At 36.7% G+C, this 71,172-nt stretch overlaps 1 protein-coding gene across 1 annotated transcript; it reads left to right on the top strand.

The window, feature by feature from the left end:
• The first annotated feature begins 30,546 nt into the window (after window positions 1-30,546).
• Window positions 30,547-68,549, top strand: LOC149844935 (serine/threonine-protein kinase PCRK1-like). Its single transcript, XM_089995389.1, has 4 exons — window positions 30,547-31,583; window positions 36,183-36,443; window positions 66,403-66,525; window positions 67,818-68,549. The coding sequence occupies exons 1-4, from the start codon at window positions 31,194-31,196 to the stop codon at window positions 68,337-68,339; spliced, it is 1,296 nt and encodes a 431-aa protein (XP_089851515.1). The 5' UTR covers window positions 30,547-31,193; the 3' UTR covers window positions 68,340-68,549.
• The last annotated feature ends 2,623 nt before the right edge of the window (window positions 68,550-71,172 follow it).

The following is a 71,172-nucleotide window of genomic DNA, read 5'->3' as shown; positions in this document are numbered from 1 at the left end:
GGCAAACCTGAGTGCAAACGCGGGTGTATATTATCCCACTATGACATAATTTTTGAAGGGAATGAGCTGTAACAAGAGTTCAACCTGAAAAATTGAGTGCAATGAGGATATGCACCCCAGGCACATATGTATAACCAAGCATTCACATATGTATGCCATAATTATATACATAACAACACACATCATAAACATTCAATGCATATGCTCATTGACATACACTCACACAACATACACTTAATCTCCACTGGTACTTGCAACCAATTAACAATATATGTCGATTTTATCTTTTTAAATGTTAATAGATCAACCTGCAAAACAATACATTTCAAAAACGTTTCGGATAAACCTAGTTTATGATTATATATCATGTCCTCTAAATCCAACTTCAATTAGTTTAATACAATATTCTAACTAATTTATGAACCTAAATAGGACTATTTTTGGGTTCTAAATGCATCTATAGATAATTACTTACGCATTCCTTGCGTAATTAGAAACCCGATAAGAATAGGGGTATCGTACCTCGAGCCTTGTTAAGAATTTGGGAATTGTACCTTTAAAGAATGTGTTCCTCGTTCAACATTGCTAATGAGGCAATGCAGACCATGAGGCAACACACACGTAGGACAGTAATGATGTGGTTCATGAGGCAATGCATGTGATATGATTTACAAGGTAGTGCATGGTTCAAATTTTGAAGTTGCATGCAGCATAAATTTTGAAGCAACTGTGATGGCGATGACGGTACGATAGTGGGAGCATGGCGACATCAGTGGGGCCCACCCAGCCCGATGGCAACAACGATGGTGCGCCTGGATGCAACACCTTCATTTTTTATTTTTTTTATTTTATTTCCATCTTCTCCATCTTCTCCCTCTTCCCTTCTTCCTTTTCCTTTTTTCTCCTTCTCTTTTCCTCTTCCACCCTCACGGTGGAAATCAAAGAAGAGGGGGGAAAGGAAGAGAACATGAGAGAGAAAGGTCTGCATAGGAGAGGGAGAGAAAACCGAAGGGAGGGAAGGGCTGATGACAACATGGGTGGTAGAGCATGATCGACAAGGGAGGTTTCGACAAGAGAGGGGGTCACAGTAGTGGTGGACCAGGGTGGTTGGAGGGAGGTGTCCCGACGATGGTAGTGGTGTATTTGAGTTAACAAAGAACTGAGAGAAAGGGTGGCAAGAGAGGGAAGAAGATGGCACGGGTCCCATCGATCTGCAGGTGGCCAACATCCAACGTCGGGGTTCGATGGTGGTCGTAGCATGCAACATCAGGTAGTGGTCGGTGGTGACATGTGCTTATGGTCATCCAATGAGTGGCGTGGTGTCAGCAAGACGAAAATGCGAGAGTGTGGTGAGAGATTAGAGAGAGAAATGAGAGTGAGTGAGATGTGAGAGCGGGGCGGGGGGTGGGGTGGGGGGTCGTGTAAACGAAATGAGAGGAAACTGAGTCGGTGAGAGGAGAAAGAAAGGGAGAGAAATGATGATAGGGGGGTTCACGTGAAAGGGGGAGGAGAGAGAGGGGAGATTGCCACATGGCCATTCCCTATTGGTTGGGACCCCTCTATGGGGAATTACCCCTATGCCCCTCCATGACCTCGTAAATACCCTTTTTTATTTACCTGTTTCACCCCTTTTTCCTCTCTGTATTTCGTATATGCCCCTCTAGGATTGAGTCATTTGGATCTCAATCCAAACCCCACATATGTACTCAACCCACTTCTGATTAAATGAGTTTATAGATTCCGAGTCTATTTGAATCCTGTAGAGATCGATCCTATGGAGTCTGCATCACTCCATCTCTGCTTTATACTGGATATCAGGTCTGGTTTGTTCCAACCTGCATCGAACCCGAACTCGACAGGTTTGGGTCACTCCCAAATCCAAACTTACGTAATCTTACTTAAGAATCCTGAATTTATTATTAAAATTCAAATGTATTACATACTTACCTCCTAAAAAGAAATTTCATCCACAAAACTTAGCAAATAAACATACAAAAAAGTTATGAATACCATTCCCATATCTTAGCTTTTGGTTCCCAAGTGCACCCCTCAATGTCGTGGTACTGCCATCTGACCTTGACTAGCGAGACTGTATTATTCCTAAACACTTTCTCACTGTGATCCAGTATCTCTATTAGTCGTTCTTTCATAGTCAAGTCCTTGCGCACATCCACATCCTCATATTGGATAACATAAGAGTGATCACGAATGTATTTCTTGAGCATCAATACGTGGAATACATTGTGCACATGTGCAAACTGCGGTGTTGAGCAACTGGATAAGTCGTTGCTCCTACCTTCTCAAGAACCTCAAGGGGACCAATGTATCTAGGGTTGAGCTTGCCCTTCTTGCTTCATATATTAAAGTTTTGCTATTCATGTTTTAAATTTGCAAGGATGGAAAATGTGATTTATATATGAGATGCATGGATTAATAGTATAAAATTTTATGGGTATTTACTCAGGTGCAACTTGAGATGGTATGAAATATGGCATGTTGCATTTACTTTAAAAAATGGCATGCATTTGAGATTTTTTTTTTGAAAAGATAAGGAATTACACTAATTATCACACTCTAAAAGGCAGAGTGATGATCACACTCTGAAAGATGGGGTGACCTTGCTTATCAAATGCAAATAAGCACCTACACCAACCACATGGAAAGCGTTGTTTGACGTGGATGCACTTTGATGGTCCCATCATGGGTCAAGTGTGAACTCATCCCCCACCACAATGACTTAGGGGACACTAGATTCTGGTACATGTGGCGAAGGTGGGGTTGCAGTTGTATGCCTTAGTAGTGCACTACGATATTCTAATCAAGGGATGTTGTGTCCCAGACTCTAGTGCTGGTGTCTCTTGTTCTCCAAGGGTTAAAACATGAAAATTATAACTTGTTTGAATGAACACCTAGTGGAAGGCTTGAGCGCCTAAGTGGCTGAGACCGTGGTGCCCCAGGATAATCAAAATGGTCACTTAATTTATGATGGTTGCAAGCATATCACGTAATTCAAAATCAATTAAATGGAAAGATAAAAATTTACTCATATCATATGAGTAAGGCATAGGATACACATAATTGTATGCTTAAATTACATGTGATGATGTGTATTACGTATAACAAATTATGACATGTTGATTTGTCTTTCGTGTTTGTGTTACATATTGTGCATTCTAAGGACTTGGTAAGGGTCTATGGAATTATACTGAGACATGATGCCACACACTTTTTTACTTTATGCATTCCAGACCCACATGAGTAGGTGGGTGGATAGAGCAATACACGAGGACATTGGAGTATGTTTGGAATAGATTAGACTTGACTGCTTTTGAGTTGTAAATTTTGGATTGCAAAGTTATAATTTCATTTAATGAAATGAATTAAATTATTTAGTTATTTTTAACTGTGAATGGTTTGACTTGAAATCTATGACGTGCCCAAGATTGGGTTAGCTTAAAAAAAAATTGAAAACACTTTCACTATGTTCGAAAGGAATTAAAAAAATTCTCCCTAATTTTTAGATCAGGGCGTTACAGAGTTTGTCTCAGAACTAGTTCATATCTAATCCAAAGAACTAAAGAGCCTAAGAATCCGTGTTTCAGGGGGCAAGATCCGCCATTAAGTAAAGATTTGTGTTTATAAAATGATAGTAAGTATCATATTATTATAAGAATGTGTATGAACTCTCTGATTGCAATTCCACACAGATTGTATAAATTATTAAGGGATAGGTTTAGACAAAGTGTGAGAATTTATTGTTATTTTAATTGATAAGGTAGATGTCTCGTCAGCCATAAAACTGGGATATGTAGAGGGACTTCCTTATGGGTGCCCTCAAGGCACTGGCACTGGTTGTACAAGCCCAGCAGAGGCAATCTCCGTACTTTCAAGTGGTGACGTTCAAGAAATTCATGGAGATAAAGCTACTAGCCTTTGCAGGGAAGGCCAATCGTGAGAAGGCTGAGTCTTAGGTCCTTAAGATCGAGCAGATCGTTGTCATCATTTAAGTTTTCGAGGATAAGAAGACCACTTTCATGACCTACTGACTGATGGAGGACACTGATAAATAGTGGGAGACCACCAGAGAGGTATGGTTTATGGTTGTACGAGTCGTACCATGGAAAGACTTCAGGAAAGTGTTTTATGATACATACTTCCCTATCTATGCCCATGAAAGAATGAGCGTGTGGCCCTGCAAAATCTTTTCATGATGTCATCTAAACTTAAATGATGCATGAATTCAATTTGAGAAAACATTTTTTGAAGAATTTGAGGAAAATCATTGACAAAAGAACTTTTGTGCCTCATAGAACTTAGATGAAATACATTCAACACATATCCCTAACTGTGGCCACAAAATGCATTGAATAAAGTTCATTTGATTCTAAAATGGTAAAATACTTAGAAAAATTTGAAAAATATGTTATAATTTCTGAAAATGCCTAAGAGTGTAGGTCGTTTGTGGCTTAAAAGCAGATGATAAATCTGGATATTGTTCGTATTCTAACTATAGCCACAATACGAACTCAATCGAGTTTATTAACTGCTTAGAAGCTAGTGCACGTGTCATTCATGTAAACCATGGTGGATTTGAAATATGCATGAATCATCATTCATCACACGAATCATATTATTAAAAATAAACTATATACAATGCAACCCTATTCTAAGCAGAAAATTAAATTCTTATTCTAATTAATTTTTTTTACAATTTATATCAATAATAAATTGAAATAAAGAAAAGGAAAATAAAGAAAATATAGTCTTGAGTATCTCTACAAAACTAGCAAACTTGTTAGTAGATAAATGTCAGCTTTTCGGAATTTATCCAACAATATTTGGAAATTGCTGAATTTATCCAGATATAAGCCTTTTTCTATACTTTTCTGAGATAAACATAATAAAAGATGATACAAAATTGAATAAATAATAAAAATAAACAACTTTAAAATTCAGAATTTTGGGAAAAATAACTAAAATGCCCCTAAAAACAAGACTATGGCCTTGAAATCAGGGTTTTCAGAAAAGATTTTTGTAAAACTTGTAATTCAGGGATCAAACAGATTCAAATCAACACCAAATCGGGTGTGGAGAACCCTAGCATGATTATAAATATGATCAAATCCTAAAAATATGAAATATTTTATAAAAAAATAGGAATATCATAAAAATATCAATTTTTGCCCATGTTTCAGTTGAATCGGGACTTTATGGGCATCCTATTTTTATGATTTAATCAAATAATTTATCAAATAAAATCCAGAATTCACAAAAAATTGACATAGACACTTATAATAATCATAAAATTAAAGTGCAATAAAAAAATATATTTTTGTTATTATTTTGATATGAAAATTAAACAAAAACATGAAAATATGTAATTTTGCCTGGGGGCACGTACTTGTCACAGTGTCAGGCCCGAATTAGGAATCAAACAATAATGAAAAATAGTAAAATTTCACATAGATAAACTAGAAATCTTAAAAAAAAAAAAAATTTACATATCAGAAAACACATCTTTGGTTAAGGAGATATCATTCCGACAATATACGCTAGATTCTGGCGAACATGTAATGACTCCAAAACAGGCAACTCTAATTTTTGTTTGATTAAAAATAGAAAACAGGGTTCAAAAATTACAGAAATCACACTAATAAAACTAGACATGCTTATGAATTTGTGACATCTTACGGATTAGAAAAATAATCTCTGGTTAGGGAGATACGATGTACGTAAGTTGACCTAAGGCTTAAACGATGCATAACGGTCACTGTGAAACAGATTCTGATTTCTAATAGAGGAAAAATAGCAAACGACAAAAAAAAAATCTAAAATTTTTACAGGATATACTAGGCATCATAATGAATACACTGCAACTTATGATTCATCGATCAAATCTTTGACGAGAAAGATATCACATCGACAAGCCGTTCTCAATTCCATGTAGCATTTTCAAGGTACAAGAATCAGAGTTTGGTTTCTTATTTTTTTAGCAGAGTTACAGAACTCAAAATAATCCATTTTTTTTATGAAAAATCACTGGCATATGCCTGGTTTGACCCTAAAAAAATTAGAATTTAATAACAGAAAAATAAACATGAAATAATGTTGTTCTCGCATGCCCAGAATCAAGAACTCATATTATCAATAAAGCACATGAATAAACCTAATTTAAGCATGTAAAAATCATTAAAAAATACAAATAATGCAACAAATCATATTTCGATGCTTGAACACATAAAATAAACATTAGCATAATAAAATAAACAAAAAAAACTAGAGAAAACACGGTTGGAATTTGATTTGGCTTTCAAAAGAGGGATTCGATCCATAGAGGGATCGAATCTCATCTTTTATTCGGCATAGACATAAAAGATGATAATCCAAACTATTTCAACGGATTGAAAACTTGAAAATCATTTCCACACAACACTAGATTGCTTTCTTAAATTGATTTTATGGATCTTGATTGAAAAGCATGATTGAAATCAACATGCAAGGGGCGACAATGGTTAAATCAATGAAATAAAGCATATAAAATTAATAAAATCCATGAAAATAACAAAATAAAGACCTTACCATGGGTTGCTGAAACAATAGAGGAAAGAAAGGGTTGTTGGAGGAGAGAGAAGCTACAAGAGGAAGAAGAGGAAAAGATGAGGGGGTCGACCCCTGTGGCCTTCTTTTATTGGAAGTTTTTAGGCTTGGTTAGAGAGAGTTCTAATTTAATTAGAACTCCTCTTAATTAATTAGGATTAACCATATGGGGGGGGGGATTTCCTTAATTGGGTTGACTTTTTCAATCTTCCTAATTAAACCTAATCGAGTCCTAATTAACCTAAAACAAGTCCAAATATGACGCCACCTACTGTGGGCCCACATTTGATTTTAAAACTTTAAATAAAAACTAAAACTAGGTTCTAAAAATATTAAAATGAAATTGAAGTTTTAAAATCGATTTTGACTCTAACCTAACTGGAACACTGATTAATCTTAAGCTAACAAAAATATTTTTAAATGTGGCGCCACCTAGTTGTAGGCCCCAATTGTTTTTTAGAAAATAATTTTAAAAACCTGAAAATAAAGGGGGAAAAAACAAGATTTTCAAAAAGGGTTTGAAATACGAGATCATTTTGAACTTGAAGGTTTCAAATTAAGCAGAGTTCTGAATGAGTTGAAACTTTTTCAGATGTGGCACCAACTGTGTGGGCCCCACCTTAGGGTCTTGAAAAAAGTTAAAATAAAGACTGAAAAGGGTTTAAAACAAAGTAAAATCACCAGATAACAATCAAAACTTTTTTTAAAAACAGAGTCTTGAACTAACTGGAATTTTGATTAGAGTCCTAAAATTCTGAAACTCTTAAATTTTGGTTTTTGAAAGACAAACAAAGAGATTTTTAAATATCTTCTCAGGGATTAGTGAAAACAAGCAAAAAGATGAAATCGAGGTTAGAGTCCTAATCAACCGGGACTCTAGAATAGAGTCCTAAAATTTTGAAACTCCGAGAATAGGGTATGTTTTTGCAAAACAAGTAAATGAGAGTAAACAATGAAATCAGAGTAGGGTTCTGAACCAACTAGAACTCTTGGTCAGAGTCCTAAAATTTTGAAACTCTTAAAATTTTGGTCTATTTTTGAAAAACCAGTAAAATAAAAGTAAAAAATAAAATCAGAGTAGAGTTCTGAACCGACTAAAACTTTGTGATACAGTCCTAAAATTTTGAAACTCTACAACGAAGTCCTGAAATTTTAAAATTCGATTGTTTAAAAGATAAATAAAGAAGTTTTTGAAAGATTTTCTCAAAAAAAGAAGTCAGGATTAGAGTCCTGATCCAACCGAAACTCTGAAAAAGAGTCTTGATTCGAATAAAATTCTAGCATTTTAACTTCTTTTGAAATATTTTCTTAAAAAAAGATAAAAATAGAAGTGAAAGGTAGAGTTCTGATCCAACTGAAACTCTGTGAAAGAGTCTTAGTCCGACTGAAACTCTAAAATTTTGTTTTTTTTTTAAAATTTTTTAAAATATCTTATTAAAAATTGGTGAAAATAGAAATGAAAGATAGAGTCCTAAACTGACTGAAACTTCGTGATAGAGTCCTAGCCAGATTGAAACTCTGAAATTTTGGCCAAAATAAAGAAAATGGACAAGGAATAAAGCTATTTCTGGTTTAAAGCGACACCACCTAGATGGGTCTCATATGAGAATTGGGATTAGTAAAAAATTGAGTTTAAAATTAATTCAAATCGCTTTCTGAGGATTTTTTTTTGAAATAAAGGAATATAAGATCTTGGAGGTTAACAAATGGCAAATGTCGATTTAAAACACAGGTTTTTGAAATTAATTTTGAAAGAAGGTTTTAAAACTCGAATCTGGATTAAAGATTTCAAAAACAAGAGTGTTGGATCTCAAAAATGACAAGCAATGACATGAAATGCAATAAAATGACATGAAATGATATGCAAAAGGAAAACCCTGGATGAGGGATGTGAAGTCCCGGACCCCTGGCAGAGACAAAGATTTGAACATTTCTGTTCGAAGGCAAAAAAATAAATGATTGAAATTGAGCCAAATTGAAGATTGAATTTTGATTATAAGATAAAATATTTAGATTTTAATGTAAAACTTGGGCTTTGAATAGCCCTGGCTTGTGTGTCAACCAGCAGATTCTCTGAAGGCTTCAGAGGGCGGGCCTCAGTGGCAAAAGCGAAAGGGTTTGTAAGTTGAGGTAGAAAATTTGGGTTGTTTACACACCGAGTTTATTAACTCCTTAGAAGCAAATGCATGTTTCATTTGTATTGACCATTGTGGAATTGAAATATGCACGAATCATCATCAATTACACAATTAATATTATTGAAAAATAAACTACATGCAATGCAACTCTAATCTAAGCAGAAAAGGAAATTCTTATTCCATTATTTACAATTACAATTTACATCAATAATTGTAAGACAACAAAGGAAATAAAAAAAAATCTAATCTTGAGTGTCCATGCAAAATTAACAAACTTGTTAGTGGACAAATATCGGCTTTTCGGGATTTATCCAACAATATTGAAAACTGAGGGATTTATCTGGATATAAGCCTTTTTCTATGCTTTCTTGAAATAAACACAATAAAGGATGATGCATAATTGAATAAATAATAAAAATAAACAACTTTGAAATTTGGTTTTTTATAAAAAATGGCTGATATACCTTTAAAATTGACCTTTATTGCAAAATAGGGTTTAAAATAGGATTTTTCAGAAAAGATTTTTGTAAAACGTTTAATTCAGAGATCAAACATATTCAAAACAAAACCAAATCGGGTGGAAGGCACCCTGATATGATTATGAACATGATCAAACCCTAAAAATTTTAAATTTTTCATGAAAAAATGAAATATTGGAAAAATATTGATTTTTGCTCATGTTTCGGCTGAATGAGGATTCCGCGGGCATCCTCTTTTTATGAAATAACTAAATAATGCATCAAATGAATTTCAAAATTCATACAAATTGACATAGACACTTCTAATAACCCTGATTTGGGTTCATATAACTCAACAAGGTATGAGAAAGCTATAGGCTACTCCTAAGAGTTGAAATTCCATTAAGGAGGTCTGAGATACTGGAGAGACACCAAAGATGAAGGCAGATCAACATAACCACGACTGTTGGCATGAACAACGTTGAATCTTATAGTACAATATCACTCAATTCTCAGAGAAAAGGTGCATAAAGGGCTTGGGCCCTTGGAGAGAGACAACCAAGCATCCAAGGAGGGGTATGTCACGTCCAAGAGAGAGATAGAGAAGAAAGAAAATTTTAAGAGAGTGAGTAGGGGACGTTCAGGGTGAGAAAAGAGAGAGAGAGGAGAGAAACTTAATTCATAAGTTGTATAATCTGGTATAATTTGATAAAAACTCATAATGAAATCCCATACCACCATATATAGTGTTTGGCTTGGGTTGGGTCCAATTCCAATCCAAAATAGAAGATCTAACCCAAAATCTTTATACACCTTCTGAAATTGATTTCATGCACTCAGAAACCTACAACAACCGAATCCACTCACCAAATTCCAAAACAGTCTTGTTTTAGCCCACCGATACCTAGACGCAACCCTTACCCCATAAGTCTCGAGATCAAATTTGTGTGCCTAAAATTTGGGTCATAACAGTTCTAATGGATGCAATCCTACTAACATGAGCATAATTGTCAAAATAATCAAATCCAAGTATCTATTTAAACCTTTAACTACAAGTCTAGCTCTATTTTTTTTAAGTTTTATCTTGAAAATCTATTTTCATCTCAAAGGTTTAAAACCAATGGATAAATCAACAAAAATTAAAGTTTTATTTTCGATGATAGAATCTATTTTTATTTTTTATAGCCTCTTTTCAAGAAAGGGCATCTAGAGAGGTCATAGCTTTAAAAAAAGAAACACGATCTCTATTTATCATGTAAAGATGAAAGTCAGGACCAAAATCTTTTGATTTTCTTAATCTTTTACTTTTTTGAGTTTCAGTTTTTTCGAGCTCATAATTTTTTTTCTTGGTTTATTTTCAACATATTTTGGAGTTTCAAGTGATTTCAAAGTTAAATATTCTCTAAATTTGGCTTGGATGGATTCTAAAATTACTTTGGTTTAAATATTCATAAATCTATACATTTTTCTATTTTGAGAATATCCAATGAAAACAAATGTTTGGGTTTTTGACTAAGTTTGGTTAGTTTTAATTCAATAAGCTTTATATAAGCAATGCAACCCCAAACTTTTCGATTTTTTACGTTTCCAAAGCTCATAAGGTGTAGTGTTTGAATCAGAATATGAAATTCTATTTAAGATATAACATGAACTAAGCAAAGCATCACTCCATAGATTATATTTTATCCTGGAACTTATAAGCATTGCATTAACCATATTTGTCAAGGTCTTATTTTTATGTTATGCTACACCATTATGCTGAGGAGTATATAGACCAATATTATATTTATATATCCCATGAACTTCACATAATTCAATGAATTCATTTGAAACATATTCACCAGATCTACCAGATCTAATACATTTTATTTTGCAATTATAAAAAATTTTAACCTCAGATTTGAAAATCTTAAGTTTTGCAAAAGATTCATCTTTTATTTTCATGAAGTAAATATAAACTTATTTTGAAAAAATCATCAATAAAAATTATAAAGTAATTGTTACCCTCACGAGTAGGATTATTTTTCAAATCACATACATCATTGTGTATTAAACCGAGTAATTTAGAATTTTCTTCAGCACTTGAAAAAAACTTTTTTTAGCAAACTTTGCTTGAATACAAACATTATATTTTCTAACATGCTTAGTTTTGCATTTTGGAATAAGTTCTAAGTTATTCGCGATTCTCAAAGTCTTAGAATTAACACGTCTTAATTTATCATGTCATAAATTGTATGAGTCAAGCATATAAACATAAGTCGAGCCAGTTTTATTGATCAAATTGAGCTTAAACAAGCCATCAATAGAGTATCCTTTACCTATAAACTTGTGATTCTTCAACAATATAATACTGTTGGATTCTATTATAACTTTGAAATCATGTGTTGTAAGTAGGTAGACAAATACAAGATTTTTTGTAATGGTTGGTACATGATACACATTTTGGAGGGTTAAACATTTTCTACAAGTAAAGTGAAGCTCCACATTCCTTTTTTTATGAACCTTAGCTTCATGTGAATCTTCCATGTAGATCTTCTAGTCTTTCCCCATGGTTTTGTATGTTTTAAACATATTTCTATCATTGCATAAATGGATCGTTGATCCATAATCTATGTATCACTCTTTATCCAAATTAATCATGAATATCTCACTTACTACAACCACCAGGTTCAGGTTTACTAGCCTTATTGCTTTGAAATTTCTTTTTATATCGACATTCTCTCGTATAGTGACCCAGTTTATCGCAAGTATAACAAAAAAAAAATCTTTGTAAAGGTCTTGAATTTCTTATTCTGGTTTCTAAGTCTGAGTTTGAACCTTGGTTTGCATTCAACCATGTTTACTTTAGCTCAAACTTTTGTTATTTCATTTTTTTTTATCTTGAGATTGAGTTTCTTCCTTGATTCTAAGATGTTGAAGAAGTTGTTCTAAGGTAAACTTTTTATTCTTATGTTTTAATTCATTTATATAATCTTTTTAATATGAAGGCAATCTACCAATAATTGCAATCATCTGGAATGATTCATCAAGATGCATACACTTAAACTTGATCTAATTGGCCAAAATTTGCATCTCATGGACTGAAGATAGTAGTGGATTATCATCGAAGAATTTAAAATTCATATAACCAAAAACTTACGATTTTATGTATCTTTAATCTTGTATTTGCTTTCATGAACTTACCACAGCTTCTATGCCATACTAACTTTCGAGTAGAGGTCGAACAAGATGTTTGAGAATACATCAATATGTGTCTGCGATACACAAAGTCATCCTGCAACCACTTTCATCTCCTTCGGTTTTCAGCAATAGTCATGTCCTCCCGTTCTTTTGGATATTCTTCCGTGAGCACGTACACTACATTTGCAACTGTGAGGAAGATAAATGGTTTATATTGCCATCTTTTGAAACTTATTCCATCAAATTGAGACAACTTAGGCAGCTCTTGGTTTCCAACCTTCACCGCTTGAAAATTGTTAGTACACTAAAGATCATAGGGCAAAGCCCATTACAACACTTATAGAGGACTCGGAAGAACCAAAGCCAGTACCGAATGATGGACCTTTCAACTTAATTACTAGTGAATGACATAGGGCCGGCGGTGCCTTTTTCCCCGAATGGAGCTTTCACGGTACTCTCTCTCTCTCTCAAAAGTGCCAATGTAAAAAATCTCAAAGACCATGAAGCTGCATTGATTTTTCTGATGCAGAAATGTCACCATCCATCGTTGCTTCGAGGGATCTCACTTATCACCCTATGCAAATTAAACCTGCATATATTAATTTGTTTAATTTCTTATAACAATTTTTCTTCCGTGCTTGTTTCTTCTCCTGTCTTAATGAATTTAGAACATTTATAACTTTGTATTGATAGTTTAACGCATTTTTATCCCTTTTACATCAAGTAAAACAAAGTGAAACTTGGTGGTCTGAAATAATAGGAGACCTCCCTGTCCAAATGCCTGAAACCTGAAGGCGGTTCCTTGGGTTCTATGTATTTTTCAGTTCTATAATTTCTTCCTTAGACCAATGTTTTAAATTTCTCCTTGAATACATTCCCATCTTGTTTATACCACTGTCTGCAACAGAAACCAAGGCTAGAGAATGCTATTCAAGTGACGCAATGAAGCCAAAACTAACTATTCATTGATGGTCCCCTTAATAGGAGAATGCTTTCTGTGTGATCATCAAAAGGCATGAGCTGATGACAGCTTATGATATGATGTACATTGGTCATTGTTGTATAATTTAATATAAGAATCACCATCCTTGATTTGAACAATTGACTATATTGTCACTTCTATTAGTTGTATCCAATTTGGTTCTTTTGAAAGTTTTCATGTCTTAACCACAGTTTTTTGTCACCAGCATAACCACCCTAAGTTTGGCAGGCTGAGCCTTCCTGCCATTTAAAACGTAAATATCATGTTTAAATTGCGATATTTATGTTTTTTTCATAAATCTCACGATATTTTGAAAATCTCGCCAGAAAATGCAGTTTTAAACTTTCAGGCAATTTCACGCGATATTATCGCTAGATTTTTGTCACACTAGTTGGTATAGCTAATTCTACTGATAGAGTTAATGCAAAAGATGTGGGACCCATCTCGCTCTTTAGTCTTCTATCACGCGACATTTCAAAATTATCCATTGTTTCCCCTAAAGTCAAAACTGTGCAATAGCTTATTATCTTCTCTTTAGGGAATCACATAAAATAACCAAAACCACCAAAACTGGCATTTCTGAGTGCTAATTGTATTAACAAGAGGGTGCAGCATTGGTGGTCTTCTATCACTAATGACATGACATGAAAACATGGGGGCTTTTTGTACTTAACCTGCCGTGTCTGTGAGAGAAACTTACTTAAGAAGCGTTTGATGACACACAAAACCTGGGTGCAAACCTGGTTTCACATGAAAACCAGGTTTGGTGTTTGTTTGGACACCAAACCTGATTTCCAAGGGAAACCATGTTTGAGAAAACCTGTTTTAAACCAAGTTTTGAAAAAAACCCAAAAATATAAAGACCCCACTTAGTTATCGGCCTTCATCCCCTCCCACCCTCTTGCCGTTTTTGAAACATGCAAACACCGGCCATTACTGGCCAGAAAATGGCGAGCTTGGTGCTTTCTGGTGAGGGTGGTACCAGCCGATCACTTTTTTCATCCAGTAACTGGCTGATTTTTTTTTTTTTTTTTTGCTTTTTTAATGGCTATCTGGCCATTTTCTATCCAACCGCCAACCGGAAGATGACTGGACTGTTGTCGCCCAGCAAGGGTGGCACCATCCTAGTCATTTCACTGCCAATGGCTGGTGGAAAATGGTTGGTAATTTTTTAATTTTTTTATTTTTTTTGCTTCCCAGCTATTTTCTAGTTAGTCGCCAGCCGAAAAATGGCTGGCACAAATTTTTTTTATTTCTTTTTATTTTTAATTTTTTTCCTTTTTTTGCTTCCCAATCATTTTTCAGCCAGCCGATAGCTAGCCAAAAAATGGCTGGCACAACTTGTTTTTTTTTTTAACCTTTTTCATTTCTTTGCTTCTCAACCATTTTTCTACTAGAAAATGGCCGGACTGATGCCGCTGGGCAAGAGGGCACCAACTCGGCCATTTCTCAGCCAGTAGCTGACCGTAAAATGGTTTGCACTGGTGGCTGGCCGGAAAATAGCCAGCTTTATTGTTTGTTTTTTAAAGTTTCTAATTATTAAAAACTTTAGCAATTAAAACTCATTAAATGCTGATGCACAGATTAATGATCATTCCCCTTTTACCTCGTGAGAACATTTTTTTAACTATTGGAGAGAGAGCCTTAGAAGATCCAGATTAAGCATGAAGGCCGGCTGACCGGATAGATATCTGTTATGGATGGCTTCCTATGCCAAGGCGACACAGTTCTGGACCTTTCTGCCTGGTATGAGCGCCGTTTGGGTGTGGTGAATAACCTTGCCAATAATCGATTTTAATCACACTGCAGCGAGTGGCCACGCCCGCGCACTACACGCCATGTGCTGTACACAGCGAGTGCGATGTGTTGTGCCCCGAGTGCCCGACGCTGCCACGCACGTGCACGACAGGCTGAGAGTCTGCAGCCACCCCTCTCTTTGGTTTTGTTTGTTGCTGAAAACCCAACCAAGCTCACTTACTTTGAGTTTTGACCCAAACTAGGTTCGGGTTTTCCCTAACTCAAAGTAGGCTCAAACCTAGTTAGTCAAACCTACCTTGATCTAAGCTAGGTCTGACCCGATCTTTGTCGATTTATCTATCTCTTTTCTTGCACTTTTGGTGAGTCAAGTGTGTGAGGGTGCACGTCGCGAGTCAGCGCCACATTCACCACTCATTATTTTCTTTCCTACTTGTTTTTACGCAAACGGACCTTGACGTCACCATACCGAACGAAAGTACATGTCGGCCACAACCTAGGAGCGGCCTTACGTTCAAATTTAGTCTTGTCTACGAATAACAAGGTAGGATTATACAACGAAGGCATCAATATTAATATGTTAAAATTCATGTTTCGTGTGCGGCATGGTTACCCTTTGTACGCTTTTCTAGCTTTATATGTGCACACATATACTCACTTGTGCCCTTGTTTAGCCTCTTGTGCAAAGCAAACACGCTCTTAAACGGCAGAGTGTTGATGCCACATGTAACAACCTGCGTGTTGCTACGCCCTTCATACACTCATCATCGTCCATAGAAATAAGGTTTTAGCCCATGGTTCACACCATCTAGGTCATTGTGAGCGCTTGCGTCGATGTTCACTTGTGTGTCCTTGTGACAAGGTTCCCACTTATCTGATACATATAATATGTACTCTCTTTATGCAATTTATTTAAGCAAGTGTGTTATTCCTCACTTAGGCCATGCGTTTATGCATTTTTTGGGCATGTGTAAATTTTTTGTACACTACAATGCTTATTCTAAGATTATGTGTGCATCTATTTGGGTGTATACACATTTTCGTGCATCGCCATATTTTTACATAATACTCACATGTTATATATGTAGATATAGTATATATTGTATACATTTATTTGGCACATACACATTTGGTGTAATGCTCTGCATAATAAATATAACTTCACAATATAGGATATACGTATGGTGACTGATGTATGGTGACTGATTCTAAGTGTAAAACCCACGTGAAAAAAATGGACCTGGGTCGGCTCTAGACCCGACCCAAGCCCGTTCTCTATAGGGTTTTTAAAACCTGATGCATCTCCCCTATGCGTCGCACCCCACCTGCGCCGCTCCACTCCATCGACAGGATAAGGGAAACCCCTTTAGGGTTTCCCTGAAGATCGCCCTCCCCCGAGCTTTTTAAGAGCATGGCAGGAAAGAAGGGAGGGAGGGGGGGGGGGGGGGGGCACCTCCCTTTTCTCCTCCTCCTCGCTCCCTCTTCCCTTGTCAACCTGTCGAAGCCTGACGTCAGTGGCTTCTCCCATGCCGTTACGCTCCGCTCCTCTCCTTGCGAGCTCCCCTCCTGCAAGCTGTTGTCGGTGACCGTGCCATCCCCCTCAGGTAACCCGATCCCTCTCCCATTGTTGTCGTCTCTTCCCCCACCCCTTTTCCCGTTTGGTGGTGGTGGACCAGAGCCACCATCGTGGGTGGCTCTGGGTCTATCAGGAGGGTGGTGCCGAGCACCCTTCCTTGTTGCCTCCCTTTCTCCCCTTTGTTTTCCTTCATTTCGCCGACAGGGGGCAGAGCTCCCTGTGTCAACTCATTTTCCTGGAAGGGGGGTCTGCCCCTGCCTCATGTGGTCTTTCGGCAGGGGACTCCGCCCCTCTGCCCCCATCTTATTTTTGGCAAGGGGCTTCGCCCCTTTGCCTTGTGTTTCCCGGCAGGGGGCGAGGTCTCCCTGCCTTTGTTTTGTCGTTGGTAGGGGGCTTCGCCCCCCTGCCCTCTTATGTTTCTCGACAGAGGGTGAGGTTCCCCTACCTTCGTTTTGTTTTTCGGTAGGGGGCTTCACCCCTGCCTTCTTTTGTTTCCCGATAGGGGGCAAGGCCCCCTTGCGTTTGTTTTATTTTTTGGCAGGGGGGATTTGCCCCCTTGCCTTCATTTGTTTTCCAGGCAGAGGGCGGAGCCCCCTGCTCTCTTATTGCTTCTCGACAATGGGTTTTACTCCCTGCCTCCTTTGGTTCCCAACAGGAGGCGAAACCCCCCTGCCTTCTTCCTCTTTTAGAGCAGGGGGCGAAGCCCCCTGCATCTTGGTTGTTTTTCGGCACGGGGCTTTGCCCCTCTGCCTTGATCTTTTTGTCGATAGACGCAGAGCTCCTGCCTGTCTCGTTTCCAGCAGGAGGTGTCACCCCCTATCCGATTGTGGCATGTTTGGCAGGGAGTTTCTGCTCCCTCCTTTGCCTTCTCTGTCCGGGCAGGCAGGGAGCTTCTGCTTCTTGCATCTGTTGCTTTTTGCCAGATAGGGGTGAGGCCCCTGCCTCTAGCACCCTTGTCAGTTGGGTGCAGAGTTCATGCCTTTACAGCCTGCATGTACGAGGCCTTGCTGCCTCTATTGCTTTTTTGCAGGGAGTTGAGCTCCCTGCCTACCCTTGTGGTTCGGTACTACTGTAGGTGTTACCAAACTCACTATTGGCTTTCGGTGTGCATACTACTATTCTAAGCATCGCATGAACGATGGATCATGCTTGCCCTCTGTGGCTCGAGCTCGTGCTTGCCTACGCTCAGAGACTATTGCAACCTCATAACTTTCTGATGTAGGTTAAAGTCGCACAAGGGGCAACCGATGAACCTAATTAAGTTGAAATAATTAAGATGTCCATGCTAGATGTACTTAGATTTATATTGCTTCTGCGTTGCGTATTTTCTTGTTTGCATATTTATGAGTTGAGGTACGGTTTCACTCTTCAAGTATTAATTTGCGTATTTGCTTATGTGATTGAGGTGTGGTTTCATACTTTTTGCAATACTTATGCCCTTAATTGCTTGCATATATACTTTCCAGTATGTTCATTTGGGCGATGTATGATTTTCTACCTCGTGTTTTACCTATGACCTTATTTGTTGGCCTGTATATTTGGCTATGGTACAATCTCGTACTTTGTGTATTTGCCTACAGTTTTTAGTTGTTTGAGGTATCGTTTACTACTTTGTGTATTACTTATGTGCTTTGTGATGCGCGGCTTCGCAAATCGAGAGTTGCCTTGCGTTTTGCCATCATGGTATAATATGCACATGCTCCTATTCATTATAAGTATATAACTACATAAATATAGTCTCGTGCATATCTTGTTTTGCTTGTTATTCAAATAATGGAAGTTGGGCTTGTGCGCTATAGTTCGTTTAAAGAGGGTTTCCTTCTGCGAACCCAGTGCTCTTCAAATTGCACAGCTTTTGCAAAGTTAAGTTTTAAGTCTCGCAGGATTGCGAAGTCACATTTGAGCCCTCCCAAGTCCATACACTTGGGAGAAATGTTTTATAACTTTGATTCGAGTTGCGACCCAAGTCAAATAACCCCTATAAAGGGCATGAGCTTATGATTTAGTGGGGTTCTGTTGAAGGACCCATTTCTCATTTATCAAACCTAGTGTCGAGTGTTATGCGAATCATGTTGATACTAAGATGAATTTTGGATGCAAAATCGATAGCGATGTGCCTTGTATGAATGGCTCAATGTGGCATTGTGGCTTTCAAGGATGAATCGTGCCAAATGAGCACTCCTATATTCTTTGGATCGCCATGAAGTTGTGTGTTGGGGGTTTCCTGTTGAGAAGCCTACGCACCTCCCCCTTTTTCGGTTTAGCATACTTTTGGACATGTACCACATGTTAAGTACTTTGTTGATCGGACGAGAGATCCAAGACGGCCTTGTATCATGGAATATGCAAAATATTGTTGAAATGAATTCAAGATTAATCTTGCCAAACTGTGTTGTATTACTTCTTTTGCAGATAATGTCCGAGCAATCGATCAAAGATAATTGCATCATATGCATGCTTCTATGATCCGCCATTCTATGAGAGGTACTCCTAAGTGCCATTATGTTGAAGTAAGTTATATACTCCAATGAGTGAAGCGCTCGTAAAGGCCGAAGATACCAGGAGCGATGTCTATATGTATATAAATAAATGTAATGATGGTCATCGCTCACACGAGCAAAGGCATGTGGTTCAGAACTGACCAGATTAGGTTGGGTCATATTGCCCTTCGTGCGTGATGCACTGATTTATTCCGCGACACTTGACATTCTTATAATAAGGAATATATCGTCAAACCCATTAAAAAATTATGTGAAAGTGCAGTAAGATCGAGGCAACGAGCACTAGAGGGGGGGGTGAATAGTGCTTTTAAAGATTGTCTGTAGAATATTGACGGATTTTGCAAATTGAAAAGCAAACACACAAAGAACACAATAATTTATCCTGGTTCGGTCTTTCCCGACCTACATTCAGCCCCCAAGCAAAACCTGCTTGAGATTTCCACTATCAACCTTGTGTAACTACAAGATCATACAGACCAAATCCGGTCCCACTTCCAGTAATACACCTACTGAAAGCAAACAACTCTTTTAAACCAAGGAGTCATTTCTTTTACAGAAAATTGAAATAAGTAACAACTTACAAAACAACCTATGAGCCCTTCTTATGAATGCAAATGAGATGCACTTGGATTTTGAGTTTTGTTGAAATACTCTACTCACAAATTCACTCTCTCTCAAAGGAATTTGAGTGAAAAACTAAAGTGAAAAATATCACGTGAGTGAAAAAATGAATATGATTGAAAAACAAAGAGTAATTGATTCAAATTGATTGAATTGTAGTGCTTTTGAGTGTAAAATGCACTCATATTTATAGTTGAAAGTTTCCATATGTTGAGGGTATGAAAGGGTGTCAAAACAGTCCATTTTGAACGATCAAAACGTTTGAAAAATGAAAAGACACGCCTTTTTAAAATTTCAGGAAAAACGACAAAATTAGTTGACTGGAACAATAGTTAGTCGACTAATAATTAGTTATTAGTAGACTGACAATTATCGTCGGTCGACTGATCTGTTAATCGAGCCGTTTGAAAAACTAAAGTTTTGAAACTTAGTCGACTAGAGAAAAGTTAGTCGACTGATAATATCATCAGTAGACTGAAAAACCTTTCAGTCGACTGCTGCTAAAATTTTTCTGAAAAACACAAGTTATGTCCGGTCGACTGATAAAAGCATTAGTCGACTGCTGTTAAATTTTCAGAAAACACATGTTTTGTCCAGTCGGCTGATAAAGTCATTAGTCGACTGCTGCTAAAATTTCCAGAAAACATACATTCTGTCCGGTCGACTAATAAAACCTTCGGTCGACTAATTTGATAAAAAAAACATTTTAGAAAATATGGCGCGAAAGGGTTAGTCGACTGGTGAGTCTATTGGTCGACTAATAAATACGAAAATTTAAGAAAAGAGTTTTCTAAAAATATTTTCATGAAGGGTTCTTTTAGAAAAGTTTTTCTAAAGACTTTTTTAGCTGAAATGCAACCGAAATATGCACTCTAAGTAAGGCTCTTACAAGAATCTAGAACTTTTAATGAATTTAACATTTGCACACTAGTCTTCAAAGATTCTTCATCGATTTCTTCAATGCTTGTCATCTTTCTTCATCGTCTTAACTGAAATGCAGTTGATTCACTTGCTTATAATCAAAACCTTGTACTTGAAGTATCATGTACGGCTTCATTGTCGTAACATTATGCTCATCGTGGAGACGCTGATAGCACCACTCAAGTGACATATATTATTTGAAACAAAAGTGTTCAGCGGTCTTCAGTCACTCAGAGGTTAAGAGGCCGAACTATCAATTAGTCCTACGCGATAAATCCAACTACTGCAATAGCATGATGCATTCGAAACAACCTTAGCATTGGGTTCTTTTGGCAAGAGTGTCATCATGCTTTAAATAGGGCCATTTAAGCTTCTGGGCATGAAAATACATAGCATAAAAGACACCTAGATATTTCATCTGATGTCAAAGATGGTTTCTCTGTGTACTAGGGTGTAAACTAATAATTATCGAAATAATGCATTAGTTGTAGGTTCACTGATGAATGAATGAATAAATAGATGTACATTAGTACTATTCATGCATGCATCACCTTATGTAAGGTACTTGTTGGACCGAATAGGTAAAAGATCCAAGTTGTGTTTGCATAGTTAAGATGAACTTGAGGAGCTTATGCTTCGGTACATGGGGTACTTGCAAACAATAATACACTAAGTTATAGAAATTTGAGTTACAATCCGAAATGAATGTTTTCAAATTACAGTTCTTGAGTGATGAATTATGTTTTAATATATTATACTTGTTTAAAACTAGAATGCTTGCATACCAGACTAAGAATGAAAGTGACCTTTATTTTTAGAGAATCCAAGTTGTTGATCTGTTGTGCGAAGTGCGGAGCAGAGCAACAATGAGATCTAGGGTTTCAACATACTGTTACTTATGCTTGTTCATAGACTTTGTTTATTATAATATTGCTTTACTAAGGAGTACCGTTTTATAATAAAAAACTTGTAAATAAAATATTTTGGTTTGCTTAAAGTTTGAGTATGTTGTTGGATACATAATAGGGATCCACTTGACATTTTCTAAACTGACGACCAACCATTATCTTTTTACTGTATTAAAAAAAATATCTTTTTACTCTATTAAAAAAAATAAATTTAAAATTTTGACAAGTTTTGTTTTTGAAAATTTGAAGCGTTACAGTGCTCTCAAGGTGGGTCCCACTTGGATGCTCTCTAATTTTGCCTATCTCAGAAACCCTACAAATAAAGTCTTTCTTTGACTTTTCTTGACTATTTTTAGCGAGAGCCATTAATAGGGTTAGAAACTTAGAGGGACTTTTTGGAGCTTTGATTGAGGTTGGCTCACCAAGGAGGTGGGTTCTCATGCTCTATCGGCATCTCAACCATAGGCCTTACATGTTCTTTAATGTTGAGCTGATGAGGTGGAACCCTAAGGACGGGTCTTATAAGCTTAAGTAATTAGAGATTGGGCTTTGGATGCAAGTCGGTCAAAGGTTAGCATCTTGTACTTGGGGTCATTGAATTAAGATCAGGGTCCTTAATTATTGGGTCTACATCACTTTTATTGGGTCTACGTCACTCTTATCTGGCCTTTTATTTTTCTATCCTTTCCATACTCTGTCTTTTCCGGTAATTGATTGAGGTGGGGTCATGTCCATCAAACCTTGTTTTAAAACTATCTAGAACATCTTTGATGCCTTTTGACTTCATGATGAATGACACTCATTACTACCAAAAGCTTAATTCTTCGAATCAATCTCAACCATCCATTTTTTTTATGTTGTTCATCTAGCAGGCAAAGGACATCAAAATTCTAGTGAGGCCCCTTCTTTTTTATGGGTTTTGGCTGTGAGTAATTCATCTTGTTCACAATGAATTGTCATCCAATGTGACTTGGACAATTTTCTATTTAAGGTTCCTTAGACCAGATCTGCTTAGTATTTGTGATGGGCTTACTTAGCTTAATTAGAGGTCTAAAGTGATTGGATTTGGGTCCTGCGGAAGACTAATCCAATTGAAGTTAGTCCCTTTCTCTCTCTCTCTCTCTCTCTCTCTCTATATATATATATATATATATATATATATATATTTGGGGATATCAAGTCTCCCTTACCTACTATGAAATGCACCCAGCTTAGCCTTTAAAGCAAAGAATGAGCACCCATGGGCCCTTCAACTTGATGACATTCACGAGTGGATCCCTTGTCGGATCCTTCTAGAGAGCTTCACTTATAAAGTTGAACATGAACCTGCATGGAAATATCCAAACCAGATCTAGACAGGATAATGATTTGACTATTAGTATCCAATATAGTCATGGGTAGGTCCAGGTGTGGGCCCCTATCAAGGCAACTCATGGCAGTAAAGACCTATTTTCTTGTAGTGACATCCATTTTTTTCACCTATTAATTAAATGATGAATATAATACAAATGTCAATAGCTGTCCCAATTTGTATAAAAGCTGTCATAATTTGGATCCTTTTCCAAAGAAAATAGGTCTTCTTTACAAGATGAAGTATGTTGCACCAACGGGGGGCTCCGATTGTTTGACAGGAGACGTTGCAAGTTCGAATCCCAATGGTATAGTTGTATAACTGGTAGGAGTCTGGTTAAGCCCAGGTTTTTCTGTCGGAAAAAAGATGAAGCACATTGCTCTGTGTAGGATAGGGATGCTATGACGAAACAAAAAAAAAAAAGTTAACAGCACTTAAAAATATAATAATGGAAGGTCTTAAATTGATATATGATTTTTTTTTCAGAGAGAAAGGAAAATATCATTAATCGAGAAAATAAATTGATGTAGGATTCACTAAAGATTTTCTTATGATGCACTTTTGATTGTTCATTTTACATAGTATATAATGGTTACCAGGCAATGTAAGGAAATGATGAAATAAGTTATTAATAAATGTGCTTTGTGAAAAAGAAAGAATTGCACATCACACACGAACCATACATTGCAATGTGCAGCAACTCATTACGGCGTCATCTTACAATGCCTGGTATTGCAAGCTAACTGTCAACTTATACAGGTCATGACTTGGTAGATTAGATGCATTCTATGTGAACAATGTACTGTAACTAATGAAGGCCAACCCCAGAATGGCTCCTCACATGTGGTTAGGTGGGTCAAGTTGAAGGAAGTCGCGAGTTCGATATACCCATAGTGTGCATTCCTAGCCACAAGGTTGAACACAGACAAAAAATATTATCAGAGCAAGGAGCACTCGTAGAATTTTATAACTCGGGCACCAAAGTCAGGGTCATGATTCAGCATGTAATAGGGCGTTAGAGGAAAACCGGTTCAACATTACAGGTTTTTCATATATATATATATATATATATATATACTACAAGAAATTTCACTTTTATTGGCACCCTTTTAGCGCCAGTAAAAACCGCCGGTGAACCAGTAAATATCTTTTCTGACGCACTCATAGCACCAATAATTTTGCCAGTAAAAACATTATGTGAGCCACTAGTTTCGCCAGTAAAAATATCCTGTCCGCCAGTAAAGATCTTTAATGGTCAGAAATTTTTTGTAATTGTTTACTGACGTTAAGCTTGCACCAGTTAAGTTTTTACCGGTGCTAATTTGCCTCCAATAAACAATTTTACTTATGCTAAATTAGTGCCAGTAAATATCTTATTATCTTTTTAATAATTATTATATTTATCAATATATTTTTCTTTGCCTAAGCATTCATATACATTATATACATAACCCTACATAAGGATAACATTTGCATATACGTGCACAATATTCACATACATTCCTATCCATTCGATGTTACTTACATTCAATGCCAAACATTCACATATTCAAAATAAGCAATGAAAGATGTCACAAAGACAACCAATTAGTCATACTTATAAACAACACATCTACACTTTAAGTTTTTCATGGATGTACAAAAAGTTTAAGAGATTCTCATAAAAAATTAAGATTTAGCATGCATTAACTCAATAAATTACAAAAAATATAAATTAAAATGCAAAGCCTTAAATTTTTTTCTAAAAAAAAATGAATTTAACATGCATGCATTCATTAAATTTAAAAAATAACGATTAAAATATAAAACACTTAAAATCTAAAGCATATATGAAAAATCAGATTTAGCATGCATTCACTCATTAAATTATAAAAATAACAATTAAAATATAAAACCCCTTAATGTTTAAAACATACATAAAAATTCAAAAAACAAATTTAGCATGAATTCACTCAATAAATTGTAATAATAGTAATTTAAATGTAAAACACCTAAAATTTTCTCTAATTAATAACAAAAAAATTGGATTTAGCATGCATCATTCATTAAATTGCAAAAATAACAATTAAAATACAAAACCCCTAAAATCTAAAGCATACATGAAAAAATTGAATTTAGCATGTATTTATTCATTAAATTATAAAAATATAGATTAAAATACAAAACTCCTAAAATTTAAATCATACATAAAAAAATCAAATTTAGCATGCATTCACTCAATAAATTACAAAAATAGCGATTAAAATACAAAACCCTTAAAATCTTCTCTAATAAAAAAATTTAGATTTAACATGCATTAATTCATTAAATTATAAAAATATCTATTTAAATACAAAACTCTTAAAATCTAAAGCATACATGAAAACAAAATAAATTTATCATGCATTCACTCATTAAATTATAAAAATAGCTATTAAAATAGAAAACTCTTAAAAATTTAAAGCATACATGAAAAATCTGAAAATCAAATTTAGCATACATTTACTCAATAAATTACAAAAATATCAATTAAATTGCAAAACCCCTAAAATCTTCTCTAACAAAAAAAAATCAAATTTAGCATGCATTCATTCATTAAATTATAAAAATAGTGATTAAAATACAAAACCCCTAAAATATAAAGCATACATAAGAAAAATCATATTTAACATGCATTCACTCAATAATTTGCAATAATAAATGCCAAAGAGGATGTCGTATGGCGTGAAGAACGCCAGAGAGAGAGGAGTGTGGTGGTGGCCCGCAGTGAAACATGGTGAAGACAAAGAGAGTGGTGTCATCGGTGTATGGTAAAGTGGATGGTGGGTGGAGTAGAAGGAGGAGCACCAACAATCGAACACGGTGGGGAGAGAGAGAGACAGAGAGAAGTGTCGTCAGTGGATGGTGAGTGAAGCGAACGATGGAGTGGAAGGTGGAGCGACTGGTGTTCAAATCTGGGTGGTGGCCAGTGGTCGGACACGGTGGAGAGAGAGAGAGAGAGAGGTTAAAAATCAGTCGGTTGGCCAACTTGGGTGGAGTGAAAGGAGGAGCGACCGATGGTCGGATCGGCTTGCTGGATTAGAGAGAGAGAGAGGCAAATGTTTTTTAAGTTTAGGTCTTTTTACTAGTACACTATATGTGGGACAAAAAAACTTTTTTTACTAGCACAACTTTGTAATGCGCTGGAGAAAAAATAATTATACTAACACAATGCATAATTTGCTAGTAAAATTCAACTTTTGAGTGGCACTAAGCAAAATAGCATTAGCGAAAAAAAGCTTTCACTGGCACGCCAGTAAAAGTAAAATTTCTTAATGTTCGATGTTATTGAAGGCACAAAACTATTTGAGTATAAATCACCTTTTTCATATTTTTTTGATCTTTTTTGTAGATCAGAGCTTTTGGACATGATATACAATGTTTGTTTAGTAGAAAATGAGTTTTGAATCATGCAATTGTGACATGTAAGCATGTTTTCTAAGGGCTTCAAAAATCAATAGCCCACAAATGCACTAAAATTTCACAAAAAAAATCATACTTTTAGATCGAAATAACGCAATCCAAGATTTGATCCTTGGCAAATAAACCATACTAAGCACATCTGTTTGAGCAGATTGAGTGGATAAAGCATGAACCTTAGCACCAAAGCCTGAACGGCAGGGTGGGGGTGGAGAGGGGCTGTTGGTTCAAACCAGCAAACAAAATTTGCTGCTAAACACATTCTAGTTTCATATATATATATATATATATATATATATATATATATATATATATATATATATATATATATATATATATATATTTGCTGCTAAACACATTCTAGTTTCATATATATATATTTGCTGCTAAACACATTCTAGTTTCATATATATATATATATATATATATATATATATATATGAAACTAGAATGTGTTTAGCAGCAAATTTTGTTTGCTGGTTTGAACCAACAGCCCCTCTCCACCCCCACCCTGCCGTTCAGGCTGCGCCCCCCCCCCCCTCCCCCTCTTCCCCATCCGTTCATCAAGGCTACCGATGACACAATTGTAGATTTGGATGGAGTCTAGCCAAGCATAAGAGGAGAAAGAAGGAAAGGGGAAAGGAAAAAGCCAGGAGTTGTCTGATTTGGGAATCAGATGGCTCATGTTGGTTCAAACCAACAAACATAATTTGCTGGCAAACATATTCTAGTTTCTCATTATATATATATATATATATATATATATATATATATGAAAGCCAAGTCTTTGACAATTTTGAGATGGAGCACAAGCGTAAACCATAGTTTGTGGGCTAAGATCTTGTAGGCCAAATATTGCGCCAGCTAAAAGTTTTTACTGGCGCTTATATTGCCACAGTAAAAAGGTTTCACTTTGATGCAGTGAAAACTGGTTTCATTGGTACAAAAGTTGCGGGATTGAAAATGTTTTTTTTATCGGTGAATGTAAATTGTGCCAGTAAAAGATTTACCGATGAGGCTTTTCCTGGCGCAGTTGTTGCACCAATAAAAGGTTTTACTGGTGCAAGCACTAGTAAAACTAAAATTTCCTATAGTGCAAGTTGAATTGAGACAAAAAGTAAGCTATCAGATGGTTTAGTGAGCCTTGTATCAAATCAATCAGTAGACCTGGCAACCAACTTGGTTGACTATCATCGATATTGTCCTGGTTCAAATGGGTTGGAAGCAGGTTGGATCATCAGATCAGAAACCTAATCCAAACCCAAAATTTAAGCAACACCTAGATCTGATATAGTGAAGTTGAATTGAGTTATGAATTTTATGTAGTGATGCTGGATTTCAGAGAAAAAATAGTTGGAGAGAGGGGTTTTGCTCGCATAATATGCAAACACATGTTGGAAATTTGTGATCATATAAGCCTGAATCCATATCTAAAGAGATATATTTAGATCTTATACACATCTAATGATTCAAATCTAGCATAAAACACCTAAAACTATAAATTTTGGGGAGTCCTAAGGTGACTGACCTAACAAAAAAAGGAAGCAAGATGATCTACACTCTCATATATATATATATATATATATACATTTATATAAATATACAAACCCCTAATTAGAACTCATAGGGAGACATTGTTTTGACCAAATTTGGCCTGAAATATGTGTTCAACATAGTCAAAATAGTAAGAATCAACCCTTAAGACAACATCGTACGAAGGTCAATTTCTACGAACTTAATACGTAGACAGCATGTGAAGGGTCAGATGTGTAATAAAATTGAAAACTTGAAAATATTACATTTTTTTTACTAGAGAGTTCGTTACTCATGAAAATAGCAAACATAACCCTAGATAGTAACCCATATCAAACGGGTTAAGTGTCTGACACAAATCAAATATTTTTTTTGCTGCTGATCGTGCGTGCGATCAGCAACAACAACAAAAAAAAATATACGCTTTTTAGCGGTGGTCAAGAACTGTCATTAAAGAGTTTTTTTTTTTTGAAAAAAATTGATGTGTGCAGCTGCGCACCCGATCCGCTAGTGGCATCAAACAATACATTATTTCACACACACACATATATATATATTTGTCACATACAAAAAAAATCATTAAGATGTAAGGCGTTCAGATTTTGTTCTGGAACAGCATATAAGGGCCTGTTTGGAATCTAGGAACTCCCATAAGAGTTAATGCATTTGGCAAAAAGTTGGTCAAACTAACACTTGGTGGCTGTTTGGAAACTGATAACAGGGTGGGAGTTAATGCATTTGGGATGTGAAGTAGGGACGCACACGAGCCAAGTTCAAGCCGACCCTTGATTGTTCGACTGCTCGGTTCAAAATGATTTTGTCCAAGCTTGGCTTGAGCTCGGAGCTGAGCTTGTAAGGCATTGTCCGAACTCGGCTCGGTTCCGAGCTTGAGCCGAGCCAAGCTGAGCGTCAACAAGATCTACTAATTTTTCTTTTTTTTTTTGCTAAGAAGGGAATTGATCCCCCAATCTCTCTAATGTTAACCAAATGACTCACAGTTAAGCTGAAGCAGGCCTTTTAGCTATTATTATTGAAACAATCATATTATACATACTAAAGATTCTCAGCAAAAAAAAAAGTGCAAAGGCATGATTCAAACCCAACACGTTCTGAAGAAAGACTAACGCCCTACCCATTAGAGGAACAATGCACTTGTAAAATTATTTGCAAAAATATTATATATATTGGGTTTGCAACGAATCAAGCCTTATCGCGCCTGTCGAGTTTTATCGGGCTCAACAGCTGGTTCGAGATTCATACATCAGTTTAAGCTCGACTCATTTACAAAGCGGACGAACCCGAGCTGAGCTTTAACCAAGCCAAGCCCGAGCCAGCTCAGTTCGGTGTGCATCCCTAATGTGAAGTGGCATTGTATTTGCCCTAAAGCATGGAATTGACAGCTACCACCTCTGGGCCAAATTTAAGGTTTGGCAGCTGCCACTTTCTCAAATGCCACTTCCCATCCCAGCTACTAGTTTCCAAACAAGGCCTAATTGCCAAATAACTACGAAGTAACAAGAAACTAAGAATTCATGGAAGTTCAGGCTGACCATCAAGCAGAGATGCTTTACTAAAGGGATCATCAATTGGTTTCATCATACCATCCAGTGATTTACCCCAATAAATGTTCAGGGTGGTCGTGGGCCCCACCCAAGGTTTTTCTTGCTTGGGCAAGAGTTCCATAGATTTTTTTTTGCAAAATATTTATAATAAATACAAAATTTTATGTGTTAAGTTTTCTTTTAAGAAATGACCTTTTTTCTGCAGGTTTCTCAATGTTTTATTTGAAAGGGATGCATTGAAACGGAATTCTAACTGTCCTTAAAAATTATTTTCCTATTACTAGGGTGGAATGAGATAGCCAGATGGTTATATTAGAAAAATCCTCAAACAGCAACGGGGACGTCACCTTGTGTTGGGGCGTTGCAGGTTCAAAACCCAATGGTGTAGTTGTATACCGGGTCTGCCTAATCCCAAACTTGCCTTTCAAAAAAAAAGAAAAATCCTCAAACGGTCAAACCTCCCCCGCTACGGCTAAGGTTAGTCTATATCTCCCACATGGATATGGACTAATCTCCACCATCCAGATGCGTCAGTTGGACGGTGGATGTAGATCCTCTGACATCGTATAAGCTCCTCTTTTGCACTTCATCCGGTCGGTACAAAAACTTGACATTTGGGTGCTCACCTTGTTTAAACTTAATGCCTCTTTTGAAGAAAAACATATCGTTCTTTGATCCTTATTCATAAGCCAAAATGATCGAGTAGTAGAAGATTCCAATCTCAGCACCAGGCAGGCAGGCAGGCAGGATCATCAGTATCTTTCTCATGCAACACTTCTTTATTGTGTGTGTGTGTGTGAGAGACTGTCCAAATCCGCCCAACCGACATTAGTGATAAGGAAAATTCAGCACCTACCAATCGGGTTGTTTTGTTCAAGGGGGAAATGTTGAAAGGAACCCAACCTGGTTTAACTTTACGTAATTTTTTCTGATGGTACAGTTAACCTTTTCTGCCAATCATCTATCGAAATGTTACTTTCTTTGGTTGGTCTTGAGTTATTTGACTTGGATGGTACAGATAAATGTTTTTTTTGTTTCCTCCCTCCCAACTGCTTTTCATGTTCAGCGTTTCGTTTTCATAAATGAGAGGAGGTCCACCATCCACTTGCGAGGTCGTCTGTATGTTTTTTCCCTTTTGCCATCTGTTCATATTAATTGGTTGGCCCTTTGTTTGTTAGGAATCTGCTTTTCTTTTTCCCGACCTCCTTTGGTTTTCTTTGCTTTGTTGGTGAGCTAATTTCAAGCTGTCATGTTACCCTTTTCTGTCATTGGAAAACCCCAATAAACTGTACCCATTTTTTATATTGGGGATTTGGGTGAAAAAATGGGTTTTTTGGCTTTTTGTATGTGTGTGGAAGGTCTGTTGATGTTGTTTGAGGTTTTTTAGGTTGTGGGTGTTGCAGTTTATTGCCATTCATTGTGTGTCTTTGGTGTTTGATGCTCTCCCCTGTTTGACTATTAGTCACCCAGAGTAGATTTTTTCTTCTTTTTTTTCATTTATTGGATGTTTTCTTGTAATGATTCTATTAGTTGTGGTGTGTAAAGTGTTTGTTGGGGTCGGAAAGAATTAGGGTTAGGGTGCCACTTAGTATCTGCAGGCCTGCCTATTGTGATTGCCTCGTTCTGGTCCCTGATTTTTTAAGGGGAAGTTTGCTTTTCAAGGTTTGGGACTATGAGGTGCTTCCAGTTTTCTTCTAGAGAGAGGAAGGAAGGAAGCAAGAGTGTAAGGTCGGCTCCGGCGTCCACGCAGTACAACAGTGGGTGTTCGACCGACCGTGAACCGAGGGCATCGGAGTCTGATTTCAATTCTCAGAACACCTCGGATATTAGTGTTGAATCGTCGGGGAGGAGTACGTTTCCGAGTTTTTCTCAAAGGCCTAGCAGCAATCTTCGTGTTTTCACGTTCTCGGAGCTGAGATCTGTGACAAAAAATTTCAGTCGTTCGCGTATGGTAGGAGAAGGAGGATTTGGTTGTGTGTACAGAGGAAGTCTCCGAAGTGTGGATGATCCCGATTCGAGGCAGGAAGTGGCTGTGAAACAATTGAATAGAAAAGGCTTGCAGGTTTCCCCCCCCCCCCCCCCCCCCCTTTGAATTTCATTTTACTTTGTATTTTTGTTACATTGATGTTAGAAAGATTTACAGAAAGACTTCTTCATCTGTATTGCACGAAATTGTCATATGTATACCACATATATGCTGAATTTTTTTTATCAATATTTCTTCTGTTCTGTGTGAAAAGTGTTTGTTTGTCCGTTCATTTTCAGACCTATTATTTGGCGTCCATTTCTTTTATTGGAAAAATCTAGACTCTTTGTTAGACATGGCTTTTGCTTCTTGAATTGCATGATGGTTACCCTTCTGGAATTTTAGTTTTTTAAACTTTGAATGAAACTAAGATGAGGTTTCGTGGTCAATTCTTGTTGTACCACGAATTGTCTGGTCTTATGCTCCCGATGCTGTAAGTTAATGGGAAAGGCAGAGAAACAGAAATCGCTTCATGGGGTTCTGTAATGCTCTGCTTTCATCTTGACGTGCTTTTAGAATCTCTGATTAGTGTACTTTATCACTGGATTTCTTCTTGGGTCTATGTTGATTCTTTGAAATTTCTATCGTCTTGTTAATGTATTTTTTCCCCCTTGTTTACTTCTACCTTCTGATGAGTTGCAGTGCTACCACTGGTAAAGTGTTGACAATTCTAGCCTAGAATGCTTCTTTGAATGGTATTTAGATGTACATACTTCAATATGTAAAAGACCTATTTCTCATTCACTTTCTTCTTTTCCTCATCAATCACGTCTGAAGCTTCCACAATTTTATTTTACTAATAGCACACCCTGGCATTCCTCATTTATGCCCTGCACCAGGCTCTTCTTTGAACGGATAAATGTCCAAAGAACATGATTTAGATGGCCTTTTGAAATAATATGAAATAGTTTCTGCTATTTGTTCATTAATTAGGAATGAGTCCAGTGGATCTACTGTTCTATACCTGAAAAAGTTGGAAATGGGTTGGATGATATATTAAGAGCTTTGTGGTTTCTGTTTGCCAAAAATGTTTCATTATATATTCTGGAAGAATAAATGTGGTTACTACTACTGTGGAATCCGTATTGTGAGGTACTCAGCTGCAGTGATCAATGCAGTCACTGTTGATTTCTTCAGGAGCGTTGCTCATTCTGGGAAAGGAAATGACAATTTTGATTAACTAGCACATTTTATGGTGTAGGTGCCTTATGAATGTTCAAAGGATCAGTTATTATTTGTATTTAAGGTCTGGAGCATACCTGTTTAAGCAATCACACTGTGATTCCAGATGCTCAGCAATGAGCTTACAGTTTGATCACAGCATTCCAGTGACAGCAGCTTGTGCTCAAGTTTCACAATAATTTCAGATTCTGTGTGGGTGTATGTATGTGTGTGTGAGTTTGCGTGCGCATGTGCTTGCATGTTTAAGTTTTTTCATGTGGGATATCTGGTAGATAGGACGCCACCATTTAGAAGTGACTATAGTAATGGGGGAACCCATTATTTGTTCATAGGGAAATGTACTATCTGTAAAAAATATCATATCGTGAGTGGGACAGTTATAGTAGCAAAAGAAAAGTGATTGGAATTTTTTATTTTTTACACCAGAAGAACATGTGCAAGATCTGCAGTAGAATGTAGTGACCTATGCATTACCCTAGTATATATCATGCATCTGTTATGTGAAAACATTAGCAATCAATGTGTGTGGGAAATAGAATCTCTGCTTCATGAATTAAGATTGTGGGCCTCTGCTGTTATTATGAAAAACATGAAAAGATGACCTTCTTTGTTGTCGTCATGTTCTTTAGTGTTAATAAATAATGCTGCCTAGTTTGATATTCAAATTCAATGCAACATATTCTTCTTGAGGTATTTGTTAGATCTTGGTTGTTGCAACCTTTTGTGAATATTCTGCTCATGGTTGCCAGTTGAGAAAGCGGGAGCGGGAAGCGAGGCACTTTCAAAATTTTAGGAAGCGGGGAAGCGTGGGACCACTTAGGACCGATTCGGGAAGCGTCTCGGAAGCGACCTAGGAAGCGTCTCGGAAGCGACCTAGGAAGCGTCTCGGAAGCGAAAAAAAAAACAAAAAATAAAAAATACAAAAAATTGAAAAAACAGGGGGAAGCGTGATGAGAAGCGCGTCCCCCATTAAAGGGAAACGCGTCCCCCATTAAAGGAAAGCACGCTTCCCAAAAAAGGGGGACGCTTCCCCCCACGCTTCGGAAGCGCGACGTTTCGCGCTTCCGAAGCGCGCTTCCCCTTTTAGCTAGGCGCTTCCGGTAACCCTGATTCTGCTCTTCCATAAATTATATCTTACTAAAATTTTCATTTGGTTTGCCCACGGAGGGGAGAAAGCAAGAAGTTAAATGGAGAAATCCTTTAATCTTTGAAAATCAAAGCATTCAAGATTTTCAAAAATGTAATTAGTTTATAGCTTTTTATTAAATGGATTTTGCCATGATTAACAATGATAAGAATCATAAGATGTTGCTGACTTAGAGATAAAAGCAAAATAGAGGTTAAGCCTCTCAAGTATATGATATGGGTAATTCAAAGCAAGGTTGTACGTATCGTATCGTAACCCATATCGGTCGGGCCCAAAACAAGATACATATCATATCGTATCGTAAAAAATCATAAATTTTGAAAACAAAATTAAAAATTCTAAAAAAATCTTAAAAAAACAGAAAAAATGGTTACAAATTCTAAAAAATCATAACACACAAAACAATGATGAAATGCACAAAATGCAACAATAAAATCACATGTGAAGCATTTATGACTCTATGAGCTGCATACACATCATCAATCATCAAATCTCACATGAACAATGCAAAATAATAATATCTTCAATTAAGTACATGCCACAAGATTCATAAAAAACAAACAAACAAACAAGTTTATGAATACTTAACAATTACAAATTACAATACATAACCAATTTTTTAAGAAGTATACCATCAATCATCATCATCATCATTATCTTCTTTTTCTTCTCCTCCGACATTCAAATCATCTCAATTTTTACTGTATGGCAATAGTTGCATCTGAAAAAACTGTTGCACTCAATTTTTAATCGGTTTTCACTCATTACACGAGTGCCCTATTGTCATGTGGGATCATTTGAAGTCATCCTCCTCCAAAATAACTCAATAAAAGCAAAAAATAAAGTTTTTTTAGCTTAACCCACTTTGGGTGAAAAGCAGTGGAAATGCACTCTTGACGAAATCACGAAAGACCTCTCCATGGCACAAAGACCGGCCTCCAAAACGGTCTCACAACTTCTATGGAGCGTGGGAAGCTCTCTAGTATGTTCTATACGAATGAGGGTTTTGGCTCTCAAAAGCCCTTTAAAACCCAAAAACTTAAAGCCCCAATTTTTCCCTTCATACAAACAAATACAAAACAACATTACTCGGGTTTGGATATGACCCAAATCCATACATGATACAACCCATATTCTTAACATTGATAGGTACCACCATGACTGTTTGATGCAAATCATGCATGCATGGGACGACCCGGGTGAAGGACCCCTCCCCACCCACAAAGCCCCATGATGTGAACCCTCAACCCCACTCGGACGCTCCCCACCTCACGCCCACCGGGCGGCTGCTGAGAGAGAGAGAGAGAGAGAGAGAGAGAGAGAGAGAGAGAGAGAGAGAGAGAGAGAGAGAGAGAGAGAGAGAGAGAGAGAGAGAGAGAGAGAGAGAGAGAGAGAGAGAGAGAGAGAGAGAGAGAGAGAGAGAGCGATCAATCTGCATGATGTGGGACGACCTAGGGTTCCATATTGGTTTGTAAGAATGAGGTACATAGGAAACCCCCCATCTCTACACACACATGTATTTATCTATCTATGTATGTAGGTATATATGTATGCACATATGTATGTGTGTGTATCAAAGTGAGGCATTTAGCTATAGTATCAGTCTTGCGGGCATCTTGTTGAGGCAATTTTTCAGGATATTATATGATTTTCTACAAATCTCAACATTTAAAGAAAAGCACGTATGAAAACAAAACAGATGGTGTGGAAGAACAGATATTGCTAATGATTTTTCTTAGAAATGTAGAGTAAATGTAGCCTTTTAAACATAGAAAAATAAAGAATGACAAAAAATCATATTTGAAAGAGAGAAAAACTAAGATAATAGATCTACAATGGTTTACTGCAATATTAATCTGATATTATTAAAAGGAAATATATCATGATATTTTCCCTTTAGAAATCGTCTACTGATTATATTGTGGTAATGCCACAATAATTTTAAATATCATATATGTGTTTTTTAGAGATGATGCATGCATCTACGTGCACCCATATGTAGAGCATAGTTATACATATATTAACACGCACACATGCGTGCACATAGACTGATATATAGAGCATGGTCATAAGTATCGTTTATATATTGGATTTACATGATTACTTTTGTGTTTCTTCATTTGGATGACTTGGTCTCCTTTGAAGCTGATAATCATAATGTGTGCTTTTTTGGTTGATTTTTTTTAATAGGTGTGCGACCTTGGTAAAAAAACATGTAGCTTTCTGAATAAATGTTCTCCTGCTTATTTAATGGTCGCTTGTTATTTTTTTAATGGTTATCTTTTATTTCACTATTTATTTCTCAGGGGCACAAGGAATGGGTAACAGAGGTACATGTCCTTGGAGTTGTTGAGCATCCAAATCTTGTCAAATTAGTGGGTTATTGTGCTGAAGATGATGAAAGAGGAATCCAGCGGCTTCTCATTTATGAATTTATGCCCAATGGAAGTGTTGAGTACCACTTATCTTCTCGTACATCTACGCCACTTCCATGGTCTACACGGTTGAGAATAGCCTTAGATGCAGCTCGTGGTTTAACTTACCTCCACGAAGAAATGGATTTTCAGGTATTTCATTTGCTTTAATTGGTCTATCTCAAGTCTAGATGTTTCATTGCATTCCCATCTATGGACCTGTAATGCAGTTTGCATCGTTTTATACTATAGAGTAATGTGTAGATTCCAGACTATTTATCTCCCAGGCAGTCCCAGACCTCTTTAAAATATGTACTTGCGTGCTTTTTTTTTCTTAATCTAAACATGTAGATATGTTTATCATTACTAATTCACTAAAAATCATGCTTTGGATTGAATAAATTTATCAAGAATTCTTGAACTTTAGTTAATCAATTTTTTGTGTAATATGAACTGTTGATATTTTTTTGTTGAATTAAAAGCACATCTAAACATGACAATTGTTTAAACTAATACATGTTTTCTACTAAATAAAGCATAGAGATCACATCGATGGATTTAGATTAAGCAAAAAACACATGCCAGTATGTTTTTTAAAGGGATCTGGGTTGGTTTAAGAGATAAATGGTCTGGAAGCTTCACATTACTCTTATACTATAATATGATTTCTGAGTGATTATCTTTTATGATTCATGCAAACTGTTTCCAGGCGATCTATTTAATTTATGGTTTCTTTGGAATTAAAATAGTGAGGCAACATCATGGAATGAAAATCTTGATAATATGAGGCATTCACAGCTTTAAAGTAAATCGCCTAATGCATTTGATTGTTATTTTTCTCATCATTGCTTGATTGGACTTTGTGATCCAAGTGATGGACCACGCCATAAAACAGATCTCCGTCTTTGTGGAAGATATATTTACTTTGTGGACATATCGATGATTATTGATTCATTGAGATCATGATTATAAGAAATATCCATCAAGCAATGTAAAGTGACTATGACAACCTTTTCTTTTATATCCAAGTTGGGAGAGAAGTCCATGCCCTTTTTCAAGTATATTAAGTACCAAAGTAACTCGCATGGGCTGCTTAGTGGACAAAATAAATGCTGCCAATTCCAATAAAATGAAAGCAAATCCACATGCTGTAATTTGATTGTCACTTCCATTGAAAGTGGTGGATTTACACTAGATATTGATCTTGGCTGTCAGTTTCATGCCTAGGTGCATGTTTCTGCGAACTATTTCCTAGCAATGCCGAGGTTCTAGGCCAGTTTGTCTAGATCGGGGAGGGCCATTTGAAAACTGCCTGTGTATTTTTATTTATATGCTTTGCGAATATGAAAATTCTAATTCAATAATTTTATATAGATTATAATTGGCCTTAATTTTTTGAAGACTATTAGTTTTATATTAGTTTCTAGGCGATGCCTAGATGTTGCATAGCTGCGCTTAGGCACCTATGGGAGGCTAATACCTCGGCTCAATTAGTAACTTCCCTATGTCGATATTGTGGCTCAAAAGGTGTGTTTCATGGCTTAACACCTTGCCTTAGTTAACTCTATTTGACTGTTACTATCATTTCCCATTGGATTTGGCCAAAGAAAGCTTATGATTGCTTTCATTTTCTGTATCTCTTGCTATATATGCAATGGTACAACAATTACAAGAGTAAGACACTTGATCAACACCTCATATATAGACGCTGGTGGTGCTAACAAAGGATAGGTGGTGGGTCTCCTAATAAAAGCAGTTGCTTATTTGTAGATTGGGCCTTGAAAATGGAAGGAAAACTCAATAAGATAGCAACAATCTGATTTATGGAAGTCTGGTAGCTTATCCATGCTTATTATTTGAGGGATTCTTAGCTAAGGCAGGGCCTGAGAATACGATGATTTTGGCTTGATTGATGGTTGGCAGAGGACACTCTTTTGATTCAGTTCCCATTTCATTTTTTCCTGGCACTTGGTGATAACTCCATCCTCAATTCAACTAATGTTGACTTTGGAAGATTGATGAGTTGTTTCAAGGGGAGGATTAACAAAAAGAGGAACTTGAGTTATGGATGGATCTATGCACCCTACAAGGAGGAGAACCTTGTGATGAAATAGTTTAGAACAGAGAGGCAAATGAAAGTTCTGCATGAGGGCATCTTACCAGTATGCAATTGGCAGTCAAGTCTGAGAGAAAATCCCTTTTACCGGTCTTGATAAAAGGAAATCTGCTAAGTATGGGAATTCTTCAAAGGGCTCAAAGGAAAGCTACCAAGTCAATTTGTCACACATTATAATGCCACAAATTTTCTTTCCGACAGTTCCACCTCCTTATGTGAAGGGCTCAAATGCATAATGGAAAATTCTTGGCTGGTATTTATGGAAGAATGAAGGGATTAGGGCTACAAGGACCTTTTCTGTTTTGTGGCTCAATAAAAGATCCAAGCAATTTCTTTTCTTCTAAAAAGCAAAAAGATGCAAGCAATGGTTGATGGTTTGAAGATCATCGCTGAAGGCCATATGATTGCTTATATGGTAAGAAAGGAACCTGCACTACTTCAGTGACTTGATCTTGCAGGGTTGACACTCATATAATGCATTGCAAACTAATGTTGATATTTGTAAATATTGTGATATTGTTGTAATAAACAACAAAACAAACAAACAACAACTACGCCTTCATCCCAAAACAATTGGGGTCAGCGATATGAACCAAAAAAGAAATTCATTTTGGGTCTTCCACATGAATCCTTTTCCTCCAATCATTTCTATCCAACGCCATGTCCTCGGTGAGGTTCAAAGCATTCATATCCTTTCCTATCATCTCCATCCAAGTCTTCCTAGGCCTACCCCGACCTCTTTTAACTAATATATTTTCCCATTTCTCCAACCTTCTAACTGGAGCATCATTAGGCCTTCGCCGAATATGTCCAAACCACCGTAAACGATTCTCTCGCATCTTATTTTCAATGGGTGCAACACCTACCTTCAATGTGATATTGTTGTAATATAGTGATAAAATTATTCAAAATGGAAATATTGTGATATTTTCAAAATATAATCAATTTAAAGATTATTTTGATATTATTGCAATGATATAAAATAATCTTTTATTGATATTAATTTTTGTGTAAATTGAATATCCCTTCTGTTGGCTATGTTTCAAAAACCATCATACCTTTTCTTTATACTTTTGAAACAAAAGGCTCAGTGTTTTCTTTCCTATCTTTGTATTATTCTTTATATTAAATTTCTCAAAAGTGTAGATTTTTCCAAGATTTTTAAAAAATCCTATAATATGCTGAAAAATATGCTTGTTGAGATATCACTGAGGCTAATATTTGTGACTAGTATATGTATAAATTAAAGTTTTCAAATTGTATGTGGAAAAAATTGTGAAAATATCTTCAAGAATATCAAGTTCAAAAATGACTTGAATAACCCACAATATTCACTAAGAGAATAAATGCACAAAGGCACAATGAAACACTCACAAATGAGCACAAATGCACAAAGGCATAAAAAAAAATCTTTTATTGAGAGAGAAAGCACTAAAAAGCATCATATTACAATGGGGAAAACACCCGTTATTTATAGGCAACAAGGGACCCAAGGAGGGGCTCCCATATAGACGTTAGAGCCCCTCCAACGGTCATATTTATCATAAGATTCAGTAAGAGAATAAGTGCACAAAGGCACAATGAAACACTCACAAAGGAGCACAAATGCACAAAGGCATAAAAAAATAATCATTTATTGAGAGAGAAAGCACTGCAAAGCATCAAATTACAATGGGAAAAGCACCCTAGTCAACAAGGGACCTAAGGAGGGGCTCCCATATATACATTGGAGCCCCTCTAACGGTCATATTTATGATCGTTGGAGGGGTCCAATGTCTATAATGTGGACCCCTAAAAAAAAGAAATAAAGAAAAAGAAAAAGAAATAAAGAAAAAGAAAAGAAAAAATAGGAAAAGAAAAAGACACATTCAAGAGAATATGCGTGTTATATGTGAAAAGATGATTTTACCCTTAGAGGGTATTACAAAAAAAGTAAAAAGTAAAAATAAAAGTATAAATATATATATATATATATATATATATATATATATATATATATATATATATATATATATATATATATATATATATGAGATACAATTTAACACCCTCCTTCAAACTTATGGTGAAATGACTGAAAGTTTGCCAAGGAGAAAATTGAATCTAGGAGAGCAGAGTGCCTTCATAAAAAAGTCAGCCAGTTGATATTCTGATATTACATAAGGTAGATCTATAACTTTCTTCAGATATTCTTCTCTAACATAGTGACAATCCATCTCGATATGCTTTGTGTGCTCATGAAAAGTGTGATTTTTGGCAATATAGATTACACTCTTGTTATCACAACACAACTTCGTGGGCCCTTGAATATGAACCCCTATGTCTTCCAACAGCTGGCAAATGCAAACAATCTCTATGGTTGTAGTTGCCATGGCTCGGTATTCAGCTACAGTAAATGATAGAGATACTTTTTGTTGCTTCTTGCATCTCCAAGAGATTAATGATTGACCTAAGAACACACAAAAACCAGTGGTAGAGTGACGGTTATTTTGATCACCTCCCCAATTAGAGTCACTATAAGCAATTAAATTTAACTCAGAAGATTAAGAAAGAAATACTCCCTTATTCAAAGATCCCTTTATATATATGATGATTCGGAGAATTGCACTCATATGAACTGATGTAGGAGCATGCTGAAATTGACTGGCAACATGAACGATATGTGAAATATCAGGTCTAGTGATGCTAAGATACATCAAAGACCCAACAAGTTGTTGTAAAGAGTGAGATCTTTTAGGATATTCCCATCATCGATTTTTAACTTTGTTCCTACCACTTTAGGCGTTTTACAAACTTTATCATCTGTAATTTTTGTCCTGTCAATAATCTTAAATGCAAGTTTAGTTTGAGATAAAAAATAACCCCTGTGAGAATATGCAACTTCAATGCCTAAAAAGTGTGTCAGAAAACGCAAGTCTGATATTTCAAATTTATCTTTTAGTATAAACTTTATACTCTTAATCCCTTTAGCATAATAATATGTAATTAACATATCATCAACATATAATAATAAAATCACGATTCCTGCATTGGATTTCTTGACAAACAAGGCAGTGTTAGTATAACATGAAGTAAATCTATTTTCTATCATTAAGTTATTAAATCGATCATACCAAGTATTGAAGTCGGCTGGGGTTTCTGGCAAAACTGAAGAGAGAGAGAGAGAGAGAGAGAGAGAGAGAGAGAGAGAGAGAGAGAGAGAGAGAGAGAGAGAGAGAGAGAGAGAGAGAGAGAGAGGAATCAATCGTTTTGCATTAGACCCTAATCCTAATACTAGGTTACAAAAAGAATCCATCTACTTTTCACTAATTACATATTGCTACCCAAACTAAATTGACATTTTCTTTTTAACACTCCCCCTCAAGCTGGAACTTATATATCTATCATGCTCAGCTTGTCACAACATCTAAGAAAGCCCACACTAGCAAGAGGTTTAGTAAACACATCAGCAACTTGATCCTCTGAAGCAACATGACAAGTAGAGATTTGTCCTGTCTGTACTGGATCTCTTATGTAGTGACAATCAACTTCAATGTGTTTCGTCCTCTCGTGAAACACGGGATTATTTGCGATATAGGTGGCTGCTCTGTTATCACATCTCATCACCATCGACGTTGAGGTATGTACATGTAGATCTCTGAGAACTGATCTAACCCATATCATTTCAGCTGCAGTTTGAGCCATGGCTCTATATTTTGACTCAACACTCGATCAGGCTACTACGGTCTGCTTTTTACTTCTCCAGCTTATTAAATTTTCGCCTATAAACACACAAAACCCCGTAGTGGACTTTCTATCACTAATGCCTCCTGCATAGTCAGCATCCGAATATGCAACTAAATGAAGAGAGGAGCTTGGTTTGTATAGTAGTCCTTTACCTGGAGAAGACTTCAAGTACCTGAGAATCATCATTGCTGCCTGCCAATGTACTTGGGTTGGTTTATCCATGAACTGGCTAATCTTGCTCACGGCTAAGGAAATATCTGGTCTTGTCACTATAACGTACAAGAGTTTACCAACTAGAGACCTGAAACTTCTACTGTCAACAGTTTCTGCTTCTTCAAACATGTGAAGTTTAGGATCCATTGGAATGTTAGCCGGTTTGGCTCCTAACATTCCTGTTTCCTGTAACAAATCAAGTACATACTTCCTCTGTGATAGAACTAACCTTTCACGGTTTCGAGCCACCTCTATACCCAAGAAATATATAAGAGGACCAAGATCTATGGTAACGAAGTGCTTCTGCAGATGAGTTTTGGTATCTGAGATATCCTTTTTATTGCTTCCTGTGAGTATAATATCATCCACATGCACAACCATAACCACAACACTCGTGGGAGTTTTCTTAACAAACAATGAGTGGTCTGATGCTGACCTGTTAAAACCAAATGCAGACACACTCTCAAACAGTTTCTGAAACCACGCACGTGGACTTTGCTTTAGACCATATATTGCTTTCTTTAACTTGCACACCTGGTAACACTCCCCCTGAACCTCGAACCCCGGAGGTTGCTGCATATACACAGTCTTAGATAAATCACCATACAAAAATGCGTTCTTCACATCCAATTGACATAAGCTCCATCCATTATGGACAACCACTGATATGACGAGCCGAATAGTGTCAAGGCGTGCCACAAGAGAAAATGTTTCAAAGAAGTCTACCCCATACGTCTGTGTGTACCCTTTTGCCACCAACCTAGCTTTGTACCGTTCAATTGAGCCATCCGAATTATACTTAATGGTGTAGACCCACTTATCACATCAACAGGTGGAGTAACCAACTCCCAGGTATTTCGTGAAACTAAGGCATCCATCTCATCTTGCATAGCAACTTTCCATTTGGAGTCTAAGACTGCCTGATGGTGATTCAGTGGTAGAGATTCAGTAGACAGAGCTATGATGAACTTCTTCATGTGACTCCCAAGTCTCGCATCTGTAACAAACTTAGAAATGGGATGTAAGGTGCATTGCCTTTTACCTTTCCTGATAGCGATTGGCAAATTATCATCCACAATAGAAGCTTCAGTCGTGGCTGAAGGACTTAGGACTTACCTCTGAGGAAGTAGTATAGGTCCTGATTCCAGAGGAGATCTACGAGCATATACCCGAGGAGGATCATGATATCGTGACTGAGTGGGAGAGGTAGAAAAGCTTGTAGGAATTGACTCCAAAGGAAGATGGGGGATAGGTAATGGCATACCATCACCCTGATCGCATAGTAATCTGGAGGCAGTACTTGAAAAAAAGGAATGGACTCAAAGAAAGATACATCTGCACTGACATACTCCCTACGAGCAATGGGATCATAACATCGGTACCCTTTTTGATTTCTTGGATAGCCCACAAAGATACACTTTGTGGATTGAGCCGATAGTTTGTCTCGATGAGACCCTAGTTTATGAACAAAACAAACACACCCAAACACCTTGGGAGAGATCGAGAAAAGAGGTGCATTGGGATATAGGATTTTCACAGGAATTTGTTCTCCCAACGAGGATGACGGCATGCGAATGATAAGGTAGCAATCTGTAAGAATGACATCTCCCCAATATGAAGGAGGCATACATGATTGTAGCATAAGGCTGCGAGAAACATCTAAAAGATATCTATGCTTTTTTTCAGCTACCTCATTTTGTTGGGAGGTATGAGCACAAGTAGTTTGAGGTCGAATGCCACGAATCTTATAAAATAGTAGTAACTCATTGGTTTTAAACTTGAGAGCATTGTCAGTGCGAATGATCTTGACAAGAGAATCAAACTGAGTTTTTATTTCAATAATGAGAGACACAAGGATTGAAGGAACTTCCGATCTGTCTTTTATTAAAAGTACCCATGATAATCTGGAAAAATCATTGACAATGACTAAATAATAACGACACTGGGACCAATTGGGAACTCTACTAGGTCCCCATACATCAACGTGAAGAAGCTCAAATAATCTTTGACTCGATGAATTCTGACTTGAAGGAAACGAGCTCCTGTGGTGTTTACCCAACTGACAGGTTTCACACTGGAATGAGGCAGAAGGTGAAATTTGAGGAAGAATTCTACGAAGTTTTGGCAACGGCACATGACCAAGACGAAGGTGCCATTGATAAGAACTGGTGGATGACTCAGACACGGTATGCACGACTCCCAGTGGTTGATGAAGATAGTAGACACCTCCTTCTTCATAGCCTCCACCAATCCTCTTCCCTGTCAGCAAATCCTGAAACATACAACACAAAGGATAAAAAATCACTCTACAATTGTGCTCTTTTGCAATACGACTAACTGACAATAAATTTTGAGAAAAGTAAGGAGCATGAAGCACATATGTCAGCTGAAGTAACAGAGAGATGAAAACATTTCCTTGTCCCACAATGGGAGAGGAACTCCTATCGGCAAGGACAACCTTGTGGTGATCACACATGGGGTCTAGCTTAGAACTTTTTTTTGAAGACCCACATAGGTGTCTAGAGGCACCTGAATCAATAATCCGTCTACTACCTTGGTGATTTATTCCTTCACTTGCGGAGTAAGCAACATCAGCCCTGAGTCTGACCTACGCTCATCTGGATATCCTGCCCAATCTGCATCTGTGTAAGTAAGAAGTTCATGCATGTGATGGCCATGCATACTCTTTCTGTACAGAAGACAATCTCCAATAGTTTCCTTCAAATATCGAAGAATGCGTTTAACAACTTCCATATGCCCAATATGCAGTTCATGCATGAACTAAGATACCTGATTGACAAAATAGACAATGTCAGGCCAAGTGAAGGTAAGATACTGAAGCATTCCTACTATCCTGCGATATCCTGTAGGGTCCTCATACAAATCTCCATCTTGGGAACTGAGTTTCTGATGAAGTACACTGGGTGTGCTTAGAGACTTGCAATTTGTCATACCTACCTTGCTAAGAACATCAATGGTATACTTATGTTGGGTAAGTGTCATGCCTTCAGTAGTCCTGTCAACTTCTACTCCAAGAAAGTATCGCAGTTTACCAAGATCCTTCATCTTGAATCTATGGTTCAGAAGTTGTTTAACCTGTTCAATATGTTTATTAGAGTTACCTGTAAAGATAATGTCATCAACATATATCAATAACAGGGTAACTCTATCTTTGCATTTGAATATGAAAAGAAAACGATCAAGAAGAGACCGACTAAAGCCATATTTTTCTACTTCAAGAGAGAAACTGTCAAACCAAGATTGAGATGCCTGCTTCAGACCATATCTCTCTCTCTTTATCATGCACACGCATTCTTTAGAGTTCCCTTCTGCATACCCAGTGGGCTGCTCCATGTATACTTCCTCCTTCAGAGTTTCATGTAGAAATGCATTTTTCACTCCAGTTGACTGAGAGTCCACTGGTGCTCAACAACCAATGATAGTATGATGCGGATAGTGCCTATTTTCACGACCGGACTGAAGGTCTCATCATAGTCTTGTCCTTGCTCCTGTGTGAAGCCCTTGGCAACCAGTCTAGCCTTGTATCGCTCAATAGTACCATCCGACTTATACTTTATCTTATACACCCACTTTGACCCCACTACATTTCCGATTGTGTGGTCTAGGGACAATATCCCAAGTGCCACATTCATGAAGAGACTCCATTTCTTCATTCATAACTTTAATCCATCTCTTAGAATTTATTGTTTGATAAAACATTGTGGGTTGATCTTCCTTACCTAAAGAGGTTAAGAAGAGTTGAAAATCCATCGTGAACTTCTCATAACTAACCCACCTATCAATAGGATGTCGAGGCCGGGTAGACCTTCTGTCAACAGGAGATGAAATAGAAACAAGAGAATTCAACTCCTGATTAGAGCTAGGGAGTATCTCCTTCTCACGTCTAGAGTAAACAATGCCTTTATACCTTTCAGGGGGCCAATAGTGGTTCAGAAACCACACTTTCCTGAGTTCTTTGTGCAACAGTAGACACGTTTCCCTCATCTTTTTTATTATATTATGAAGAACAAACATCATCAACACTAGAAAAGAGATTTGAGTTCAACCAAGGGTGATAAACTTCAATTTCAGGAGAAGTGTTAGCATTATGATCAAAATTTGATTAATCAAATACAATATTTTTGGATATTTTGATACGCTTGCTCACAGGATCATAGCATCTGTATCCTTTATAATCATCAGCGTACCCCACAAATATGCACTTTAAGGCCTTATCCTGAAACTTGTGCTGCATTGAACTGTTAACATGAACATAACATACACACCCGAATACACGCAAATCATGATAATTTGGATGCACACCATGCAAAGAGAAATAGGGTGATTTGTTTTTCAAGATGTTCATGGGCAATCGATTTATGACATATACCGCTGAATGAAAAGTCTCTGCCCAGAAGGTAACTGGAAGGTTACTATCATGCATTATGCTCATTGCACTTTCAATAATATGGCGATGCTTCTGTTCAGCAATCTCATTCTGTTGAGGTGTATGAGAACAAGACTCCTGCCTACTTATTCCATTTGTCTGGAGGAAATTAATAAAGTCATTTGAAGAGAATTCACCCCCTCCATCACATTGGAAACAAATAATATTCTTAGAGAATTGGTTTTGAACCAAAGAATGAAAATTCTGAAATAACTTGAAGGTTTCAGATTTACATTTCATAAAGAAGATCCATGTATATCGAGAATAGCTATCAACAAAAATGAGATAATATCTAGTGTCGGACATGGGAGGAACTGGAGCCGGACCTCAAACATCGGAATATATAATTTCAAATGGTCTTGGCGCTCTTTTATTAATGGAATGAATGGAATAACATGACTCTTACACTGAAGACAACTAAAACATTTTTTATTATCAACACTTAAATTTAGACTTGACTTGGGAATAAGACTGCTTGAAACAAGTTTATCAATAAAACGACTACTACAATGACCCCGACGACCATGCCAAAGATCCAGCTCAATACATTCAGAAAGACTAAAAACACTCTCAGGAGGAACTGAAGAAGGTGGTGATGTGAGCTTCAAGGTGGAATCAACAGGCCGAACACGAGTGAAAGGATTCTCTTGGAACACGTACATATTCCTTTGTCGTTTTCCTTCAGCGAATGTTTCTCTCGTGTGAAGGTCCTTGACATAAACAAAAAAAAGGAGTAAACTCAACTGAAGCATTAATGTCATCTACAAGTTTAGAGACAAACAATATTTTTCTTGATGTTAGGAGCATGGATGACATTTGAAAGAGTAAGAAAAGAGTTGAACATAGGAATTACAGAGTTTCCAATGTGCGAGATATGGTGGTGAGACTCATCTCCAGTGACTATACTATTTCTACCAATATAAGGAACAAGTTTTAGGAGCTTACCAGCATCACCACTGACATGAGTGGTTCCAGCAGAATCAACACACCAAGTGCCTTGATCATTCTGTTTGAAATTCAATTCTGCTAAGGCAGATAATAACAACTCTTTGACTTCTCCACTATTTTGCAATGTATATGTTTTTTTTCTTGTCTCAGATTGCTTTCCTTTATTTTGAGGGTTAAATCAACAATTGGCTTTGATGTGCCCCTTTTTGTTGCATAGAAAGCAAGTAGGTATTGACTTTTGCCTTTGCAAATTAGGAGGCATACTTGGTGTAGGTAATATTCCACGAGTTCCTTGACCATTCCTCTCTTGACCTCCTCTTTTCCGAGATTCATACCTGCCACGTCCTCGACCATAGGTAACTCCTGTGGCAAGAACGTCTTGTGCTCCAATGGGAGTGTGAATACCTTCAAAGTCATCTCATACTGTAAGTGCTTAGCACGAAAATCTTCAAATGTAGGTAAGTCTGGCAAACATAATAAGGAAGTAACCATCATATGATAATCGGGTCCCAGCCATGGTTTTAAAACCCGTGACTCGGAACTCGACTCATTCTTTATGGACTCGTGACTCGGCGGGTCAACTCGGTGACTCGAACCGGGTTTTGTTAACTTTTGATTTTAAAAGAAAAACAATATATAAATTATCATTTAAACATATAAAAGTTTGTAGAATGACTTAATTACTAGTATAATTGATTAATAAGTAAAATAACATCAAGTAAAACTATATCTAACTTATAATTACTCATCTAATAGCAAGAAATCCAACAACCAAGCAAAACAATAATTCAATATTTCAATAGAAATAAGCCCTAAAGTAAAGTTAAGTTACAAAGTTCATAAATATAAAGTTAATGATCATAACACAATGACAAAATCAAATTTCAAACATCCAAAATTTATCCACTTTTACAAAATATGATATCTCAATTCTCAATTCAAGAGTCAATGACTCAAATCTCAAATAGAGGCGAAGTGCTATTATTTGGAACTTCATTTGAATCAATTCTTGAGTTGGAAGTAGAAATTAATGGCTGAATTGGAGTACTAGTAGTTGCATTTTCCCTTGCATCTTCATCTTCAACTCCATTACCACCTTCGTCATCAATAAGATTAGCTTCTTCAATGTTTTCAACTTCCATCTCCAAGTCTCTTAAGAAATCCTTCATTCAATAAAATATGACACATTTGAGTTAACATGCAATAGAGAAAGACAAAAAACTAAATTAAAACAATTTTAATCAAGTTAAAATATCAAACAAACTTTTACGGTTTTACCTCATCTCCATCTAAAACTCCTTCTTGCATGACCCATTCATCCATTGGTGTTTGCAAATATATATTGTTCAAAGAAATTGGGTCAAGACGTGTTCTCTTTAATTGCTTTTCTCTCAGACGTAAATTATAATGGACAAACACTAAGTCATTAAGTTTCTTTTGAGCTAATCTATTTCTTCTCTTAGTGTGAATTTGATCAAGGGTACTCCAATTTCGTTCATATCCAGATGAAGAACATGTTTGAGTAAGTATACGAATAACAATTTTTTGAAGATCGGGGGCACATATTCCATGCATTTTCCACCACATTGGTGCATAAAGCCAAAACACACAAAAATGAAAAGTTGATTAAAGAAATATTCTTTTGCACAACACAATAATAATGTTAAAGATAAATCACCTGGCTTATGTAACGACCCCAATCCAGACCCTTTAAAAATGCGGAATATATATATATATATATATATATATATATATATATATATATATATATATTTCTAAGAGTTGCGGAAACCTTTCCAAAGATCTGGGGTCCTCACAGTTCCACTTTCCATTGGATAGCCCATCCACCATAAACGAAGTTGCAATTATCATCCATATCAACCAACTAAAACTCTTTTATTAATGAGTAAAAAAATTTCAAAGACAAGGTCTTCTTCAACTGAAAGTAAAGTAACAATTGTAGAAATTAAAATAACTAAAAGACAGAGGAAAGAGCCACTATATCCTCTACTGAAGCTGACAAGCCCAAGTACAACTCATCCATCCCCAGATGCATGTCCAACTTCACTGTTCACCATTTTCTGAAAAAACAACAAAGTAGGGTGTCAGAATCGAAATTCTGAGCACAGCTACTTCTAAAGAAACCAGGTGAGAGAAAGAACATGGATAAGATTTCATGCAGTGATTTGAGTGAGTGCAGATATAAAATTTTCAACATTCAAATTATCCATAACTACCAATAATTGCATATACTCACCAGTCAAATACAGTAAAGCAGTGTCATATATCAATAACTAAATAATCAAACCTTTCAGCATGATTTCACCAAGTAAATCATATGCTACCACCAAATGATGTCATAATATCAAGAATGATTCAAAAATGCATGATCTAATGCATAACAGAAAAATGCATGATTATGTGCAATGCATGATTCCTTTTTGTTATCTTTCATTTATGTTCCATCTTTCCATATGCATGCCCTATTAGATGCACACAACCTTAAGTTCCTCTTTTTAATTACCGTGGCCCGCGGATACACCAAACGGGTAAAACCCCCGAGGTCAAGTAGGTTCTCAGGGTAGCTTAACACACAATTTGTATTTTATTACTGGGTTCCCACTTAGCCCTCGACCGATATCAGGAAACAACACCATCCATCGGAACATTAGACCTCCACATCTAATGTCGGAGACACAATGGACACCCCACGCCCACAAGTGTCACTTCCTTGGTACCATAAACTCACAGCTGTGACTAACACACCACTCCCGGGTAAAGTGGCAGACTCTCCCTAAAACCGTGGCCAGGAGAAGAACCTCAATATCGGGTTCAGGGGCAACAACGCACACAGAGTTTTTGTATCCTCACAGTCTCCCCAAGACCGGATATCTAAGATTCTCATACTCTAGATGAGATATCCCAGAATGTATATTACACTGTTCTTATTCATTATTTTTATTTAAAGTTCATTCTTTAAGTTTGCAAAACCATATGCAAAAGTAAGGTGAAAACCCGCATCCTCCCTTGCGGGGACACATTCGGGACTCCAGCCCGTATAAACCACTAGAACAGTGTAGTAATGTGCCAAACCATCTTATGTGGTTCAAGTGATGTATTTAAAACATATGTGAAAGCAAACCAAACCCACAGCCCTCCAGGCCGATGACAGTCCATTTAGGCCATCGAGGCATCACATCACAAAACAAAAGTAGTGTTTTATTTATAACACTAAGCCAAAGTGCCAAAAGCATGTGCTTCATCCGGTAAAGCCTCTTCCCACTCTCTTGTCTTCAAATCATTTCTCCTGTCTTCAAAATGAATCAATGGAATCCTTCAAAATAACGTGTTCTTCCTTCTCTTGTTTCCTTCTCTTCATAGCCTACATGTTCACGTTTCCTGTTTCTCTACATATTTCTGTTTCACTGTTTGCTGAACAACCTTCTTTTCATAGCCTACCTGTTCACGTTTCTTGTTTCTCTATTTTTTTTTTCATGTTATCATATTCCCTTTTGTCTTGTCGCTTCACATAATCTTATATATTAACAACACAAACAATCACGCAAGATCGGATTCACATCATTTGATCTTTGCGTGATTCCAAGGCTTGAATAGGATCACGTCAAATACTTTTACAAGTTGACTGCATATCAGATTCAAATCTGGAAGTGATCCCAGGTCTGTTTTGATTAACTAATGTCACATTAGTTAATCTTTCTCTATTTTCTTCTTTGTTTCGCACTGCCTGTTTATATTTTCTCATATTCTGAAATTACATGTTAATTTTGTTGAGAATAGGTGGTTTTTAGGTTAAGTTGTTCCTTATTAGAGGTTTTCTGAAATACTTTTTTCATAAGGTCTTAGTTGTAATTTCTTTGTTTTGCCTCTCTCTATTTAATATAGAGAGAAGCCCTAATGAGTGATTAAGTTTTCTGTTTTCTTTGTACAACCGTCTCTCTCTCTCTCTCTTTCTCTCAGGTTCGGTTCATCTTCTACATGGTATCAGAGCCACAGCCGATCGTGGGAACGTGATCGACTGTGAAGTGGGAGCGTGATCGAGATATCGACTGTGACGTGGGTGTGATCGTGCTCTACCAGATCTCAGTCGATTCATGGAGGCTTTCATGATCATGATCAAACTTCGATCACGCTGAGTAATGATCTAATCAGGTCAGCACTTTAAATATTTTTTTTGGCATTCTGCTGGTCGTGGATGCCTGCTGTGGGTGTCGTATCATCTGCTGTGGGTGTCGTATCATCTGCTGGGTGTGGATGCCTGCTGTGGGGGTCGTATCTCCTCGTGCTCGTCGTGGATGCCTGCTGTGGGTGTCGTATCTCCTTGTTTTCTTTTGTTTTCTCTCCTCGTGACTACCTACGCTGTTGGGAGTTTGCTGCGACCTGGTGGTGCCGAGTCTTCCTGCTGCTATGACGAGTTGTGTGTTGGTTCATAAGGTGTCGAAGGATATTCCTGATGGGTGGAAATAACAAAATTTTTTTTCTGTTGTCGTGAGTGCTGAATTCTCGTCGAGGTGTGTTCCTGCTGTTTGGGAGCAACAGACTTTTTTTTTTGTGTGGCCGTAAGTGTTGAGTTCTTGCAGAAGCTGATTTTGTGTGATATTTACTGGATGTCATGTCGTATATGTTGGAGAACAGCAAGTTTTGGTTAACAGTGTGTCTTGCGACTGCATTTTATCATGTGTGGTGATGTGTTTGGGTGTAGCAAGGATCGGAATTTCTGTGGTAACTACAGCAACTGAATTTTTTTTAACTCCCTGTTGTGTCGAGTGTTGAAGTTACTCTTCTGTCATGGAAAATAGCAAATGTGATTTCATGCTGGATTGATCTTTATGTTGTGGAACAACAGGAGTGGTTTCCTGCTGAGTTGAAGAAATTTTTTTTGAACACTTGTTGTTCAAGTGAGTTTTTTTTGGTATGGCTGAAACGTCGAAAGGTGATTCCAAAATGGAACATATTGGGGAGTATAAGGCGTTTGCCAACCCCTTCTCGTATGGCTCTTCTGTTAGGTTGAATGAAACCAACTATGCCAGGTGGTCCAGAACTTTTATGATGTCGGTATCTGGACATCGTCGAAAACATATTTTGTTGGAAAGCGAACCCATTGAGAAATTGGGAAAATATGTTACTTGGGATGAAGATAATGACATAGTTATGTCATGGATCATGAACAGTGTCGAACCCCATATTGTAGATGGATTGATCTACTATAATACAGCCAAACTAATGTGGGACAATCTTCGTGATACATACTCACAAGAAACGAATGTGAGTCGTGTCCTACAAGTCGAACAGAAAATATATAACTTGCAACAGGGAGATCAGACCTTGGCCCAGTACTATGCCTCTGTCAAAGCTGCGTTTGAAAGACTTAATGCTCACCGGCCTTTGTGTTGCTCGAAGCAAAATGATCATCAAGAACAAACCATGGTTGCTCGTTTTCTTACAGGTCTCTCTTCAGATTTTTCGGTTGCAAAAGTTCAAATGTTGACTGGTTCAGATGTTCCCACTCTTGCTGACGCTTACAATCGTCTGAGTAGACTTGCGATATCTCTGCCACAATCTCCGCCTGTGACTCAGACATCTGCTCTTGTTGCCCCATCTAGTTATGGCCGTGGAAATATTCAGAATATCAGAGGACGAGGACGTGGACGTGGTATGGGAGGCAGAGGAAAGCTTCAATGTACATTCTGTGGAAAATCTGGTCATTTAGAAGATCGTTGTTGGGATAAGCATGGTCGGCCACTCTCTTCTGCATCAAAGTCATATAATCCTAAAGCTCATGTTACTACTATTGAGGCAACTAATGCACAAGAGAATATCACTGCAAATGAAAATAATATCACTCTTAGTCGTGCGGAATATGATGAGTTGATTGCTCTCCGACCTTTGAGTTCCAGTTCTCCTGTAGCTGGTATTGCCTATTCAACCGGGAATCATCTCCATCCGAATGATAGTAAGTGGGTTATTGACTCTGGTGCATCCAGACATTTGTGTGGAAATTCTCGTGTTTTTTCAGATCTAAAGGTCATTAAGGCTCAACTTGGAGTCTCATTAGCCGATGGGAGCTCCTCCCCGGTTGTTGGTCAGGGAAATATTTCTATATCCTCATTACAGTTGAAAAATGCACTTCATGCTCCAAACTTTCCTCAAAGTTTACTTTCTGTTAGTTGCCTTATAAAAGAACAAAATTGTAGAGTAATATTTGATCCAATGGGTTGTCATTTTCAGGATTTGCTGACGGGGAAGAAGATTGGTGGAGGCTATGAAGAAAATGGAATTTACTACCTACATCATCCAATGGGTTCTGTTCATGCTGCATTGGACCATTCATTCAGCCCTGTTCAGTGGCATCGTCGTCTTGGTCATCCTTCATTGTCAAAGCTTCGGTCGGTCTTTCCTCAGATTCCTTCCACCACATCATTTCAGTGTGAAGCATGTCAGTTGGGCAAGCATCATCGAAGTTCGTTCCCTTTGAGTCAGAGTCAGTCGAGTAATAAAGTTTTTGAACTTCTTCATGCAGATGTATGGGGTCCTAGTAAGATTCCTACTAGGACTCAGTGTCGGTATTATCTTGTTATTGTTGATGATTTCTCTAAGTTATCATGGGTATTTTTAATAAAAGAACGATCTGATGTTCCAAGTCTTATCAAATCCCTAATTCTTGAAATAAAAACTCAGTTTGAATCTAGTGTCAAGATTGTTCGCACTGATAATGCTCTTGAGTTTAAATCAAAAGATCTGTTACAATTTTACCAAGATCATGGCATCCAACCCCAAACTTCCTGTGCCTATACATCTCAACAAAATGGGGTGGCTTAGCGAAAACATCGGCACCTCCTTGATGTTGCAAGGACCATTATGATTCAATCCAATGTTCCTGCGTCATACTGGGGTGATGCGATTACCACTGCTTGCTATCTGATCAACCGCATGCCTTCGTCTTCTGTGGGTGATCAAATTCCATTACATATCCTAAAACCTAATGCCCCACTTTTTTCTTTCTCACCAAAAATATTTGGATGTGTCTGTTTTGTTCATAAACTTGGCCCTGACCGTGATAAATTAGCAGCTCAAGCTACAAAATGCATATTTATTGGTTATCCGAAAAATCAGAAGGGCTATCGATGTTATGATCCTATTTCTCGCCGAGAGTATGTCAGTGCAGACGTATCTTTCCTGGAATCCTCTCCATATTACTCTAGTTCCGGTTCTCCGCTGCAGGTTGATCCAGCTGAGTCTTTTCCATTACCTATACCTCCTTTTCCTTTGGAATCTGTGCCCTCCTTACCGAACCAAACTTCATCCTCTTCCAGATTTAATAATCCTCCATTGGTATATGTGCGTAGAGCTCCACTTCCGCAAGAGCCTTCATCTTCTTCTTCTCCTGAGGTAAGTTCTACTGACAATAGTGTTCTTCAGGATGATGATAACAGGCCTATTGCTCTACGAAAAGGGACAAGACAATGCACCTTATATCCCATAGCTCATTTTGTCTCCCATGCCAGAATTGGACATAAGATGAAGTCTTTTATTTCAGCCTTGTCTGCTGAAACCATTCCTCTGAACTATCAGCAGGCAGCACTTGATAATCGCTGGAAGATGGCTATGCAAGAAGAAATGAAGGCTTTGGTATCTCAGCATACCTGGGATCTAGTTGATTCCCCAGCAGATGCTGACATTGTTGGTTGTAAATGGGTATATACAATAAAGTACAAATCTGATGGTTCTATTGAAAGGTACAAGGCTAGATTAGTCGCGAAAGGATATACCCAGACATATGGAATTGACTTCTTTGAAACGTTTTCTCCTGTTGCACGGATGGGTACCATCCGTCTTGTTCTCTCAGTAGCTGTTCAGCATGGCTGGAACTTGTGTCAATTAGATGTGAAAAATGCATTTCTTTATGGGGATCTCTCCGAGACCGTTTACATGCAACAACCTCCAGGTTTTGAGGTTGAGGGGGAGTGTCATAAGGTGTGCAAATTGAGAAAGGCGATTTATGGCTTGAAACAAAGTCCTCGTGCATGGTTTCAAAAGTTGTTTGAAGTGATGTCAAGCTTTGGTTTTAACAGATCAGCAGCAGATCATACTCTTTTTATAAAGAAAACTAGCTCTGGCATCGTTGTTATGGTAGTATATGTGGATGACATCATTCTTACAGGAGATGATGTGAAAGCTATTGAAGCCACAAAAGCTCATCTTCACAAACACTTTGTTACAAAAGACCTTGGTTCACTCAGGTATTTTTTGGGCATAGAAGTTGCTAGAAGCCGTGAAGGGATGGTTCTGTCTCAACGGAAGTATGTTCTTGACTTATTAAAGGAAACATGCATGTTGGAAGCTAAACCAGCAAATATTCCCATGGACCATAAAGTTCAGTTGGTTGAAGAAGGGTCAAAACCTGTTGATAGCAAACGCTATCGCTCCCTAGTAGGGAAGTTACTATATGTAACTGTGACCAGACCAGATATTGCTTTAGCAGTAAGCAAAGTTAGCCAGTTCATGGACAAACCAACTGAGGTACACTGGAATGCAGCCATAATGATTCTCAGATATCTAAAATCCTCTCCTGGAAAGGGGTTATTGTTCAAGAAAGGTGGAACTCTGGAGATAGTAGCTTATTCTGATGCTGACTATGCTGGATCTGTAGTAGATAGAAAGTCTACCACAGGATTCTGTGTGTTTCTGGGAGACAACTTGATTTCATGGAGAAGTAAGAAACAAAATGTGGTTTCCAGGTCGAGTGCAGAATCAGAATATCGGGCTATGGCCCAAACAACTGCTGAATTGATATGGGTTCGCACTGTTCTTAATGATCTCCAGGTGAAGGTTTCCTCTCCAATGACCATGATGTGTGATAACAAAGCGGCAACATATATAGCAAACAATCCTGTCTTTCATGAGAGAACAAAGCACATTGAGGTTGATTGTCACTATGTAAGAGATATGATTCAAGCTGGTCATATCACTACAAAATACCTAAAGTCTGAAGACCAAGTTGCAGATATGTTTACAAAGCCTCTTGCTAGGCCTAATTTTTCCAGATGCTGTGACAAGCTGAGCATGATAGATATCTATGCTCCAGCTTGAGGGGGAGTGTTGAGAATAGGTGGTTTTTAGGTTAAGTTGTTCCTTATTAGAGGTTTTCTGAAATACTTTTTTCATAAGGTCTTAGTTGTAATTTCTTTGTTTTGCCTCTCTCTATTTAATATAGAGAGAAGCCCTAATGAGTGATTAAGTTTTCTGTTTTCTTTGTACAGCCGTCTCTCTCTCTCTCTCTCCCTCTCTCTCTCTCTCTCTCAGGTTCGGTTCATCTTCTACAAATTTCAAAGTAACGTGCCTCTTGAACCTATTCTAATTCAGAATAGGTTCTTACTGCATAGTTCCGGTTTTCTGCCTCAGTTTTATCAAACAAATAGTTAAAAAAAAAGGGCTGTCAGCAGAATTTTTTGATATTAAGTTTCCGTTTTGATTTTCATTAGATTTCAACCGCAATTGGGTCCTTGTCGTAAAGTCATTTTCTATTTCTTATCTCTTATATTTTTGGTTTCGATAGAATATGGACTCATTTCCTCACTCTCTGTCTGGTCTTTCCTCGAACTTTCTTAGTCAACTCGTGTCTGAGAAACTAAATAATTTCAATTTTCTAACTTGGAAGTGACAAATCATACCATTAATAAGAAGTCAGGACCTTTCTGGACATCTGGATGGTTCTGTTCCTGTTCCTCCAGAGTTCATATCACAAGAAGCAAAGAATGGTGAGGGAGATCTTTGTATTACCTATGTCAGAAATCCAGAATACGTATCCTGGATGAAGCGAGATCAGGCGTTGGTTGCCTATATCACTTCTACATTGTCACAAGAAGTGCTTGTGGCAATTCCAGATGACTGCTCCGCAATGCAATTATGGCATCGATTGGTTCAAACATATTCTCAAGTTTCTCAGGCCAAAATATTATTTTTGAAAAAAGAGTTTCAAATGTTAAGAAAGGACTCCATGACCATCATGGAGTACTTGAACAAAATGAAGACCATTACAGATCAGTTGGCCATCGTGGGATGCGTAGTCAGTGACAAAGATATGGTGCAACAGACTTTGAGTGGGCTGAGATCAGATTATCATATGATGGTTACTTCCTTATTGTGTTTGTCAGATTTACCTACCTTTGAAGATTTTCGTGTCAAGCTTTTGCAGTATAAGATGACCTTAAAGGGATTTTCTAAAGATACTCATTCTCAAGGTGGAGAACATACTGTTCTTGCCACAGGAGTTGCCTATGGGCGAGGACGTGGTAGATATGATTTTCGAGATAGAGGGAGTCAAAAAAGAAATGGACAAGGAAGTCATGGAATATTACCTACACCTAATATTCCTCCCAATGGGCAAAGGCAAAGATCAATACCAACCCTTTTTCTTTGCAATAAAAGGGGGCATATCAAAGCAAATTGTTGGTTCAATCCTCAAAATAAAGTTAAACAGTCAGAGACAAGCATGGGGTCAAATAAATTGAAGAACAGTGACAAAGTCAAGGAGTTGTTACTCTCTGCTCTAGTTGAATTGAACTTAAAGCAAAATGATCAGGGCACTTCGTATGTCGATTCTGGTGCAGCCACTCATGTCACTGGTGATGTTGGTAAGCTCCTAACTCGTGTTCCCTATGCTGGTAAAAATAGTATAGTCATTGGAGATGGGTCTCACCATCGTATTTCTTACATTGGAAACTCTGTCATTCCTATGTCTACTTCTTCCCTTGCTCTTTCAAATGTCATTTATGCTCCGAATATCAAGAAAAATATTGTTTCTGTCTCTAAGCTTGTTGATGACATCAATGCCTTATTGAGTTTACTCATTTTTTTGTTCATGTCAAGGATCTTCACACGAGGGAAACGTTTGCTGAAGGAAAGCGACAAGGGAATATGTACGTGTTTCAAGAGAATCCTTCCACTTTGAAGCTCACATCATCATCTTCTTCAGTTTCTTCTAAAAATGTTTTTAGTCTTTCTGAGTGTAATAAGCCAAATCTTTGGCATGGTCGTTTGGGTCATTGTAATAGTAGTTTTATTGAAAAGCTTGTTTCTAGCAGTCTTATTCCCAAGTCAAGTCTAAGTTTAAATGTCGATGATAAAAAATGTTCTATTTCATTCTATTAATAAAAGAGCTTCAAAGCCTTTTGAAATTATTTGTTCTGATGTTTGGGGTCCGGCTCCAGTTCCCTCCATGTCTTGCATAAGGTATTATCTTATTTTTGTTAATAGCTATTCTCGGTATACATGGATTTTCTTTATGAAATGTAAGTCTGAAACATTCAAGTTATTTCAGAATTTTCATTCCTTAGTTCAAAATCAATTCTCTGGTAATATCCTTTGTTTTCAATGTGATGGAGGGGGTGAATTCTCGTGAAATGACTTTATTAAATTTCTCCAGACAAATGGAATACGTAGGCATGTGTCTTGTCCTCATACACCTCAATAGAATGGGATTGCTGAAAGCAAGCATCGCCATATTGTCGAGAGTGCCATGAGCATGATGCATGATAGTAACCTTCCAATTACCTTCTGGGCAGAGGCCTTTCATTCAGTCGTTCATATCATAAATCGATTGCCCATGAATATCTTGGAAAACAAATCACCTTGCCTTTCCTTACATGGTGTTCATCCAAATTATCATGATTTGCGAGTATTCGGGTGTATATGTTATGTTCATGTTGACAGTTCAATGCAACACAAGTTTCAGGATAAGGCCTTGAAGTGCAGATTTGTGGGGTATGCTGATAATTTTAAAGGGTACAAATGCTATGATCCTGTGAGCAAGCGTATCAAAATATCCAGGAATGTTGTATTTGATGAATTGAATTTTGATCACAAGGTTGACACCCTTCCTGAAATTGAAGTTTATCACCCCTGGTTGAACTCTGACCTCTTCTCTAGTGTTGATGATGTTTGTCCTTCAGAATGTAATAAAAGAGATGAGGGAAACATGTCAGAAAAGTTTCATTTCAGATCCACTCTTGCCTCCCGAAAGGTATAAATGTATTGTTTACTCTCGACGTGAGAAGGGGATTCTTCCTAATTCTAATCAAGAGATGAATTCTTCTTCTGCTTTTGTTCTATACTCTGCTCCCAAAAGATCCACTCGACCCCGACATCCTATTGACAGATGGGTAAGTTATGAGAATTCCACTATGGATTTTCAACTCTTCTTAAGCTCTTTAGGTAAGGAAGATCAACCCACGACTTTCTATCAAACAGCAAATTCTAAGCGATGAATTAAAGCTATGAATGAAAAAATGGAGGCTCTTCATGAATGTGGCACTTGGGAGATTGTTCCCAGACTATATGATCATCGAAATGTAGTTAGGTCCAAGTGGGTGTACAAAATAAAGTATAAGCCAGATGGTACTATTGAGCGATATAAGGCTAGGCTAGTTGCCAAGGGATTCACCTAGGAGCAAGGACAAGATTATGATGAGACCTTCAGTCCGGTTGTGAAAATGGGCACTATTCGAATCATACTATCATTGACTATTGAACATCAGTGGATTATCAGTCAACTGGATATAAAAAATGCATTTATACATGAAACTCTAAAGGAAGAAGTGTACATGGAACAACCCATTGGGTATGTAGAAGGGAACTCCAGAGAATATGTGTGTCGATTAAAGAGAGCTATATATGGTTTAAAGCAAGCCTCTCGATCTTGGTTTGACAGTTTTTCTCTTGAAATAGAGAAATATGGTTTTAGTCGTTCACTTCTTGATCATTCTCTTTTCATATTCAAATGTAACAACACAATTACCTTATTATTGATATATGTAGATGACATAATCATTACAGGTAACTCTGATGAACACATTGAGCAGGTCAAAGAACTCCTGAACCACAAGTTCAAGATGAAAGACCTTGGTAAACTGCGATATTTCCTTGGAGTAGAAGTTGACAGAACTATTGAAGGCATGACACTTACCCAACATAAGTATACTATTGATGTTCTCAGCAAAGCAGGTATAAAAGATTGCAAGTCTCTAAGCACACCCAATGTACTTCATCAGAAACTCAGTTCCAGATATGGCAATTTGTATGAGGATCCTATAGGATAGTGGGGATGCTTCAATATCTCACTCTTACTCGCCCTGATATTGTCTATTCAGTCAATCAGGTATCTCAATTCATGCATGAACCGCGTATTGGACATATGGAAGCTGTTAAACGTACTCTTCGATATTTGAAGGAAACTATTGGGGATGGTCTTCTGTATAAAAAGAGTATGAATGAACATAACATGCTTGAACTTCTTGTTTACACAGATGCAGACTGGGCAAGAGATCCAGATGAACGTAGGTCAGTGACAGGATATTGTATTTTCGTTGGCCTAAATCTTGTCTCTTGGAGCAGTAGAAAACAAAGAGCTATTGCCAGATCAAGCACAGAAGTTGAATATAGATCAATGGCAGCTGCTACAGCTGAAGTAACATGGATTAGACATTTGTTGACAAAAGTAGGAGAATCAATATCTAAATGTATTCTCCTATGTGACAATCAAAGTGCCATCAACATGTCATTCAATCCTATCTATCATAGCCGTGCCAAGCATATTGAAATTGATCAACATTTTGTAAGACAGAAAGTCAAAGAGAAGGAAATTGAACCATAATTTGTTCGGACTACTGATCAAGTTGCTGACTTGTTTACCAAAGGGCTTATCAAGGACCGATTCTGGATGTTGAAAGGCAAGTTGTTCATGGTTCAAAATGAAAGTGCAATAGGATCGAGGCAACGAGCACTAGAGGGGGGGGGGGTGAATAGTGCTTTTAAATATCGTCTTTGGAATTATGACGGATTTTGAGATTCGCAAAGCAATCACACAAAGAACACAAGAATTTATCCTGGTTCGGTCTTTCCCGACCTACATCCAGTCCCCAAGCAAAACCCGTTTGAGATTTTCACTATCAACATTGTGTAACTACAAGATCATACGAACCAAATCCGGTCTCACTTTCAGTAACAACCCTACTGAAAGCAAACAACTCCTTTAAACCAAGGAGTCCTTTCCTTTTTACAGAAAAATATAAGTAACCAAACTTACAATCAACCTACGAGCCCTTCTTATGAATGCAAATGGAATGCAATTGACTTTTGAGGTTGTTGAAATACTCAACTCACGAATTCACTGTCTCTCAAAGGAATTTGAGTGAAAATATCAAGTGAGTGAGAAAACGAAAAGTTGAATGAGTAGGAGTTAAAAGCAAAGAATAACTCAATGTAATTTGATTGGATTTGATTCAATTTGATTGTTTTTGAGTGTGGAATGCACTCATATTTATAGTTGAAAGATTCTATACGTTGAGGGCATGAAAGGGTGTCAAAACAGTCCATTTTGAACGATCAAAACGTTTAGAAAATGAAAAGACACATCTTTTAAAAGTTTCAGGAAAAACGACAAAATTAGTCGACTGGAACAATAGTTAGTCGACTGAAAACAAATATTAGCAGATCGGTGGTCGACTAATGTGTTTATCATAGCCGTTTGAAAATATGAAATTTTGAAACTTAGTCGACTAAAAAAAAAGTTAGTCGACTGATAATATCATCAGTAGACTGATAAATCTTTCAGTCGACTGCTGCTAATTTTTTTTGAAAACACACGTTCTGTCCGGTCGACTGATAAAATCTTCGGTCGACTGCTGCTAAATTTTCTAAAAACACACATTCTGTCCGGTCGACTGATAAAACCTTTGGTCGACTAATTTTACAAAATTGACGTTTTTGCTTAAAAAATTTGGTGCTAAAAGGTTGGTCGACTGGTGAGTCTATTGGTCGACTAATAAACATAAAAATCAAGTAAAGAGTTTTCTAAAACGATTTTCATGAAGGGTTATTTTAGAAAAGTTTTTCTAAATACTTTTTAGGTGAAATGCAATCGAAATATGCACTCTAAGTAAGGCTCTTACAAGAATCTAAGACATAAAATGATTTTTACATTTGCACACGAGTCTTTAAAGATTCTTCATCGAATTCTTTAATTTTTGTCATCTTTCTTTATTGCCTTAACTGAAATGCAGTTGATTCACTTGTTCATCATCAAAACCTTGTACTTGAAGTATCGTGTACGACTTCATTGTCGTAACACAAAACCATGTACAACTTGAGGGAGGATGAAAAGAAGCGTGTATTCATGACTGGGTTTGGATCTTATCCAAACCCAATTCGAGTTCATCTAATTAGCACATGTTTATTAAAGGCATTAATGGCATATTGTAATTTACGTTTGTTGTATGATGGGTATTTTCGTACCCTAGTAATTGTAACAACATGTATTTAATGGGAAGCCCAATACCACAGTCGGCTATTGGGAATTCTGCAGCTTTCTTGTCTCTCTCCCATTCGGTGCCTGCTCGTGTATGAAACAGAGAACCACAATTTCTATCAATTATATGTGAGATTTTTAAATTCTCTCCATGTATTTCCTAATCTTTTTTGCTTCTCATTTTTCCTTGTATGAAAAATGGTTATCCCTTAAAAAAGTTACATGCATTTTATGTGCATTCTTACATTAATAAAATTATGTGTGCTCTCTCTTGGCCCTTGGTGGTTTTTTGTGCTTAAATCCATACTTGGGTTGTGTGTGAAGTGACTCTTGTGTATGAACCCTGTAGGGTTGTGAGAACATTTTTGTTTCATTACATAGTATTATGTGCATTATAAGTATGCTTTAATTTCATGTTGGATGTATATGTTGAGGGTATTTGAATTTGTTCCATGTTGGGTATCTGGCATTTTTGTATGAATTTAATTAATTTCGCTTTTATTGTGAGCTCCTTTGAGTTCTTACATTTAATATACGCGTTGTCAGGCTTTTGATGAGTTGTATCTTTATTTGAAATTTTTACCCTAGCCTGTGGGACTTTATTGCAAAATTGTTTATTTTATGTCTAATATGTGCGCGTCTTTTGGACTTTAGGGATCAAAATTCTACTATGTTCGACATCTATGTTTCCTTAAAAAATATGTTGTTTTTATATGATTGTCTAAACGAGAAATTCTTAAAAATTGATTTTGAAGTATATTCTTTGTGTTTATCTTAGTGACTATTGTACCTTGCTTGAATTGTTGCTAATGTTTCTAAAATCTTAAAAGTTATTGCTTAAGGTGCATATCTTACTCGCTTTTAATTTTTTTTAGTTTATAGTACTTCTATGTTTTGTTGGGGAACTTAACCATCCTCTCTTTATATATATATATATATATATATATATATGAATTAATCTGTGTTATTCTTTTTCAAAAGATATATTTGTTTTGAAACTATATACATATATCCTATAACTATTTTTTAATTATTAGGTTAAAATGCTTTCTTTTAATAACTATTTGGTTAGAATTTATTCCTTTGTGTAGTTGAAACCTTTGTTTTGTTCTCTGTCGAGGTTCTTAAAGATGATGTGGGTTGAGAAAAAAAATCTGTTTTTGATGTATCATGAAGATGGAGATAGCCAATGAGGCATTTGGTGAAGATTATCAACGAAGACTTGAACTCTTTTCTTTGTTTTTGTATTTTCAAACTTTCGGTAATCACACCCTAAGTTTGAGGGGGATTGTTAAAATGTATTGATTCATATATGAGTGTATATGTATATATTATATAATTTTAACTGTTTTATTATTGTAATAGATTTTGCCCATGTAGGGGCATTTTGGTCATTTGTATACATATAATAAGTGCTACCCATTAGAGGCAGTTATGTATTTTTTTATGTTTATTGTCCTTTTCTTTTCTCATAAGGGCTTATTGGACTTTGTCCAATATAGTCATTGGGCTATATTTATAGCCGTTGGGAGCATCCCAATGACTATATTGGCCTTGTATGGTCTATATAAAGTGGTTGAAACCCCTTCTTGCCTTTTGATGCTTTTTCTAAGCATTTTATTTCAATAAAGAATTATTATTTTTATGTTTTTGTGTTCTTTTGTGATCTTATGTATTTGCCATTGATTGACTTGTGTTTTGTCCCTTTGTAGACTTATGCTTGTGCACATTTAGGCTCTTTGTTACCATTGTATGCACTCGTGTGCTTGTGTATTGACTTTTGCATTTGTATTGTCCCTTGTAGGATTTGTACTTGTGCTTGTGTACATTATGGTTTGCTTTCTGCCATAGTCACCAATATCGCCTCTATATTGAATATATCGCAAAATTATTGACAATTTCAAGCTATGTCACATAGGTGTGGGTGCGGATGCGGCGATGCAGCACTTTAAAAAAACTTGGGTGCGGGGGATGCGTATATATATATCTATATATATATATTAACATTTTTAAGTCAACATCATGTATTTGTGTGCATTTATGTATATATATATATATAATATAGATAAAAATGGACTTGATTAGGGTTAACTGAATTTACTTTTGGATAGAAATTGACCTCAGTGTGGTTAACTTCACCCAACACAAAGGAAGTTGTGTCCAAGGTGCCATGTTAGAAGAGTCCGTGTGACATAGATTTCAAGTCAAACGTTAGTAACGGGAATATATTGCGATATATTCAATATATCGGCAATTCATATATCTCGCAATAATATCGCGATATTGTCAGAGATATATCGCTACAGAAACTAAGCGATTTTCAGATTCTTATATTTTAAAAAATCCCCAAATTTATTATAGATAAAATTTTGGAAAAATCAGTATAATTTAAAGAAAAAAAAAGAATTTGGCCTCAAAATTTGGTTTGATTTGGTTCAAAAACCAAATCAAATCGATGTGATTTGCACATTTTGTGGTTTTTTTCAAAAGATCTTGTTTTCAAAAAATATGAAAAATGGGGGATTTTAAAAACAAAAAAAATTACTATTAATTTCCATTAATAAAAACAGAATGATTTGCAAAAAATCTCGAGTATTGGGTGAGATATGAGAAAATCCCCAAATTGAGTGTCGTGAGGGGACTGTTTCTGAAAAAAGGGCATTTTGGAGATTATTCAAAACTTTAAAATGTGGGGCTTTAAAAAGTTTTAAAGGGTAAAATAGAAAAAAAAGTAAAAACGTGTTTTAATGGTTTTAAAAGCTAACTCAGATGCTCATTTATCAATTTATCTTGTATATTTTAAGGTCTTTATTTTAGTTTTCTTTCATTTTTCTATTTCCAGTATTTTTACTTATTTTTTATAATTTTATTTAATTTTTTATATATTGCCTAGATAATCCCGATTTATCAACTTTTGAAAATCTCTCTGAGAAATACCCTCGCCGAGAAATTACCTTTAACGATACAGGTGACTATGCTTTCCGCCTTATTTCATTACATGGTGAGCCTACTAGATTTTTTTCGCAGTTTTGTTTGAACCTTGGTTATTCTAGATTCATCTGCTAAACTTTTTGCTAGATTTGAAATACAGTTATATGTTTTAGCTCATAAGCTACCTTTTATTCTATACCTTCTTTATGCTATTTGTTCTCTTATGATTGTCAATATACTGCATAGTGCATACAGCATTTTTGACCTAAATGCAACTGTGATTCTATTCGACACCTTTAATAACTTCTAATGTTCATATACAAAACTATACATGCAAGAAACTGCTTATTCATCCAGTAGCAGTATTTGTCTTGTTTGTTGATTTCAAGTTTCTATCTTAACAATGCAGATTATCTTTCGTGATTTCAAGACTTCTAATATTCTGTTGGATGAGCAATGGAATGCAAAATTGTCAGACTTTGGTTTGGCCAGGCAAGGGCCTGGGGAAGGACTTAGTCATGTTTCAACAGCAGTAAGGATCCCTCAGTGCTTTTACTACCAGTTACTTTATTCTTTCTTTTGACTGCTTCAGTACTGTTGTCAATTAGATGTAACTTTTAGATAGTGGCCTTGTCTATACTGGCTTTGTATATTAATGCAAGTGCTAAAAGCTTCAAATGAATAGTGATTCAAACAAATTTTATGCGGTTTAATTTCATCTTTGAGAGATGTGTTTACCTTAAGATTAGTCTTAGTTGTGACATTTTGATGAATTGCTGAGTCAGTTGTTTTTCCAGTTTTTTTTTTGGGTGCATACTTTCTCCCACCTTTTTCACTCAACCACTCTTAATATTTTCACTCAAATAAGTTTTGCTTTGCTTTACTATGATAAACAAATTTCTAGCTTACAACCTACTCTATGAAACTCATGCCCTCTTAGTACTCTTACTAAAGTTCTTTTATACGTGTGATGCATTTTTCCATGCCACAACACTAACGACATATCATAAGACCAACAAGGGAAAATTATTCAGTTGGTGATAGAAATTGGGTTTATTTGTCAAGCTCTCCATTTGAGATTTGCACACACATGAGACTAACGTGAGGGTTCTCTTTATTGAGCTTGTATTTAGTGCAAAATTTATTGAAACTATTTAGATGAAGCTTGTCACAAGGTCTCTGATGGGTTTGCAGCCCAAGTTCAACTGCTTCAAATTACAGCCATTCTCCCAACTTAATGTTGGGATTTCAATGCAAGAAGCAAAGGAGAAAAAAAATCAAAATTTCTGTTGTGGTTATCTTAGATACTTCTGGTGGTGCTATCTACTGTACGAGGGTGAACTTAGTCTTAGATTGTAGCTTCAAGTATCACATTGAGTGTCTGTCAATGTGTCTATTCTAGTATGATGTTTTCTTCCTGTATTTTATGTCATGCTGGTCATGCAAATGAAACACAAAATCCTGATCAAGAAATCAATGTACTTCTGATCCCCCAACCCATCACTTGTAGGATATTTATCGAAAAAATTAGTGCATCCAGATCAAATTGGCAGAATGACCGCACTGCACAGTAACACAGTTTCTTCCATGCATACAAGCAGTTGGTTTAGGAAAGCATGTTACATTGTGTCACTAGTTCAATTATTTTTTGTTTATTTGTTCCTTAGCGCATGCGTGCTGACACAGGCTTGCAAGGATATCATACACAGCTCTTGTAAACCCTGCCTTTGATGTGGTTGTGTGGGCACATCACAATGTCATTTGAGCCTACATGACGACTTGATGTGTTGGTTCCCAACTTCAGATTTTCCTTTCTCTTTGCAGGTGGTTGGAACCATTGGCTATGCTGCTCCAGAGTATCTTCACACCGGCCGCCTCACAGCCAAGAGTGATATCTGGAGCTTTGGTGTTGTACTTTATGAACTCATAACTGGGAGGTGCCCACTGGACCGCAATCGCCCAAAAAATGAGCAAAAGCTTTTAGAGTGGGTCAAGCCATATATATCAGACAGCAAGAAGTTCCGTATGATCGTTGACCCAAGAATTAAGGGACAATACTCCCTGAAGTCCGTGCATAAGCTTGCAGTAGTGGCAAATAGATGCTTGGTCAGACAGCCGAAAGCACGGCCCAAGATGAGTGAAGTGTTGGAGATGGTGAAGCAAATTGTTGAAACTGCAGAAACTGGGAATCCTCAAAGTGGACTTGAGAGTTCTTCTGTGAACAGCCTACCGTCTGAATCAAGTACTGAAATCACCAACCCAAAGAAGGTTTTGGATGCAGGAACCCTGGCAAACGACCGTTCAATTTTGCGTATGTGGACGCCGAAGTTGATATGGTCTTGTTGATTGCTTCGGTGCAGCCAGTTCAAGCACCGTTTCTGTTGTTCTATTCAAATGGGTCGGATAAGTTGATCTTCACATTGTGTATTTCAACATTACATAAGATGGGGTATAAGTATATGCTTTTTTATGTGTACATATGAATCTGTTGCCTATATGCATTTTTTAAGCATAGAGTAGACAAGCAACGGATTAAAAACCTAATATCTTAGTTGAGATGGAGATTACCGTGTTCTTTTCATTTTAGAGGGAATTGCATGTGGGTGGGCTCTATCTCCGTCAAACATGGTATCTGAAGAGAAAGTCCGGAAGGCAAAGTAACAAGATGAGTTTGTTTCAGCACTATGGGGCAGTTTTTTTGTCATGTTCTCTACCTCCGGTGTTTGTAAATCCGAGAAGAGATTTCCTAAGCTCATCATTCATTTAACGTTTTATTTATGCGTTTTTGTCTTCAACATTTTAGAGATTTCATTTACCAATCAAAATCTAAAAATCAATGCCTCGTATTCCATCTAAAAATTATAATAAAATATTCAAGTTTCATAACTGAAATAATTCAATCCAAAGCATTTGTTGAAGTAAACAAGCAATGAAATATACGTGCACTAGATTAAGTAGAAAACGTATGCTACATGGAGAACTAAATAGAAGGGTCCATGTATCTGTCCATTCTTAAACTGGCTAAAAGTGACCAATCTGTGTGTGTGTGTGGAGAGAGAGATGCAAACATGCTAAAAGGCTTTTTTGGGGTCTTTTCTTTTAAATTCTGACCGTACAGATTATGTAATCTATGTACTTGATTTTATATTAATCAGGAGTGTTCTATTCAGATACATGGGTTGGTTTATAAGATTTGAAAAACCAACTGTCCAAAATCTTTGTGAATTTTTGAGGCTCCAAGTATCTTTTTTTATCAATGACATGATCTGGGTCAATTCCTAGTAAATCAATCATTTTAAACACAAATATGGGGTAAGAATTTGTGAAAAAAAAACATTGAAAAAGTAGAAAACCCCATTTAGCATGTTTTTCTCTCTCTCTCTCTCTCTCTCTCTCTATATATATATATATATATATATATATATATATATATGAGAAAACGTTTGATACCTTCATGTAGGTCTGGGAAATAAGATGAGCTGCTCATGGCTCATAAATAGCTGGTTCAAACTTGTGAAACAAGCATAAACAGCAACTAATGTTTGGCTCGACTTCAATTATATAAGCTCATTAGTTAATAATAAATATATTTTATATAAAATAACCGTACTTTACATTAAAAAATGACGTGTTTTCCAAAATGTCCTACAAATTTCAAAATCTGCTCAATGTCCAAATTCACAAATTTATGGTTGTAAAAGGATATTTTTAATCTTCACACAATCAAATTTACTAATGCGAACTTCCTTCCAAATATGTGTATTTTATATCACATTTGCGAATGTCCGCCTGCCTGTGCCCCTTATGCCATTTTATCAAAAGGCGACTCACACATTTGGGAAACATTCACAAGCATGAATTATGAAGGTCCTAAAAATGTGTGCACTTTTTTTAAATAAATACATTTAAAAAATTCCCACATCAAAAATTAGGGATTTATATCAAGGTAGAAATCAGGCTCCACACTCCTCCAACATTTTGTACATTATGAGAAACTTTGCAACTCATGGTTGTGAATGTTGTACTGTATTTGCGAATGTCAGGCAAAGGGCCTCATGCTTGATATTTGTAAAAGTGATGCTAAAGGTAAAAAACCTTTAGTGACACTTTAAAAGCATTGCTAAAGCCTTTATGGCTACTTAAAAGTGCCACTAAAGCCTTTAGGAGGAAATCCACATATTTTCATATTTGAGAGAAATTCAATATTTGAGAGAAAATTTACATATATGAGAAAAAATTTGCATATTTGAATATTTGAGAGGAAGTTCGCATATCTGGAGGAAATTTGCCGGTGAGAAGGGTAAAAAGGTTCTTTTATAGCAAAAAAATTATGAATTTGAACATAGGGCAATTTTTCAAATTCGTAAGGCATTTCAAAAAATACATCATTTTTGGCATTCAGAACAATCATTTTTTTTTATATTTTACACATTTTTTATATCATAAAGTAAAAATGAATAAAGTGTTTGGCTTGTAAGCAGTAAGTTTAGAGTTCAAATCCCATTGCTTACAAGTTTGAAACAATTGTTTATTTTATAAAATGAAGTGTAAGCGAGATCAAGACTTGAAGGCAAGTTTTCTCCAACCCGAGGAGAATGATGCAGGAGCGGAGCTGCGTGCAAGCTGAGTTCATAAGAGATCCATTTGGATCCCGTTTAGTTAGGGTTTATTTGAGTTCTATATAGTTTTGGGTCTTTTGATGTAATGGATTCATCTTGAATCCAAAATAGATCTAGGGTTTCTCTTGTTTTCCTCTAAATACTTGTTATAAGAGTTTCTCAAGGGAGAGTTGATGAATTGGGTTATTGAATTGTATTATTTTCTCAGAATTTTCTTGCAATTTCCATTATTTTCATGCATTTCTTTGAGTTTTGTTCGTACGAGTAGAGTACCCTAGAGTTTCTTCGCAATTCGAGTTTTCGATTTGCATCACATTTGAACATAAAAATAACCATTTAATACATGTTTTTTATAACTAAACTACAAGATACACAAATTCATAGTAATTTGCTAAAAAGAAGAAAATACTAAGAGCTTTGTTTTATTCATGGTTTAGGACCGGATATCAGACTGGGTAATGCCTACCTATTATTCCACAATAATAATAAGATTTTTACAGCTAAGGATTTGAGCCAGATGGTGAGTGTTTATTAGCCCATGGATCTTGGATTGCTTACAT

The sequence above is a fragment of the Nuphar pumila genome, chromosome 2 (assembly GCF_984573655.1).
Source record: "Nuphar pumila chromosome 2, dmNupPumi1.hap1.1, whole genome shotgun sequence".
Classification (NCBI taxonomy): Eukaryota; Viridiplantae; Streptophyta; class Magnoliopsida; order Nymphaeales; family Nymphaeaceae; genus Nuphar; species Nuphar pumila.
This window is presented reverse-complemented; position numbering and strand designations above follow the sequence as displayed.

Bases quoted from the DNA above. Each gene is read 5' to 3' on its own strand.
- LOC149844935 (XM_089995389.1), top strand. From the start codon at position 31,194: ATGAGGTGCTTCCAGTTTTCTTCTAGAGAGAGGAAGGAAGGAAGCAAG. The intron at 31,584-36,182 runs GTTTCCCCCCCC...TTTATTTCTCAG, and splicing joins TGAATAGAAAAGGCTTGCAG to GGGCACAAGGAATGGGTAAC. The intron at 66,526-67,817 runs GTAAGGATCCCT...TTCTCTTTGCAG, and splicing joins TTAGTCATGTTTCAACAGCA to GTGGTTGGAACCATTGGCTA.